Source organism: Schistocerca piceifrons, chromosome 1, assembly GCF_021461385.2.
Source record: "Schistocerca piceifrons isolate TAMUIC-IGC-003096 chromosome 1, iqSchPice1.1, whole genome shotgun sequence".
NCBI lineage: Eukaryota > Metazoa > Arthropoda > Insecta > Orthoptera > Acrididae > Schistocerca > Schistocerca piceifrons.
Genome location: NC_060138.1, coordinates 825,362,563 through 825,434,651, shown reverse-complemented (window position 1 = coordinate 825,434,651; position 72,089 = coordinate 825,362,563).

Here is a 72,089-nt window from a genome sequence, read left to right as displayed (position 1 = left end):
CTATTTAGTCTCTGGATAAAACAGCGAACACAGCTTTGATGCATAGCATCGATATGCGACTATAGGGCTGTGAAGTATACCTGTAGGAAAATAAGTAACGAAGGTACAATTGAGTGTCCTATCGATATCGGAATGCTAACAGACGATGAATAGCTTTAGGTGGACAGTGACGGCAAGGAAATACTCGTATGTTGATAGAACTTTCTAGGAGTTCCCCTGAAGTCATTTGGGATTCCTCGGAAAGCCTGAATCCAAAGAACGGAGGTGGAATTGAAGCTCTCTCCTTCCTAAACCAGTCTAGTGCAGTACTACTAGCGAACCTTTTTCGGATACTGCCACAACCAAGCACTACTTCCTCGACTCAGTTAACATCTCCCGCACCCAACGCTAGCTGTCCTTTCATGGGGTCCACTTGTTCAGTCTGCACATGATGGACGGTGCTGAGCGATATGCCACAAAAACGTGATAATGCACAAAGGCAGCACTCCCAATAGTCTGAACATGATGGACGGTGCTGAGCGATATGCCACAAAAATGTGATAATACACAAAGACAGCACTCCCAATCGATCCATGCACGAGGTGGATGTTTTCCTCAGTAACAGGTATCGAGTGACACCTAGTGCGACTATGTTATCACAGATTCAGAAAATTCATATCGCGATTGTTGATAGAGAAAACGCAACCAAGTGCCGCCAAAAGTCTGCCTGTTCTGGCGAAGTACTTTCAGCTAGACGTGTGTTATTATTGCTCTCACTTCGTTTTCCTTCATGTCATTAAGGAGTAACAGAACGCTCTAAATATGAACTTGTAAAACAACAACGTATACAGTTACGAGATCTGAAATTTGGACTCATTACTGACTGTTGCACTGGAGACACTATGCACACAAAATATGACCTTTTTTAGATAGCTATAAACGCAGTGGGATACTGGAATGAGATTTTCACTCTGCAGCGGGGTGTGCGCTGATATGAAACTTCCTGGCAGATTAAAAATGTGTGTCGGACCGAGACTCGAACTCGGGACCTTTGCCTTTCGCGGGCAAGTGCTCTACCAACAGAGCTACCCAAGCACGACTCACGCCCCGTCCTAACATCTTGCTGTGAAAGACAAAGCTCCCGAGTTCGAGTCTCGGTCCGGCACACAGTTTTAATCTGCCAGGAAGTTTCGAAATAGGATACTAATTTACAGATATCACGTCCACAATTATTTTTTTTATCGTTTGAAGTATTCAGATCCGCTACAGTGATTATATCGGAGAACCGTTGCCAATTGTGCAGCTTCAGTTGATCACTGTACTCTCACATTGTCAGTTTTGTGCACAATCATTGTTGTGGATTGGCAGGAGAGCCAACACCGTGTTATTACAGGAAGCCAAAAGGCACGCGTTTTAGCTCACGCAGGCTGGCGTGAGGTCTGGAACAGGACAAGGAAATTAGAATTTAGAACAACGGACGTAGCTGGTGGAATACTTAACTTTAATCCATTAATGATGAGCGTCGCTCTTGACTGTACATGATTCATAATATCGATAGTAACTGAACATGGCGCCTTGCTAGGTCGTAGCAAATGACGTAGCTGAAGGCTATGCTAACTATCGTCTCGGCAAATGAGAGCGTATTTTGTCAGTGAACCATCGCTAGCAAAGTCGGTTGTACAACTGGGGCGAGTGCTAGGAAGTCTCTCTAGACCTGCCGTGTGGTGGCGCTCGGTCTGCAATCACTGATAGTGGCGACACGCGGGTCCGACGTTTACTAACGGACCGCGGTCGATTTAAAGGCTACCGCCTAGCAAATGTGGTGTCTGGCGGTGACACCACAGTCATCATTCTTGTAATACAGCTATACAAGAAGAGCGCGGTCTTGCATCGAGACAGTTATGGCGAACGTCGCAGATGCGAAAGAAGGAAAAGCTGTGTTTCCGTCGTGTATATGCCGACTTCAATGGGTCGTGCGCATGACAGGTGTTTTCATTTACGTATTCTGACGCATATAGAGCCATCTATTGATCAATTTTCACACTTTTTTCTTGTGTCATGCGTTTTCTCCCTTCTCCGATAATATTCCGTTGCAATTTGACGTCATTCTGATCAATGGTGTTATTTTTACAGCGTTTTACAAAGTTTAATTTGAATTATAATCACCCCGTACATTGTCTTCGTCGGCGAGCGTTCGTCAGAGACAGGACGAGAGAGCTCTTGGGAAGCGTGATGGGACCGCTATTATTTTGTACATACATAAATGATATAGCTGGCAGCAGTCAGCGATTGTTTGCTGATGATGCTGTGGTGTATGGTATGGTGTCGAAGTTGAGTGGCTGTAGGAGGGTACAAGATGACTTAGACAAAGTTTCTAGTTGGTGTGATGAATGGCAGCTAGCTCTAAACGTAGAAAAATGTAAGTTATGCGGACGTGTAGGCGAAGCAAACCCGTAATGTTCGGACACAGCATCATTAGTGTCCAGCTTGACAAGTCACTTCGTTTAAATACCTGGAAGTAATATTGCAAAGCGATGTGAAATGGAAAGGGCGCGTGGAGAGCGTGGTAGAGAAGGTGAATAATCCACGTCCGTTTATTGGGAGGATTTAGGGAAAGTGTGGTTCGTCAGTAAAGGAGGCCGCATGTAGGACGCTAGTGCGAATTATTCTTTGAGTATTGCTCCAGTGTTTGGGACTCGTACCAGGTCGGATTAAAGGAAGACATCGAAACAGTTCAAAGGCGGGCTGTTACATTTGTTACCGGTAGGTTCAGAGAGCACGCACTTGTTACGGAGATGCTTCTGGAACTCAAATGGGAATTTCTGGAGGGAAGGCGACGCTCATAATGAGGGACACTACCGAGGAAATTTAGAGAAATGGCGTTTGAAACTAAGCGTAGTACGATTCTACTGCCACCTACACATTTTCGAGTAGGGACTAAAAAGGTATGATACGTGCAATTATGACTCACATGGAGGCATACAGACAGTCGTTTTCCCGTCGCTCTGTTTTCTGGTGGAGCAGGAAAGGAAATGACTAGTAGTGATAGACGGTACCCTCCGACACGCACCGTACGGTTGCTTGCGGAGATACAGATGTAGAATGCGACCTTTTTCTTTCAACTTGACGGACATCTTCGTTGTAGATGTCTGCGTTTTGGTCGTTCCGAAAATAGACTACCAGCCATTAAAATTGCTACACCAAGAAGAAATGCAGATGACAAACGGGTAGTCATTGGACAAATATATTATACTAGAATAAGCAATTTGGATGGATATTTCCTGAGAAATCAGTACCCAGAACAACCACCTCTGGTCGTAATAACGGCCTTGATACGCCTGGGCATTGAGTCAAACAGAGCATTGATGGCGTGTACATGTACAGCCGCCCATGCAGCTTCAACACGATACCACAGTTCATCAAGAGTAGTGACTGGCGCATTGTGACGAGCCAGTTACTCGGTCACCACTGACCAGACGTTTTCAATTGGTGAGAGATCTGGATAATGTGCTGGCCAGGGCAGCAGTCGAACATTTTCTATATCCAGAAAGGCCCCTACAGGACGTGCGTTCGTGCATTAACCTGCTGAAATGTAGGGTTTCGGAGGGATCGAATGAAGGGTAGAGCCACGGGTCGTAACACATCTGAAATGTAACGTCCACTGCTCAAAGTGCCGTCAATGCGAACAAGAGATGACCGAGACGTGTAACCAATGGCACCCCATACCATCATGCTGTGTGATACGCCAGTATGGCGATGACGAATACACACTTCCAATGTGCGTTCGGCGCGATGTCGCCAAACACGGATGCGACCATCATGATGCTGTAAACAGAACCTCGATTCATCCGAAAAAATGACGTTTTGCCATTCGTGCACCCAGGTTCGTCGTTGAGTACACCATCTCAGGCGCTCCTGTCTGTGATGCAGCGTCAAGGGTAACCGCAGCCATGGTCTCAGAGATGATAGTCCATGGTGCTGCAAACGTCGTCGAACTGTTCGTGCAGATGGCTGTCTTGCAAACGTCCCTATCTGTTGACTAAGGGATCGAGACGTGGCTGCACGATCCGTTAAAGCCACGCGGATAAGATGCCTGTCATCTCGACTGCTAGTGATACGAGGCCGTTGGGATCCAGCACGGCGTTCCATATTACCCTCCAGAAGCCACCGATTCCATATTCTGCTAACAGTCATTGGATCTCGACCAACGCGAGCAGCAATGTCGCGATACGGTAAACCGCAATCGCGATAGGCTACAATCCGACCTTTATCAAAGTCGAAAACGTGATGGTACGCATTTCCCCTCCTTACACGAGACATCACAACAACGTTTCACCAGGCAACGCGGTCAACTGCTGTTTGTGTATGAGAAACCGGTTGGAAACTTTCCTCATGTCAGCACGGCGCCAACCTTATGTGAATGCTCAGAAAATCTAATCATTTGCATATCACAGCATCTCCTTCCTGTCTGTTAAATTCCGCGTCTGTAGCAAGTCATCACCGTGGTGTAGCAATTTTAATGGGCAGTTGTGTGTTTCACCTCGATCACTTCGTCTTTATTCCGGATGTGCTGTCAGGAGAATACGGGAGTGAAGAATATTTGATCAGGCAAAGAAACAGCATGTTTACAGAGTCCTGTACAGAATGAGCTGGATGTTGTCTTGGAGCAAAAACACCTCCTTATACAGATTTCCACGGGGTTTCGTCTTGATAGACTGTAATCTCGTCAGGATATGTCGTGAGTATGCTCTTGTGACGATCTGCCCCTTAGAGTTCAAATGGTTCAAATGGCTCTGAGCGCTATGGTACTTAACTACTGAGGTTATCAGTCCCCTAGAACTTAGAACTACTTAAACCTAACTAATCTAAGGACATCACACACATCCATGCCCGAGGCAGGATTCGAACCTGCGACCGTAGCGGTCGCTCGGCTCCCGACTGCAGCGCCTAGAACCTTACGGCCACTCCGGCCGGCCGCGGGATTAGTCGAGCGGTCCTAGGCGCTGCAGTCATGGACTGTGCTGCTGGTCCCGGCGGAGGTCCGAGTCCTCCCTCGGCCATGGGTGTGTGTGTTTGTCGTTAGGATGATTTAGGTTAAGTAGTGTGTAAGCTTAGGTACTGATGACCCCATAAGATTTCACACACATTTGAACATTTTGCCATTCTGCAATATAACGGATGTCCGGCGACGATAGAGGGAAACTACTGTATAGACCAGATGCAGATGGGAGCAAGCAAGGGTGCCCTTACGGTAGTTTTTAGGGGGGCAGGGTGTTACACCCGGAGGGGGGGGAGGTACTGAGTATTCTTAATATCTTGGAAGCCATATGGTGACTTGCAAGTAGCCGTAAAAAGTTCCAGTTCCGACCCTGTTAACAACGTGCGTTATACTTTCTTTTAAATTATTTTCTTGGGAAAAAAAGTCTGATTATACTATTTTCTCCTTTCCCTAAGGGCTAAGGGGGGGCCGCCCAGCACTTCCCCCTCCCCCCACCCCGCTCCGTTTGCCCCGTGCTAAAAGCACACTGCATGTACCCGCTTACCGTAGTTCAGCGATTGCACACTCCAACAGGGGCGTAATTGTCTCAACAATGCTGTACCAGTTCTTATGCCACGTGTGTGTTGCTCGTTTCTGTCGGCATTGTTATTAAAAGAGCTTGATCGCTTTTCTCATTTCCTGTAACAACGCAATATTTCAAATCAGTGTAAATTTTACGAATAAAGTTACTCCTTTATTTTAAAAAATATTTATTTTAAAAAGAAGCATTTTAGCACTGCTGCTATGGCCATTTCATATTTCGTTTTCTATTTACTCGGTTATTAGTAAAAAATAAAAAGCACCTTTTATAACCGAGACCAAACAAATAACGAAACAGACCGGTTATTCAGAATTAATATACCGGCATCGATTTTAAACGGTCGGTTTTTCCCATCCCTACTCTGGCGCTAGAATGTGTACCACGTTTGTACGACTGTTTTCAAACAGAAATATAATTGCATAACTGTATTGTCGGGGATAATTAAAACTTTATGACTGGCCCTCATTCACACAGATTCTCTTACGTTAGATCGCATCTGCTGTTGTATGCACTGCGATATCGCTGCGAAAATGAGAAGTTGCTATAAAGATATCATTAACATAATATTACTGTCACATTACTTCTATTTTACCGAAACAGCGCTAGCTTCAAAAAAATTAGTAAACAAGTAAATGAAAAAAATCCAGGGAAATTTGGCTACATCGCAGAAATCTGTAGTTCGGTTACCCCTACCACTTCTATTAACGGTTGTTTATTCGATAACACGCAGCTGTCGTCGCCAGTGCGATTTATTTTTCAGTTTTACTGTGTTCCGAGAATCGAAGGAATTACTATCCTTTCTTTTCCTTTGTTCATTATGAATTTATACTTGTTTTCTTGTTAGATTCCTCGGCCGCCTGCCCATGCCTCATTATCTCACATACCCACTTGTTTTTCTCGATTTCACGCTTGTAATCTTCTATACCATCAGCACGTCTTGCGACTTATTGTGGGTCTCTGTTAGTTATTATACGCTTCTTTTGTTGGATCGTTCTTTGGGCAAGGCATCATCAACCAAGGCGTCAGTAACACCAGGCACAGGATTGTACTGATAACTTGTTTTTGCGTTACTCAGTAAGGGCTTACGGGCATCGTACAAACAAACATTGCTTACAACGCAGCACTGAACGTGTGAATCTGCTTACAAAGTATAATCTGATTTGATCTATTATAAATGGTTCTGAAAGCCTGCGACTGTGAAAACAATAGGTTTGTTTATAAATAACTCATCTGCTACCAGTCACGATTTTCATTCTTATTTTTCGCACCACGCGTTTCGGGAAATGATACCCATTTTCAAGTGCTTTTTTTGTGTGTTTGTTATGTCATTCCTATGTGATGTTATCGATGTGTGAGAGTCTGCTTCATTTTGATGACTTTACTGCAATATATAAGAAAACACGCGCTTTCTTAGTTGGTTGTCAATCTTTTGTGAAGTTCACAAAAATTAAAATATTTGTTAACTAATTCTCTTACAGCTCCTGCAACAGAATTTCTGTTACTAGTATATGACTTTCAAAACTTTCAAACTGACAACTTGTTAGCGCATAAAGTAATGTTTTGAGATTAAATATGGGGAAGTAATTCATAGGGTGAAATGTATAGGTGATACGAAGCTCAAAGATTTTTCTTTGGGAATTCGAAGTATTTGTCGACTTTTCAGCAAAGACAAAAACAACACTGTATAGCAATGCTTCGGATATTTTCAGTTCATCTGTTATTACAGAAACCTGTTCTCATGATTACAATATAGGCCGCTTCATCTCTGCGCAGGATTACACTACTGTCGTCAGTTTACACGTATACTTCGTTATATAATTTACATTTGTGGTTTTTCAAGCTCCAACAAGTTCATTTCCTCTTGCCTGCGCTTTCAAATGGTTCAAATGGCTCTGAGCACTATGGGACGTAACTGCTGTGGTCATCAGTCCCCTAGAACTTAGAACTACTTAAACCGAACTAACCTAAGGACATCACACACATCCATGCCCGAGGCAGGATTCGAACCTGCGACCGTAGCGGTCGCGCGGTTCCGGACTGTAGCGCCTGCGCTTTATTGATGACGGTTAATTCCCAGTGCGATTTATTTCGGAATATTACTGTTCTCTCCTCAAACACTACATGCTGTGACAGAACGGACGCGGCAGCGCCGTGGTTACCACAAGGGATTTCCTTTCGGAAAGACGGCGGTTCAAACCCCGTGTGGCCAAGTTCATTTCCGTTTTCCGTGGTTTCCTCGAACCCTATCCTTTGAAAGGACAAGGCCGATTGCCTTCCCCACCGTTCCTCAATCCGACCTAGTGCTCCGTCTCTAATGGCCCCTTCGTCGATAGAACACTAATTCTAATCATCGTTCCTTTCCTTTGTTGCAACATTGCGCGTTCACATCGATGTCAGGTGAAAAGGTAAAACAAAACTAAGTGCCTGAACTCAGAAAACAAGAAATGAAAAATAATCACAACAAACGGAAAACCTCACACAACCACTTCAAAGAGGAATGAAAACGAGACAATTTGTCAAACACTAATAATGCGTACTACTACTAAAGGCACTTTATATAAGGGTACCTTCTATTTACGTTCGTCAATTATATTAGAAAATAAATACAGTGCAAAAGTATCTTTTAACAATTTTCTTGCCTGAAATTCCAAAGTTCGACAATCGTCAGCAGCAACTGTCAGGCGAATAAACTTCAACTGCTCTTTTGGATGTTGTTGTTGTTGTTGTTGTTGTGGTGGTGGTGGTCTTCAGTCCAGAGACTGGTTTGCTGCAGCTCTCCACGCTACTCTATCCTGTGCAAGTTTCTTCATCTCCCAGTACCTACTGCAACCTACATCCTTCTGAATCTGCTTAGTGTAGTCATCTCTTGGTGTCCCTCTGCGATTTTTACCCTGTACGATGCCCTCCAATACTAAACTGGTGATCCATTGATGCCTCAGAACATGTCCCACCAACCGATCCCTTCTTGTAGTCAAGTTGTGCCACAAATTTCTCTTCTCCCCAATTCTTTACACTACCTCCTCATTAGTTATGTGATCTACTCATCTAATTTCTAGCATTCTTCTGTAGCACCACATTTCGAAAGCTTCTATTCCCTTCTTGTCCAAACTATTTATCGTCCATATTTCACTTCCATACATGGCTACACTCCATACAAATACTTTCAGAAACGCCTTCCTGACACTTAAATCTATGCTCGATGTTAACAAATTTCCCTTCTTCAGAAACGCTTTCCTTGCCATTGCCAGTCTACATTTTACATCCTCTCTACTTCGACCATCATCAGTTATTTTGTTCCCCAATTAGCAAAACTCACTTACTACTTTTAAGTGTCTCATTTCCTAATCTAATTTCCTCAGCATCAGCCGATTTAATTCGACTACATTCCATTATCCTCGTTTTGCTATTGTTGATGTTCATCTTATATCCTCATTTCAATACACTGTCCATTCCGTTCAACTGCTCTTCCAGGCGCTTTGCTGTCTCTGACAGAATTACAATGTCATCGGTGAACCTCAAAGTTTTTATTTCTTCTCCATGGATTTTAATTCCTACTCCGAATTTTTCTGTTGTTTCCTTTACTGCCTGCTCATCTCTTTTGGATATGGTTTTCAAAATACTGTAGGCGTTCAATAAGTAATGCAACACATTGTTTTTCCTGAAAGCTGAATGACTTTATTCAGGATTCCTATACACTGCATTATTTCCCACTCTTTTAGCTGCACAACCATACTTTTCAACTCGATCTCCGTTCAATGCGACAGCCTTACACAGCGTTTCTGACAGGGCCTTTATGCCCGTATGGTCCCACTCGACTGGCCGATGTCGGAACCAACGTGTTGCTGTATCAATAGTCTCTCCACCATCAAAGCTCTGCTTACCGCGGTATGCCTCCGTCATTGGGTGAAACAAATGGAAGTCGGAAGATGTGAGGTCCGGGCTGTAGGGTTGATGAAGGAGGACAGACCAATGATGTTTTTTGAGCTCCCCTCGGATGCGCAAACTTTTGTAAGTCTTGACTTGTGATGGAGACGAAGAATTTCGTTTTGCAATTTTGTGGCAACGATCACAATGCAGGAGTCACAACTGTGTGCGGTCGGCCGGCATGCGGGAGATCGGACAGTTTCTCACGACCTTGTTGCGCCGCTGACAGATGCCTCGCCCAACGGTCTCACCGTGCTTTTGTTCACTGACAGGCATCCGTAGACCTTCTGCAAGCGCCTACGAATATCTGCGTTGCTTTGGTTTTCCGCCAAAAGAAACTCAATGACAGCTCTCTCCTGGGACATACTCCGTTATAGACGCCATTCTGAAGGCAATGTATAACACCTCCACCAGTCGGAATTTTGTGAAATTATAGTGGCTGAAGTTGGAATGTTCCTTAATGTCCAACAACAAATTTTCAACTGAAACTGGCTGAGAAAGTAAATATGTTGCATTACTTAACGAACCCCCCTCATATCTTGCACGTTCCCGTATCTCTTGCCTGCTTTCGCTCTTCTTCATACAGCTAGCAGGCTCAAATCGATTTCATGACTCCCTCTGTTATCAAACTGTTTATTTATCCTCTCGTAAATGGTTAGTATGGAGCATGTCCTATTAGATTATGAACTACAGCTCTTGACAGATTTAAATGTCTTACTCTCATCTGTTCTTTAACACTCTTTTAATTTTCCACGAGTTATGAAACTGTCTTTATCTTTTCTTCCTCCCTCCGGCATGCTGTTTCTCGTTTCCCGGTCATCGCGGAAATACGCGCCCAGATGTCGTGCAAGAAGAATCTGCGAATCTTCAACATACGCTTTCCTGCACTCTTCTCACAATTTGTGCTGGATTCTATTTATACATATATACTTTGCATAACATTACACAGCGTATGCCAAAAGGAACTGTAATTTTTCCTCCTATCTATGTAATTATGTAGTTCTCAATTCGTTCGAGCAATCAATCATTCATAATAGGAAACACAGTCATAACTCAGTCACACAACATGATTCAGAAATTTTATTTCTTAGAATGAAGTCAGGCGATGATTCTTCTTCTCTGCAGACTCGTGCTTTGCGGCAGTCTGCTAATCTGTACAAATAAAATTCTCCGTAATTTTGGGAGCGTTGTATAATCAGTCGGGAAACCTCAGATCAAGCGGATATTGGTCTTTGATGAAGTTTAACCTTCCGAAGAAGTAATGGAGCTCTTGGATTATTAAATGCAGGTTCGTATCCAGTCTTTCGGAAGTTCCATTATGATCAACAACTACGTAATATATCGATGAATATCATTAATTCTCAAATGTCAAATAATGTAAATTGTTACACACCTTTTGTATGAAGGAGCAATACATACATATATATTTCCCTTTTAATCGTACAATTTCGTATCAGTTATCTTTTGCCATAAATCTCAATATTCAGATTACAATTCTTCAAACAATGCTCAGACTAATCGGCACGAAGACAATCTCGGAAGCTTTTTTCTAACAACCACCAGAGAGAGTACTACAAAGAATAATTATGCGCTCATGGCATAGCTATTGTATGAAACTACTTTGCGCATGGATTCTGCGAGTATGAAGATAGAAAATTAGTAAACGTCATTCAAGGGTAGAATTGTATCAGAATCATTCATCGAATATAAAGAAATATTACAGCACGTCCCACTGTGCCAGTTACTCGTCACTAGGGCTTTCTCCCGTTCCATCCATATATGGAAATAATGATTGCTTTAACCCCTGCGCGCACTTTAATTAATGTTGCCTCCGAGATTCTTATGGGTGCAGTACGTAGGTATATTCCTAGATTCATCACTTCAATTTGGTTCTAGAAACTTTCTGAGTAGGCTTTCACGTCATAGTTTGCGCCTATCTTCAAACGCCTGTCAATCCTGTTCTTTCAGGATCTTCGTGACCCTCTCCTAGGGTCAAACAAACCTGTGACCATTTGTACTGCCCTGTTTTGTATCCACTCAATATCCCCTGTTAGCCCCTTTCAGAATAAACGATCTGCAGTGCCATAAAACTGCATTGCATTTGGCAGTTGATGCCAATATCATTACGTTGTCGTAGGCTCCTATTGTTCACAACGCTAATCTGGAACACCTCCTTCCTGTGTCAATGATTTTCAGCTTGAACTTGGTGGCGGCATCCAAGTATGTCTAAATTTGAAGCAAAATTCATTCCTTCATTTATCACGACCATACCTGACCGATGAATACTGCTGTACAAAAAGAAAAATACTCTCCCATGTCGAGCGGGCCGTTGTAGCCGAGCGGTTCTAGGCGCTTCAGTCTGGAACCACGCGACCGCTACGGTCGCAGGTTCGAATCCTGCCTCGGGCATGGATGTGTGTGATGTCCTTAGGTTAGTTAGGTTTAAGTGGTTCTAAGTTCTAGGGGACTGATGACTTCTGATGTTAAGTCCCATAGTGCTCAGAGCCATTTGAACCATTTCTTTCTCCCATGTCTGTTGTCAAGATGAACTCGGACCAAATTCTTGAAGGGATACACGATGCGCTCACTTTCCAAAGGCGCACATTTCTGAATGATACCTGCAACCTCTCGAACTTCAATTGCATCAGATACGATTGACAGTCACCTGTTACCGCAATGTGGACCTTAAAAGCAGCTTCTGCCTACCGAGATGTCTTGAACAGAAGCGTCATTTGGAACACTCATGGTCATAGCGCGTAATATAGCGCAATCCCAAATTATACAAAGACATGCAATTCCTTATAGCTACGGCAGTAACTCCTGTTAATATACTGCAGACTCTTTACGTAATAACAAGTTTGTTTTCGTGGCCATCACGCTCAGAAAGCACAGAAATATTCAGTTTGTAAACAAAAAACGCCTTTCTCTTGCTGCGCTGTATTTTATTTATCCCAGACGCGTCTCGCTTTTTCTTTAAGGCATCTCCAATGGAATCTAGAATGAAATTTTTGTTTTGATATGCGATATTTGCAGATTATACAACAGTTCACGTTTTATTTTTTACGTAAAGAAGTGATCACTTATAGTTATTCGAGTTTTTGGCTGACATCTGCTTTTCCTTTTATCTAGTCACATGCTGGAGATCGCGCTGTAACCTCACTTTCGAAACATAAGCACATTTTCACGTTACGAACTTTTTTTTCACAGTTTTCATGTTATTTGCTCTGATTACTGTGTAGCACTATCATTCTTCTGTCACAAGCTGTAGATGCTTTACAGAAAACAATGATTTAGAATCATAGCTACCGGGTCAAAATGGTGGAGAAAAAAGCTCGTAACGTGAAAATGTACTTATGTTTAGAAAGTGAAGTTATAGTGCGACATCCAGCATCTGACCAGATAAGAGGAAACGTAGATGGCAAACAAAAACTCCAAGAACCGTAAACAAGCACTTATTTACGTAAGAAATAACACTTGAACTGTGTCATAATCTGCAATTATCGCATTTCGAAACAAAAATTATGATTCTAGATTGCGCCGAAGATGTCTTAAAGAAAAATCGAAACGTGCCTGGAACAAATAAAACGCATTGTAGCAAGAACAAGGCGTTTTTTATTTACAAGACGAATATTCCTTATGTACTGTTTCACCTTAACGGTCACCGTGCAGGTTTCTTGCGGTACGTGTCTCTGTTATGACGCTCGATTAAAAGGTAACGGTTGAAATTCTACTAGGGAAAACTACCAGGGTTTTGCAATCAATGGGAAACAAGATGCTTCGGTACCGCTTATCCCAAGTGGCTCCGAAATGTTCTGTAAAACTGAAAGTAGGAACACTCATCCTCGATAATATAAACGGACAGCTACACGATCACTACAACTATTGGCGGCACATTCTCAAGTATAAAATTATCAGGATATTTATGTGGACATCATCAAAGTAAGGCGACATTGTTATCAAAAGACTCTGGTGTACACATGTAGAGAATTGGTGACAAGGAGATAAACATTTGTCCTCACTTCATACGCGAACGGAACACGAGGCCAGAGAATAATATTGGTACGGAGTACCCTCAGCCATTCACTGTGTACTGCCATACAAAGTACATGGCTTGTCACAAAATAAATATACGTTCGAAAGGAATATCTTGAGAGCAAGAAAGACTAAAATTAAACAAACCCTTCCATTAAGAGGTAACAGACCTCTGAACTTGTCTTGGGGATGGAAGGGGCGTAGAAAATCTTGGTAAGTGGCTTGCATCAAAGGACGAGCCGAGAAGTGGACTTTATTTTGGAATAATATGCTGTATACCCGTTGTTGTCAATCCGACGGTCATGTTAACCCCACATAAATGAACTCGCACGTTGCGGGGGAAGGGTTGGTCTCTCAACATATATGGCATGACACACAGCATGAGCTACAATAAGCTTGTGTCGGCAGTGGAAGATTGTACATCAACTATGGAAGTATGTTGATGCACACAGTTCCCCCATTACTGCTGTGGCAGCCTGGGGGAGAATTAACCAAGTAGTACGTTAACAGTAACCCCCTAGTATTGTCAAAACCTGAATAAGTATGGCCTGGGTAATCTTGCTTCTGATTCATGAGAAGCTAGCTTTTCGCGCATATCATTATTTACGGTGTCACATGTCCTGCTCAACGTGTCGTACAACGACATAATTTGTAGGTAAATTTAGTCGTATATGTGGATCCTGTCCCCAAAATGTGTCGTACAACTACATAATTTGCAGGTAAATTTAGTCGTATATGTGAATCCTGTCCCCAAAATGTGTTCCGAATACAGTTTGTAGCAAAGAAGCAATACATTGAAACGTCGTGCCTGATACTGATGTTTTATTGCAAAAATACTGAAAATTTAATAAGTGGTAAACTGTATTTCTTTCATTATTTTATGAGTGTGTCAGCGAGAAAAAGTTTCGAAAATGCTTGAAATTATTTGTAAATTTTGTTTGAAGCTGAAAAGTGCTCTCATTCTCAAACAGTGGAAGAATATGGTCTGGGTAATTAGCACACTTTTGAGTTCTGCTGCCCCTAGATATAAGCGCTTTTTCTAACTTTAATACTTGACTTACTGCGTTAAACTGTCAACGTTCGTGAAGAACACCAGCGGCAAGACGCAATCAATATCTTCACTCTGCGATAAAAATGGAGATGTTACTGTCGCCAGTGTCACTAAACTCGGTTTTCCGATATTCCTTCACAAAAGAAGACGAAGTTAATATTCCAGAATTTGAATCAAGAACAACTGCCAACATACGTAACTTAGATATCTTCTTTGTAGTGAAGCACCTTAAATCACTTAATGAAGCGTTTGGTCGAGACTGTATATCAAATGGTTCAAATGGCTCTGAGCACTATAGGACTTAACAAAAATGGTTCAAATGGCACTGAGCACTATGGGACTTAACTTCTGAGGTCATCAGTCACCTAGAACTTAGAACTACTTAAACCTAACTAACCTAAGGACATCACACACATCCATGCCCGAGGTAGGATTCGAACCTGCGACCGTAGCGGTCACGCGGTTCCAGACTGTAGTGGCTAGAACCGCTCGGCCACCCCGGCCGGCTGTAACTTAACATCTGAGGTCATCAGTCCCCTAGAACTTAGAACTACTTAAACCTAACTAACTTAAGGACATCACACACATCCATGCCCGAGGTAGGATTCGAACCTGCGACCGTAGCGGTCGCGCGGTTCCAGACTGAAGCGCCTAGAACCGTTCGGCCACCTCGGCCGGCCTATATATCAGTCAAGTTCTTTTCACAGTATGCTGATACAATACCTCCAAACTTGGCGATCACATACAGCCGCACGCTCGTAGAAACATCCGTACCTAAAGATTGGAAAGTTGCAAAAGTCACAGCAGTACCCAAGAAACCAAACAGTAATTTGCTCAATTGCAGGCTCATATCACTAATGTCGGTTTGTGATAGGATTTTGGAACATGTGCTGAATTACCTACAAGATAACGAGTTATTGACAAATAGCGAACACGGATTCAGTAAATATCGTTCTTGGAAAACACAACTGAGAAGATAAGGAGTTACTGTTAAATAGCAAACACCGGTTGAGAAAATATCGTCCTTGGCAAATACAACTAGCTATACAACTAGCTCTTCATCCTCGGCAAGTAATGAGCGCTATCGACAGGGGATTTCGAATAGCGACCATATTTTTAAATTTCTGGAAGACTCTGACACCGTTTCACGCAAGAGACTTCTAATCATATTGCGTGCCTTTTGAGTATCGCTTCAAGAGTGCCGCTGGATTCGTGATTTCCTATCAGTAAGATCACATTACATAATAACCCACGGAATATCGTCGAGTAAAACAGAATTACTATCTGGCGTTCCCCAAGGAAGTGTTATAGGCCCTCTGCTGTTCCTGATTTACATAAACGATTTAGGAAAGAATCTGAGCAGCCCTCTTAGACTGTTTTCAGATGATGCTGTCATTTACCGTTTAGTAAAGTCATCAGAAGATCAGAACCAATTGAAAAATGATTTAGACAAAATATCTGTTTGGTGCGAAAAGTGGTAATTGACTCTGAATAATGAAAAGTGTGGAGCCATCCACAAGGATACTATAAAAGGAACCCGTTAAATTTCGGGTACACTATAAATCACACAAAACTTAATTCTGTAAATTCACCTAAATTCTTAGGGTTTACAATTACGAATAACTTAAAATGGATCGATCACGTAGATACTATTGTGGGGAAAGCAAACCAAACACTGCGATTTATTGGTAGAACAGTTAGAAAACGCAACAGGTATACTAACACTACGGTTGTCGGCATTCTTCTCGAGTATTGCTGTGCGGTGTGGGATCCGCATCAGTTGGGACTGACGGAAGAAGGAGCAGTTCGTTTTGTATTATCGCGAAACAGGTGAGATATGATACGTGAACTGCAGTCATTAAAACAAAGGCGTTTTTCGTTGTGGCAAGGTCTTCCCATGGAGTTTCAATCACCACAAAGTGTGAAAATATTTTGTTGATGCCTATGTACACTTGGAAGAAAGATCATCGTAATAAAATAAGAGTAATCAGAGCTCGCATGGAAAGATTTAAGTTTCGTTTTTACCGAGTGCCATTCGAGAGTAGAACCATAGAGATACAGCTTGCAGGTGGTTCGATAAACCCTCTCCCAGGTACTTAACTGCAAATTGCAGAATAATGACGGAGATGGAGATGTAATTTAAGATTACACCTCTTAATGAGTAGATCATGACAGCATTTAAAAAGTTTTAGATTCGGTTAATAATTAGATGAAATAATGAAATGAAATTGTTGTTGCTCCTGGATACCGTTAGATAGCTAGTTTGCAACTAAGACTGGGCGAATTTTGTAGCGTTTTTCCGTAAGTAAGAGATACACATAACAGAGACTTTAGTCTGCCAACACTGGGGTAACTTTTCCATTCCGCGACTGTAGAAGTCAATAGTTTTGAGGCGAAAAACTCGTCGATCCATGTTAACCGTGAAAATCTGAGGGGGCAAAATCAGGTGAATAAGGTAGGTGCGGAATGACTTTCCAGCTCAACTCCAGTATAGTATTTTTTGTCTGTCTGACAAAAAGCGGGCGGGCGTTATCGAGGAGTGCCATCACTTCACGCATTCTTTCTGGTCGTTGTCCATCTTCCACTTCTGAAAGACGCCTCAGTTGTTGACAATAAAATATGTCAGCAGCGATGGTTACACTTCGGGTAAGCAATTCGTAGTACACCACAACATCGCTGTTCCACTAGATGCGTAACGTTATCTGATGTGGATGCGCGCAGGTCTTTGTACGAGGAGTTGCTGCTTTGTTTTGGCTCAACCATTCCTTTTTTTTCCTATGTTAGCATAAAGACACGGTCTCTCGTCACCAGTAACGATACAGGATAGGAGTGGTCGGTGTTGTTCACGAGCCAATTGACGACAAGCAAGCAGAGATGCAAATATGGCAACCGGCTAATTCTTGTGATTTTGGCTTAGAGAATGCAGTACCTATATACCCGATTTTTGAACCTTCCCTATCGCATCCAAATGTCGCACTGTGATGGTTATCACAGTTCATCACATCTGCCCGTTCTCGAGTACACTGAAGTGAATCATTGAGAATTACTGCGTTTAAACGATCTTCATCAAATCCCGAAGGTCTTCCTGAACATGAAGAGTCACTAGTGTCAAAACGATCCTCCTTAAAAAAGAACGCCATTTTCTTGCCGTACTCTGCCCAGTGGTATAAGGGGCGTTCAAAAAGAAAAGAGCCGGAGGCATAATTACAGAAACCAGTACCTGTATATTAGAAGTATAGCCCCTGGCTGTTGAGACACTTGTCCCACTGTGGCACAAGGTGGTGAACGGCTGTCTCATAAAATTCCCGGGGCTACGATGTTAAGCAGTTCGACAGATACAGCTGGACGTCGTAATGCTAGGTTAATCGTTTACATCTCAGAGCCTTTTTAAGGGGACAAAACATGGCTTAATGACAGGGAGAGAGGCCCGGACTGGATGGAGGGTGGCCGAGAACCTCCCATTTGAATTTCTACAGGAGAGTCCGTGTGAGGCTTTGCATTGTCGTGGAGCAGAATGACCCCACGGGTGAGATTTCCTGGTCGTTTCCATTTGATCGATTGGCGAAGGGTGGACAACGTTTGCGAGCAACGCTGGGCATTCACTGTTGACCTGTGCTGCAGGAAGTGAATCAGAAGGTAGCCATCTTGGTCAAAGAACAACGTCAGCATAACCTTTCCTGCATTCGTGTGGATAACGGCGTCCAGCTGTACGTGTGGAACTGGTTAACATCACAGACCCAGGAATTTTATGAGACAGCCATTCACCGCCTTGAGTCACAGTGGGACAAGTGTCTCAACAGCCAGGGTCAAAACTTCTAACATACAGGTACTGGTTTCTGTAATTATGCCTTCAGCTCGCTTCTTTTTGAACGCCCCTTATATTATCCAAAAACACTGCGAAGGTATTTCTGGCTACCTCCACTGCAGTCACACCCCTATACAACTCAAACAGGAGAATATGTTGGAAATGTTGCGATTTCTCCACTTGGCACTCTATTTCCTAGCATCCACAGCTGTACTCACCATCTCCAAATGACAAATTGACAACACGTAAACTCATATAGCAATAGTGAACTATAAATAAAAAAAACGAATCGATAAATGAACCCATAGCAACCGGAATAACAACATGCAAAACAAGAACGCTACGAACATCTGCACCAGCCCAATAAATAAGTGGGGACATGACCAGCAGGACAGACAGATGTCGGGAGTATGCTGCCACTAATCCGTATGCTTTAACACGCGTTTAATTAATTTTGTGTATTCGGTTTTTATGGATCGAGAATGTCCTTCCTATTTCGAAAACAGCAAGTTCCGAATTTACTGAAATTATCTGGATAATAAGGAGATGTGTGATTGTTCTCTTATCCGGATGGATACCTACGTAGAAAATCTAAGCTCTGACATAATTTAAAAGAGACTATTTCGTTTTCACATAACGCACTTCAAAAGCTTTTATTACATGTCTGAGGAATATAACGAAAACTACAGCTAAACGACTCTTGATAATATTGAAAAAGTGATTTCTTCAAGGTGGCTCTTAAAATCAGGAGACACACAATATTGCTAAATCTCAAGGTTACGATTAAGTTATTTCGCGTAGCTACAGAAAAAAATTCGCTGAATGTGACAGACAGCGAACCGGATGTTGTTGCTGTCTGTTAGGACGTCATCCTAACATCAACAAAATTTTCTGTCATATCTAGGCACATCTTCTTGCCTATCGCTAATTATTTGACAATATTAAGAGCATAATTGATTTTTTAGTGTATCTGAAGGAAACGTAGCGAATCGGAAAGGCTTTTTACTTTAGAAGGATTATGACACCAGAGGAAATACCCATTTCTAGATTCTGATCTGGCTACAGCGTCACCAGAGTGACTCAGCCTTGTTTTAACAAGGTTGACACGTTTAATTACTAGATATTTATGGGACAGATTGCTCAGAATATAGTATATCTTCTTCTGAATGACCACGTTTTGTAATGTTGTTATGAATAGCGATAGTTTTTATATTTCTGGTTCACAACATGTTCACGATGACTTCCCTTACTTGTGAAAGAGAGGAAACCAACAACGAAGTACTCGGCTTATAAAGGCTGTAAGACAGGGATGTAATCTTTCGCCCCTACTGTTCAATCTGTACATCGAAGAAGCAATGACGGAAATAAAAGAAAGATTCAAGAGTGGAATTAAAATTCAAGGTGAAATGATATCAATCGAAAGATTCGCTGATGACAGTGCTACCCTCAATGAAAGTGAAGAAGAATTATATGACCTGCTGAATGAAATGAACAGTCTAATGAGTATAGAATATGGACTGGGAGTAAATCGAAGAAAGACGAAAGTAATGAGAAGCGGCAGAAATGAGAACAGCGAGTTGCTTAGCATCAGGATTGATTGTCACGAATTAGATGGAGTTAAGGAATATTGATACCTCGGCGGTAAAATAACCCGTGGCGGACGCAGCAAACAGAATATAAAAAAACCGACTAGCACTGGCAAAAAGGGCTATCCTGGTCGAGAGAACTCTACTAGTATCAAACATAGGCTTTAATTCCAGGAAGAAAGGTCTGAGAAAGTACGTTTGGAGGGCAGCATTTCATGGTTATGAGACATGGACTGTGGGAAAAGCGGACTACAAGAGAATCGAGGTAACTGAAATATGGTATTACAGACGAAATGTCGAAAATTAGGTGGACAGTTATGATAAGGAATGTCGGGGTTTTCGGTCGAAACGGCGAGGAACGGAACGTATGGAAAACACTGACAGAAAGAAGGAAATAACTTCCATGGTACTAGAGAGAACTGTAGAGATTAAAATCCGAAGTGGAAGACAGACATCAGAATACACCCAGCAAATAATTGAGGATGTAGGTTGCAAGTGCTGCTCTGAGATGAAAAGGTTGGCACAAGAGAGGAATTCGTGGCGGTCCACACCAAACTAGTCAGAAGACTGATGAACCTTCACAGCACTGGAACTGATAGTAATCATTAGTGATAAATTACCAGTGTGTGACATGACCAAACGTCTGGATACTAAACTTGAATCTTGGCGGTTTTTATTCACAAATACGGAAGCTTTCGGGTATTCAACATACAAGAGCTTTGTAAGCCCTTGGGTACAGCCCATTTCAAATGGTTCTCTCCATTACAATGAGTCTTTCATTTTTGATTCCGGTGTGATGGCTGGCAATAAATGCTGCGTCTCTGCTTCGTGGCTGTGCTGAGAGCTCGAGCACCCATACTCGGCTGTTCTATAATCAAATCATTTGTGAAGACTTGAAGACTCTTATTACCACAATAAAAATACATCAGCTCATAAGTTACGAAATAAAAAGACGTGAAAAACTGATCCATTATGATCCAACCGCAGACTGTATTGGTCTCGAGCAAGACTTTTCTGATCTGCAGGAGAGAGCTGATCACTGGAATTAACTAAGTGTTTGTTGGAGTAAAGAATGGTTCAAATGGCTCCAAGCACTATGGGATTTTGCATCTGAGGTCATCAGTAGCCCAGACTTAGAACTACTTATACGTAACTAACCTAAGGACATCACACACATCCATGCCCGAGGCAGGATTCGAACTTGCAACCGCAACAGCAGCGCGGTTCCGGACTGAAGCGCCTAGAGTCGCTCGGCCACAGCGGCCGGCTGAATTAAAGAATTTACACATTTAAACACAACCATTTTTCACACGGTCGGATCAAAACATAACAAATAATTCTTTTGTAGTGGAAATATATCAGTATCAAATAGCGATTCAAAAATTCTATCATAATCTATCCTCATAATAGCGTAAGAAAAATAAATATTACCTCGGCTACCAATTCTTTTTTTACTCTTCAGACGATGCCAGGGACAGTGGATCAGTGAAATTCGACATGAAATAGCATGTAACTTACGAAATATGGCAATCGTGCACTGAAGAAGTGGTGTGTTCCGTAAACTAGCAGCCAACATAATACTGTACGTCCAGTTACTGATTATGTATCGATGAGATTTGTGCGATTTTTGAATAGTGTGAAAAACCTACGAAGCAACCACAGGAAAAATTGAAAATGTGTATATTTCCATGTTACTGGACGGTAACTTCTATGACTACTCTTTGTGACTTCAAGGATTTTTTACCACTATGAAAGTAATGGACAAAAACGGAGGTGAGAAATTGTATTATGTATAGTAAACAAGTGCCGTGGGTAAACTGTAAATGCGAGCTCGGTAAGAAGCGCGGCGATAACTGGCAGGCTGCGGTGTTCGGGAGGGGAGGCGGGATAAAAAATGTAGGCCATCAGGAGAAAACCCGTTCTGCTTCCGCCCAGTCGACGTAAAGCGTATCGCCATCTCCACGGTGGGAAATTACCGCTGTCGCCCGTGACATGCGGAAAGGATTCACTTTGGATAAGCCAGACGAAACAGAGTTAATCACGCTAAATGAATCTCGGTTTCGGACATGCTCCCGTTACAGGTTGCCAGTTCGCCAAAGTGGCTGAAACAGCATTGTAGCCTTCTTCTGTTGCGGGATCAGAACCATTATTCTTGCTTGAGATAGGGAACGAGATTTCAGAGTTGGTCGATTATCTGTGAGATAACGTTTTAGTGTGATTTCAGTTACTACTGTTGGCTCAGTTAGTCGAAAGTCACTAAAGGATAAACGTAAAGATGCATGGATTTCTGAGGCCCTAGCAAATGCGCTCTCTTTCTCTTACTGATGAGTATAGGACTTGTATCAGTCTCCAGAAATACACTAGTTTCCATAAATTACGAAACAACGACAAAAACAACTACTGCGCAGTCAAACAACGAACGGTTGATACGAATACGTTATTAACACTGCACTGCTGCAAACATCCAAACGGAAGCCAAGGGCACTGCGGTTAGCTTGCAACAGATGGACATTGTTGAGCAAAAATGTTATGACCGCAGGCCCTCTCGAGGCTGAATGCATCCTGATGACCTGGTGAGGAAGCTATACAAGCGGAGCACAGGCTAATGGGGAATTATTCTAGCGGCGATACAGACCGCAAATGCGGAAATCTACTGACATAAGCCACTCCGACAAAGGAAAGATTCTGGAAATGAGCATCTCGGAAACTGCTGTTCGCGTGCAACTGTCATGAGCATCTATGAAAAGTGACTGCACTATGGTGAAGCACAATTTGGTGACAAGGTATTGGACGTTTACGCCTATCGTGGAGATGTCTATATGCAGAATGAAGCGACGAATGAAAATTTGTACCAATCCCAGGAATCGAACCCAGGTCTCCTGCTCACAATGCAGATGCGATAACCACTATGTCACCCTGGCACAGTGGCTTTGAATAACAGCTTAGACTCCTCCCTCCTCAATCCAGATTCCCATTCACATCTGAGCCCACTCGGTATTCCCTCTAATCTCTAATAGCTTTGCAGAGGCTCTCCAGCTGTATTGGAATAGTACCTCAGCATCGAACAAAGTGGGCGATCCTGCCTGAAAAGGCCTCTGGAACCATGAAGTTTCATTTGATTAAAGCAACTGTTCCTGTGTTTCAGACCGGATCACCCGTTTCTTTTGATTCTGAGATGCTGTTCAAATACAGTTGGAGAGCCTCGTCAATGCTGTTTGAGTTGGGGGGGGAACACCGAGAGGGTTCAGGCGTGAACGGGAATTTCGATTGAGGAGAGAGGCGTGCTAGGACAGTCCACGGAGTTACTCACAGCCATTCTGACAGGGTGGCGTAGCGGTTAGTGCATCTGCCTTATGAACAGGAGACTCAGGTTCGAATCCTAGCCGCGCTACGGATTTTCATTTTTCGCTTCACTTTGCATATATACACCATTGATGACAACTTAAACTGGAAGAAGCATATTACTGAGTTTCTCAAACAAATAAGTTCAGCTTCTTTCGCTCTTCGTATAATCGCTAGTCTTGGTAATAAACAAATCAGCCTCCTAACGTACTTAGCATATTTCCACTCAATAGTGTCTTATGGAATAGTTTTCTGGGGTAACTCACCACTTTGACGTAAAGTATTGATTGCACAAAAGAGAGCTGTGAGAATAATAAGTGGTGTTCAGCCAAGGATGTCATGTAGACACCTATTCAAGGAGTTAGGTATTTTAACTGCACTATCAGAGTACATATATTCGCTAATGAAATTCGTTATAAATAATCCATCTCAATTCGTGAAGAACAGTGATGTTCATACATACAGCACTAGAGGGAAAAATGACCTTTCCTATCCGTTACTGAAGCTGTCAGTTGCTTAAAAAGGAGTGCCAAAGATTTTTGAACATTTGCCCAACAACATAAAGTGTCTGGTAGATAGCAGATCAAGTTTTAAACCTAGCTTAAAACCATTTCTTTTGGACAACTCCTTCTATTCCATGCACGAGTTTCAGTTTCAGAACTGGTAGAAAAAAATTGGTCCTCTAGATGTACTTGCATGTGTAGAACTAAAAATTTCAGTAATATTAATATTAGCACTAATGATGTGTGTGTGTGTGTATATATATCTTGTAATCTGACTTGTTCCACATCATGTCGATAAAATACGGATCATGACATAGCAAAACTAAACTAAACATCGATGTTTGAGACTTGAAAAGGTCTCTGGAGCCATATAGTTTCATTTGATTACTTTCCCACCCTCTGTAGCGGGATGAGTGGTGTTCTGTGGCAGATCTGACGACAGAATTCTATACATTGGAGTACACCTTCCAGTGCACATTGTTGAAACATGGGCTCCGCAGCAAACAACACATACCTGTTCCCACACTGACACATAGGCAGTGCAGTGATGACTACAGTCTGGACGTGATCATTGATATTGGAACATGACTCAGCAGAAACGTGTTGCCTGACAGAATGAATCACATTTTATTGTACATTAGGTCGATGATCATGTCCAGATACATCATCAACCAGGCAGACTGCTGCCCAGCACATGCACTGCATCATGAATGCAGGTAAGTATTATGGACTTTCACCTGGGCTTCATGGGGCCTGTGGCATCAATTGGAGGTAATGTGGCAGCTGTGGACTACGCTAATATTATTACGGACCGCCTGTGCCCATTCATGCTTGATGCCTTTTCCTATGGCGATGGCATCTTTCAGCAGGATAATTGTCCGTGACACAGCGCCACAATCAAGCTCCAATGGTTGGAGGAGGATGATAGTGACCTGAAGCTGATACTTTGGCCGTCGAACTCGCCTGATCTGAACCCGACAGAACGCATCTGGGATCCTGTCTGCCGCTAGCTCAAGCATACGAACTACCGGCCCGTAATTTATAGGAATTGCTTGACCTATGCGTAGAAATCTGGCACCTCCGGAAATAGGACCTGTTGAGTACATGCCACCCAAAACCGCTGCTTTATTGCGTTCCAAAAGCGGACCAGTACCCTACAAAGCAGGCCTCAGTAAGCTAGTTTTTAATGGTGCTGTGAAAGTGAGCGATGGCAGCAGGGATAACTATGTCATAACCGCGTCAACCCATACCCGATTGGGTAAATCTGGTGGAACGCTGTTGGAAGATGGGAGGCAGAGTTGAATACGTGGTCGTATTTCTGTCCAGTCGTTCGTAAATTATTGTAACAGTCTCTGACCACTGGTTCAGAATCAGATGTCTCTCGCAAGAATGTCTCTGGCAAGGATGTCGTAAACTACTAGGCATAAGGATGACCAATATTTCCTGCATTTCACGCTAAGATATAGGAGAATAATCCATTCCGATTGTGGTCCCTCACTGCTGTGCCAAGCGTTGGCACCACTGTGCAATAGTATCTCTGAAGCAGAGAGGTCGAACGGTCGAGTGACAGCAAAAACCGCGTCTCTGTTGAGGAGAGAAGAGTTAGTCACTTCTGGGCAGCCGGATGGAATCGTTTTCTTTCTCTAGCGCTGTAGCTAGGTAGTTGCGGATGAGTGCTGGTGTTCAGAAGGGTTGGTGAGTGCTGCGAAATGGAGTGCAAGTTTTTCCAGATGGAAGCGGAATGACAGCCACACGTAACGGTGGGCATGCTAAACGTGTTTGCCATACAGCGGAGCCCTTGGGAGCCTCCGTCGAACATAACCGAGGCGTTCAGCATCGGGTGACGCGTATGGCTCGCTCCATATAGACGTACATTATAAGTGGACTCGACGTGACCCCGTACTTCTATGTGGGAGCTGTCTCGTGGATACTTATAAACCGATTATTTGGAGTGTTTTGAAGATTCTTGCGTTGCAGGAAAACTCTATAACTACATCTACATGACTTTGAACCACCTCCAGACTACAGGTTGGGGCAAATAGAAATGGCCCGGACGAGTGGATACGGTTAGACGTGAATGTATGCATGTAACCACATCCCGTGACGCGCACACCGCTTGTATATCCGCCACGTGAGCCACACCGGTTCATAGGGTTACGGGCTGTGGCACCGTGAGTGGAGCAGTGCAAAGGGGAGGACAGAACTTACAGTACAGCAGCGGGTGTTCGTTGTCGAAAGTTTCGTAACAACAAAGTATTGGAAACCGTATGGTCAGTTGTTTGCTGAGAAGTTTAATGGTGTCAAAGTGTCAGCAAAGAGTGCCATGTAACGCTCAGATCGAAAATGGCATCAGACAGGATCTGTTTTGAAGAAGTCAAAAAACATTCCGTAACGTGCCCGCACACCAAAAAATGTGACTGCAGTTAATCGGAAAATGCTTCAGAGTCCTACCAAATCAAACCCGACGCCTGTCGCAAGAGACTGGCCTTACATGTCAGTCACGCGAACGAACACTCCACCTGTACCTGCACATGAATCCCTACCGAGTGCCTGTGTACGCGCATTAAAATCAGCAGATGCTCCTCAGCGCCTCCAGTTTTTGAGTGGCTGTCTACTGGGATAACAATGAATGTCTTGGACATGGATCCGTTCTTTGTGTCTGATGTAGCCTGGTTTCACCTGAGTGATTTTGTCAACTCCCAGAATCACAGGTTCTGGACAGCGGAGAGTCTGCTTAACTTCCACGAAACACCCCTTTAGATCAGAAGGTTAGGGTTTGGTGTGCAGCGTCTGCACGCCGCATTACTGGTCCCATCTTCTTTCATCAGGAGCTGAATTCGGCGCGTTACATTGCCTACATTCTGAATTCATCTGTGGCAACATTAACGGAGGAGGAAAAGACCTACAGTTACTTCCAACATGATGGTGGAACTGCTCATACAGCCGGCCGAACGTTGGAGCACAATTACACAATCTTCACGCCTGCGGCATCTCCGCTATAATTTCTAGATGAAATAAACAAACCTATCCCATCGTTCAGCAAGGAATTTGTTTTAAGCTTTGACCAATCAGAATTTGAAGAGAAAATGCGTATGAAAAGAGACCTGGAAATAACAGGTACCAAGAGAGTTGTATCAACATAATGTAACATCAATGTCCGAACGCATTCGTATACAATTATGCCAACTGTTAATCTGGATGGTATGTTGGCTGGGAAGTTGTTTATTGTCCTGCGAGAAGTTGGAGGTCCTCTGCCCTTTACGATTCTTTCTTGTGTGCGTGATATTGTGAGGACAGTAGGGAATATTTACGTCACAGCAAGCAAGAGTGGAAAAATGGGCGAAAGAGAACTACAACGATGGTATGAGCACTGCTTTTGGCCAATACTTGGTCAAGATAACTTGATTCCTGGTCTGCATATAAAATTCATACTCCTTTAGGGCAAACTATTCATCCCGAAAAGCGTGCAACATTGCAATTCATACCTGATGTAACCACTGGACAAATTCAGCCTCTGGGTGTTTGCTTTTTCCGTGCCTACGCCTTAAGGTCCAGCCAGTTTCACGATAAGCCCCACGACAGACTCCTTCGCATTCCGTTGCATGCCTTCATATTCCATCAGTTCACATCACTCCGTTACACCAATATGGTTCTATATGCACTCTTTAACAGCGGATAACTAGCTGAACGTCCCACACGGTTTGTAACTGCCGAGGTGTCCATGGTGTAAGTTAATGGTTTGGTTTGGAACATTTCTTGGACGTCGAAGCTGTACATTTTTTGGAGTGTAACACTTATTGATGTGTCGACAGAAGTGCCGACACAGTGTGGTTTGAGGAGACCGAAATACACGCTATAAGCTCACGCAGGATGGCGTGAGGTCTGAAACAGGATACGTAATGAATGCTATAAAGAAAAGTACGTATCTTCTGGAATACTTAACTTTAATCCATCCTTGGTACATCGCTTTTGACGATACAAGTGAGACTCTATAGTTTCAGACAATATACTGCTAATGGCGCCTTGCTAGGTCGTAGCCATTGACTTAGCTGAAGGCTATTCTAACTATCTGCTCTGCAAATGAGCGAGGCTTCGCCAGTGTGCATCGCTAGCTACGTCGGCTGTACAACTGGGGCGAGTGCTAGTACGTCTCTCGAGACCTGCCGTGTGGTGGCGCTCGGTCTGCGATCACTGACAGTGGCGACACGCGGGTCCGACATGTACTAATGGACCGCGGCCGATTTAAAGGTACCACCTAGCAAGTGTGGTGTCTGGCGGTGACACCACACTTATATACTATAGAAGGTTGATCTCTGTACCTCCCGGACTATCATTTCCTGTTGCCTTCCTGATGCATATGGAGAGTCATTAGCAGCTAATATTTTTCCTGTCATAATTGTTAACAAAACACTTTCAAATGACTGAACTTGCGACCACGCAGTTAAGGGGTTCCTCACTAGACATTCATACGGAAAAATACCCTTCTGGTTAACTAAATGAAATTTATGATCCTTGGGAAAATATGTCATCATAATCTTGAATTCATCGGATTTCAGGTAAGTTGCACACTTCTGTAGATGGCATGTCAAAAAATGTAGCGAATCGACAAATCTGAAATTCATGATAAATCTCTTCTCTTGCTGCGTTACTGAAACGCTCTTTGCAAACGATTTATATTTTTCATTGTCAGATGGAATGAGAGAAATGCGATCTGGATGTAGCTTAACTTCTCCTTCACTGTTGTCTATCATCATCTGTTCACATATGTTTATGATCAAAAATACCAGTCATAATTGCTAGGATAGGCGAATGTGACAGAGACTGTATAGCAAGGCTCGTAGTTCGCATTGCTTTTGGCATGAGCGGCACCCCTATATGTGCTGGTGAAATGACAATGATCTCCATGTTTTACACCACCTCCCTTAAACGCCTCTGAATAAATACGGCAGATCTCGTCTGAGCAAAACGCTAATTCTTCGTCAGGGCTTATTTCCATCTTTTTAGTTTGTAATAAGAATTCATTTACAGTCTCACCAGTTGCTTACAGTTATTCAGTGAACCATTGCATGCAGTCACTGCCTCTGTAAAATTTAATCTAGTAATATCCATGATCATAGCCGTAGTGTATGCAGTGGGCTATGCTGCAGTGCACATGCAATTGTACTTGATCGGAATACGAACCAGAGACATTGTTACGACTGCAATTAGCAACTGTTTTTAATATGCATTTCGTATTGACATAAATTACAAAAGGTACCTCCAGTTTGTTGCAGAACTGGGTAAATTTTATAAACTCATCCCTGCCACAAGGCATGGCACTGTTGAAGGGCTTTGAACCGTATGTATATCTAATTTTTCCTGGGAATTAAAATAACACATGCAATACATATTGCAACTGCACGATGACTAGCAGTGATGCGAGCAGTGTTGCGAGCCTCGACAGGTTTTTTTTTGCAATAGAAATGATGTATTACCAACCTAGAAATGATGTATTACCAATACTAACAGATTCACATGTTTTTCGCGATGGTGTTTTGTCACATGTAGCAGTACAACCTGAAATTCTTTCGACGGTCATCCTTTCATAGTCTAAATATTAAATTCCGTAGACTTTTACAGAGACATGGTCAATTCGTGCTTCGAAAATGTGGACATATTTCAGCTCTGCAGGGAATGGTATGTTTGAAAAGCTTAACTTGTGTTCAAATAGCCCATAATTGGTCAAACGTTCTGCATACTTATTCATAGGATTTAAACCTGCTAAGATTGGCCACTTGAAGCAGGCATTTTACTACAAGCACAGAGTTCGAGAACTTTTTCAAACTGATGAATAATAGTGTGTTTGGAAAAGACCATGCAAAACGTGCGAAAGGTGCTGGCCTTAAATCTCGCAACATCCTGGGAAGGAGAGTGTGAGGCAGCTGCACTAACTGCCAAACCATACTTTCAAAGTATAATTTTTGACGAAAATTTAGTCGCATTGAAGTGAGTGGGCTTAATGTAGCGTTTGACAAACCCAATACAATAGGAATGACGGTTTTGGATATTTCGAAAAAGCCTCAAATCGACTTCCGTCATAGATGCACATTGAACAAGTTTCCGGCAGAGATGTTAGCACAGGTCAGTCTGGTCGCGGCCGTAGCTGGCCACCCAGGTCACCTGCTCTGTCAGTGTGCGATTACTTTGTGTGGGGAGCCCTTAAGTCTAAGGAGTATCTCAACGACCCTCGTAGTCTTCAAGTACTGCAGCAGAACATTTCGCATGAGACTGCAGCAATTCGAGCAGTCCAGCTTCGATCTGCCTTCAACGACTTGTTGACCAGGGCCCAAAAATGCAAAGAGATGAATGTTTGTCATTCTAAACATCCGCTCTTAGTAAAGTTTGTACTGTATTTCCTTTCCTGTACTGTGTTTCTTTTTACCCTGGAACTATGTTCTCCGGGGGTCTTTTATTTGCGCCACGCTGTATTTCTCTGTGTTTCAGTCTCTAACAGAGCGTGGGAAAAATAAACACTTAAATCTTTTTTAAGAGCCCTGATTTCGCTTATTTTAATACGATGATCATATCTCCCAATGTAAGTTGGCGCCAATAAAGTATTTTCATATTCAGAGGAGAAAATTGGTGATTGAAACTTCGTGAAAATATCACACTGCAACGAAATACGCCTTTGTTTTAATGATTGCTATCTCAACTCGCTTATCATATTCGTGACGCTCACTCCCCTATCTCGTGATAATACAAAACGAGCTGCCCTTCTTTGAACTTTTTCGATATTCTCCGTCAGTCCTATCTCGTGAGGACCCCATAAGACCCAGCGATGTTCTAGCACAGAACGAGCAAGAATAGTGTAGGCAGTGTCTTCAGTAAGACGTCTTGCGTCTTCTAACGGTTCTGCCAATAAAACGCAGTTTTTGTTTTGGCTTGCCCACGACATTATCTGTGTATTGTCACAATGTAACTCGTTCGTAATTGTAATTCCTAGGTATTTAGTCAAGTTGACAGCCTTTAAATTTGTGTGATTAATCGTGTAACCGAACTTTAACGGATTTATTTTCGTACTCAGGTGGGTGACCTGAGATTTTCCTTATTCAGATACAGTTGCCACTTTTCACACCATACAGATGCCGTGTCTAAGTCAGATTGCAATTGGTTTTGATCTTCTGATGACTTTACTAGACGGTAAATCACAGAACATCTGCGAACAATCGAAGAGGGCTGCTCAGATTGTCTCTTAAATCAGTTATGTAGATTAGAAACAGCACAGTGCCTGTCATACTTCCGTGGGGAACGCCAGATATCGCTGCCGTTTTACTCGATGATTTTCTGTCGATTACTACTATTGTAACCTTTCTGACATGAAATCGCGAATCCAGTCGCACAATTGAAGCGGTACTCGGTAGGCACCCAATTCCATTAGCACTCTCTTGTGAGGAATTGTGTCAAAAGCTTCTGGAAATGGAATCAATTTGAGATCCCCTATCGATAGCACTCATTACTTCGTGCGAATAAAGAGCGTGTCGCGCTTCACAAGAACGATATTTTCCGTGCTGACTGTGTGTCGACAGACCGTTACCTTCGAGATATTTTGTAAGTAATAAAATATTCCGAGCTGTTATGCCATGGTCGAATGGACTTCACATCAAAACCCAGCGTTTCGTATCCATCTCCCGAGGACATTATCAATGGGGATCGTATCTTCTTGAGTGTCCGATTTAATAATGTTCGAACCCAACATATGTTCCAAAACACAACTGCAAATCGGCGTTAGTGCTATTTCCTTTTTTGAGTAATGGTATGTCCTGCGCAACTTTCCTATGTTTCGGTCCTTATCTTTCGTCGAGAGAGTAGTTGTATGTGACTACTAAGCACGTGGCTGTTGTACCAGCATACTCTGAAAGGAATCTAATTGTTACACTGTCTGAACAGGGAGACTTGCCTTTATTAAGTGCGTTAAGCTGCCTCTCTCCACCAAGGATATCTGCTTCTAAGTTACTCGTGTCGGCAGCTGTTCCGAATTCCCGAATATTTACTACGTCTTCTTTGCTGACGGAATTTCGGAAAACTGCGTTTCGTAACTCCGCTTTGGTGGCGCTGTCGTCGGTGACATTACCATTGGTATTGCGCAGTGGAGGTATTGATTGTGTCTAACCGGTGGTGTACTTTACATACGACAAAATCTCTTTGGATTTTCTGTCAGGTTTCGAATCAGAGTTTCATTGTGGAAACTGTTAAAAGCATCCCGCACTGAAGCCCGCTCTAAGTTTCGAGCTTGAGTAAAACATCGCCAGTCTTGGAGATTTTGTGTTCTTTTAAATTTGTCATGCTTTCCTCGTTGCTTCTGCAACATTGTTCTGACCTGTTTTATGTACCACGGAGGATGATATCATCTTTTCTTAATTTATTCGGTATGAATTTTTCAATTGCCTCAGACAATATTTCTTTGAATTTAAGCCACATCTGGTATACACTTACATAGTTAGTTGGGAAGGAGTGGAGACATTCTCTTAGGAAGTCGTCGAACGAATTTTTATATGCTTTTTCGAATAGGTATATTTTGCATTTTCATGCGGTGGGTTTGTATGTTGCCCTGGTCAGTCTCGCTACAACGACCTTGTCACTACTCCCTGTATCCTGTACGATTCTCCATGTTTGCTCACGATTGTTCGTTGCTAAGAGGTCCAGTATTTTCCGCAACCATTTACAGTCTGAGTGTGCTCCTGAACTAATTGCTCAAAATAATTTTCGGAGAAAGCATGTAGTACGATTTCTGACGATGTTTTATCCGGCTTTCAATATGTATTTTCGCCAAGATATCGAGGGTGGAGTGAAGTCACCACTAACTATTATTGTATACATATTTGTGATACAACTCAAGTTTTCTTTGAACTGCTCAGTAACTGAGTAATCTAAGTCGGGAGGCCCATAAAAGGAGCCAGTTAATAATTTATTCCGGTTGTCAAGTATAAACTCTATGCATTCTAACTCACAGGAAGTATCTACTTCAGATTCCCTTCAAGATAAACTGCTTCCAACAGCAACAAAGACGCCGCCGCTAGCTGAGCTTAAGTAAAAAAAATAATCATTGTGTGTATAATGTATGTGCCAATGGACCCGCTTTCTTGTTGATGGATAACTGAGACTTATACATATCAACCTGTTATAGCTGCTAAAGCGAAGTCCGGAATGATTTTCAATAGGACGGAGTGGACACTGATGTAGTTTAAGTCTCCATGTATGGCTGGTTGATTGATTTGAGAGGAGGGCCGGCCGCTGTGCCCGAGTGGTTCTAGGCGCTTCAGTCTGGAACCGCGCTGCTTCTACGGTCGCAGGTTCGAATCCTGCGTCGAGCATGTGTTTGATGTCCTTAGGTTAGTTAGGTTTAAATAGTTCTAAGTCTAGGGGACTGATGACCTCAGGTGTTAAATCCCATAGTGGTCAGAGGTATTTGAACCATTTGGGAGGAGGGGACAAAACAGCGAAGTCATCGGTCCCATTGTATTAGTGAAAGATGGGGAGGGAAGTCGGCCGTGCCCTTTCAAAGGAACCATTCCGGCATTTGCCTGAAGCGATTTAGGGAAATCGCGGAAAACCTAAATCAGGATGGTAGGAACTTGTTTGTTAAAAGGGAAATCCTGGAAAGTATCCTTACATGACGGATTAGTTTGGAGTTCAGTTGAGCTTCTTGTTCTTTTAAATCTCTATTTTAGTGAACTGATTTTAGTAATAGTATTGCTATTGTTTTATTGTAATTGAGAAATAGTAATTTCTCCAGGCGCTGTTGTATTCCAAGGAAAGAGCAGAAATGCCCGCATCTCGTGGTCGTGCGGTAGCGTTCTTGCTTCCCACGCCCGGGTTCCCGGGTTCGATTCCCGGCGGGGTCAGAGATTTTCTCTGCCTCGTGATGGCTGGGTGTTGTGTGCTGTCCTTAGGTTAGTTAGGTTTAAGTAGTTCTAAGTTCTAGGGGACTTATGACCACAGCAGTTGAGTCCCATAGTGCTCAGAGCCATTTGAACCATTTTGAAAGAGCAGAAATGTTTACGGTTTTCTTAAAAAATAACGTTCCGGAATCTTGGTCGTGTTTATCCTTTACCCGAAGGTACTGCCTATAGAGTTTGGACCCAGTATCGTCATAGCGCAGTCAAATCATCTAGTATAGTACTATCTGACGAACGTTTTATGTACGTGTTTACCTCTACTTCTTCGTCACAATTAACACGCCAACGTGTATAATGAACTTGTGATCAATAGATAACCCTCTTGTAATGGGTGTGCCACTTTAGTTCATAAACAGATATCAAATGTGACGACAGTTGGCTTAACAGGACGCAAGGACTCGTTGTACGTCAAATGTTACGGTAACCATTTTTGTGTGTAGAAAACATCGCTGAATGGAAGTCTGAAGCCAATGGAATTATTTTACGAGGTGGCGTGTTTTTAGCCATCTTCCGAAGACTATGGCAGCTTTGACACTTGTATGTGCCCTTAAGGTGGTGTAACAAATTACAATTTCAAAATATAAAAAGAGCACACGAAGCTCCCGTCGTCTTTAGCAAGGAATCGTTGAGTCTATACATCGTCCAGTTGGAACGCAACGTATGAACCCCATGTAACGTGCGTAGCTGCTCGAAGTAATTCTACCCAGGACTTGCACGTAGAAAGCAGTTTTGTGTGAAGACTGACATCATTTGGGTTCGATCTACAAACACTATCATTAACAACATGACATGTGATGTGCAGTCGCACCGGGAGTTGTACTGATGTACTGTCGTCACTCGTGAACGCCTGACCGTAAATATACACTTTGTGCTCTTCAATGTGTAAGTTCGAACATTAATTCTTCGTCTAAATCTGTATTTTCGTGTTTAATTACGCTTTACGATCGCTCCTACGTATCACTGCTTCTTATGGAAACGAATTGTAACCAAGCTGTGGAGTGGTTCTCTCCGTTAGCGTATTTCTCTTTTAAATGAGAACGATACACGTACACGGACAACTATTTGAAAGCATTTTTCCTCGGGAATAAGGTAGAAATGGAAATTACAGGAGAAAGCTTAAGCTTTAGACTACCAATATTAATGCATCACTGAGCAGGTAATACATGACAAAACCTACATTTCATGAACATACTGTGCATCATTTTGCCGACCATCATTACGCTATCGATTGTATGTATTGCCCTGCATTTGGTGCAAGACATATGATTTAATCTTAACTGCAGTATAAGATCTGTGTGGTGTACTAGCTGTACCAATCCGATACAAAAACATCATGGAACTTTTTCCCATTGATACTGCTCGCCTCAGGAACCAAATGCGCCGCAGTTCAGGTAAACTCCAGCACACTGTGTTTTTTAAAATACATTAAATAAAAGAGCATTATTCTCGTATCGTTACGATAAGACTTTCCTCACAGTTCAGTAGCAAACGAAACGCTTATCTTTGTTTTTTTTTCTCATTAGCCTTATCTGTTTCCTTCCCATTACTTATCTTTTTATCTTCTTCTTTCGTGTATATCGACATCTCTGCAAATAAACCGTGAAACACTATAAAGTAAATCTCTTTTCTTATCCATTTGCGAACGAAGACTGTATGTCTTTATATACATCTATAATTTCTTCTTCTCGCTTCTGCGTTTTTCGTATCCATTATTACTCCCAGTGTCTACAATCTATATCCACCCATATTACCCTATCATTATGTCATTATTGTCATATGTCGTCTTCAATGCACAAAAGCTTATTGTTCTAATATTCATTATCTGTTTTATTGTTGTTATTAAATTTCTCTACTTCTTGGGAATATATTTCAGTGTCAGCGCACTTCTATGACCGGTGTTAACGATTATATTGTCACGTACTTGACGTTAGCAGAAATTTTTCGGTATCTTGCTAGGTGTGAAGAGAGCATATGGCGGTAATTTACAAGGAAAAGGGAAATGGATATTGGAAAAAACGACATTTTGTCTATGGAGTGCGTGATTGATTATTTTGTAAAATTTTTTTGTTTATTTATAGACGCAATCACATGTTTATGACACAGTCATAACCGGTTTCGGCCATGCAATGACCATCTTCAGATGCTAAAGGCGGCATACACTGAACACAGGTTCATGCACAGTCATAACCGGTTTCGGCCATGCAATGACCATCTTCAGATGCTAAAGGCGGCATACACTGAACACAGGTTCATGCACGCATGAACCTGTGTTCAGTGTATGCCGCCTTTAGCATCTGAAGATGGTCATTGCATGGCCGAAACCGGTTATGACTGTGTCATAAACATGTGATTGCGTCCATAAATAAACAAAAAATTTTTACAAAAGAAATGGATGTATTTCTAACAAAGTGGGGTCACCCACAATAAAGTTCATGAGTACAGGAAGAGTAAATTAGCAATAAAAAGTTTAATTCGTTCGAATATTTCTGCGCCACCTTACGTGCAAGTCATTACTACTCTACAGCTACTGAATCAAGCAATTTTATAATAGTCCGGAAACTGGGAACAGGTGTATTTTAAGAAGATCAGTGTACGGAAGAGCATGATATTGGGAGCTGAGGGGGTTTTAACAGCTGAATGCTGACATGAAAGCACTGCGAAGACACGAAAATCTTCCAGCAGCCAGCAGCAGCAAACAGCCGCGCTCATGTGCGTTGTGCGTCCCTGACCGCTTTTACCTCACTCCACCCCGTCAATCGTCGCTTGCCATTTGAATTAGTCTGATGGAGAGGGACGCGCTGCTCTGTACAGATGGCCTTTGATCTTCGGCCTTCCTTTGTCAGAATATTAACGGTGCAGCTAAACACAGGTATAACGGCGCATTGCTTTCTCAGATTCAGTACAGGTACGTGATGGCGGTTAGCAATCTGAGGCCGCGAGTACCACGCAGCCATAATGTAAGTTCTGACCACTATGAATCACTACTTTTATTTCTTGAACTAGGTACAAGTATCAATGAGGCTTGTTGAACTTCAGCATCTATCGAAAGTGGACGAAGGTAGCAAGTTGCTAACCCACATACAATAATGAGAACGCAGAGTGTTTGCCCGTGCTGTAAAGAAGAATAGATAGCAGCCTTTGGCGAAACTAACAAAACATTGGCCAAGTGCGAGAAGGACTCGCGCCCTGACGGTTCGTACAAACTTAATTATGTACATAAACAGTTCATCCACTCCGTTAATCGAGGATCTCGACGATTTTTGCCTGTTACCGACATTGATACCCACAAGATATCGGCCCCAGAGATTCCAAGAGTTCCGAGAATGTTTCAATTCCAAGTTTCAAGTCGGATAACAGGTGACAAAAGAAATATTTTTTCGTGTGGTTCAAATGACTCTGAGCACTATGCGACTTAACTTCTGAGGTCATCAGTCGCCTAGAACTTAGAACTAATTAAATCTAACCAACCTAAGGACATCACGCACATCCAGGATTCGAACTTGCGATCGTAGCGGTCGCTCGGTTACAGACTTAGCGCCTAGAACCGCACGGCCACTCCGGCCGGCTTTTTCGTGTGATATAATTACAAATTCACGAGTTCCGATTTTTTTCCTCTAGCTGTATAGTAGAAGTAGTTCATGCCAAGTTTCATGGTTCTACGTTAAGGGCAAGTACAAATGGTTCAAATGGCTCTGAGTACTATGGGACTTAACATCTGAGGTCATCAGTCCCCTAGAACTTAGAACTACTTAAACCTAACTAACCTAAGGACATCTCACACATCCATGCCCGAGGCAGGATTGGAACCTGCGACCGTAGCAGCAGCACGGTTCTGGACTGAAGCGCCTAGAACCGCTCGGCCACCGCGGCCGGCTAAGGGCAAGTACACTATAGGTTTTAATGAGTGAGTTTGCCAGTATACAAATGTATCTTTTGGTGACATTGACTTAGAAGCTTAACATTTTTGCACCATCAGAGGACTATCGACTTTAGTATGTGACATAAATTTCAAAATGCACCCGTTCCTGAGTTAAAGGGTTTTGAATAGTCGTCAGACAGACAGACGGGTAACAAAGTAATCGCATCAGATTGAGTTACGTTGATTGCACAGCCGCACAGAAGACAACCGGTATTCGTCTGACCCAATGACGTCGTTAATTGCGAATCTTTTGGCCACGTTATTACTACAAATTGATCGTGGGAGTGTGCGAACGAGTTTCCTGACAACATTAATTAAGACCGAGTGAGACGGCACAGTATCTGCCACCGTAGACAAGTAGCCAGCGCGTTTGACTGCCATGTGGAGGAAAAGTGACAAGGAATTTTTCTCGGTGAGAGAACTGGGACGGAGTTTACTCAGCCTCAAAGTTCAAACTGAGGAGCTACTTGAATGAAAAGTGGAGGCTACAAGCTCTGGAAAGTCGACAATGGTCGGGAGATCGGTGTGCTGACCCAATGCCCGTCCACAGCGCATCCGAATGAAGTCATACGACATAGAAGGACACGTCCGCTGGTCGGCATCGCGCGGCTGTCTTGACCTGACCGCCTAGTTGAGTTGAGGTGGCACAGTGATCTGGACACTGCTCTCTTATTACCCCCCTGTGGAGAGACTTACGAAACAGTAAAGACAAAAAATTCGAAATGCTGTATATGTGTTACTTAAGAATCACAATAAAGACATACTGACAAAAATACGTAAGTCATGTTTATATAATATATTTTGTAGCGTTACACGTTTGCTATGCTAGGCGTTTACGGATATAGATTAATTAAATTTTGGCTTGTGAATAATGACATATACACTTCCCTGATATATGAAATCATTTAAGAATTTGAAACTGTTGACCCTCATACTTTTTATTCTTTATGAAAGTCCAGAAAACGGTGCCTTTTCTTCTCGATCCCGAAGTTAACATTACACATCCGGCAGATAATTTGTGGACTTCCTTTGTAGTGTGGCACCTTGCATCTGTCTCTCTTCGCAGCCACAATTGGCGAATGTTCGGCATTGTCGTGACAAACAGCTTTTTGGGTAGTTGGCTTTAATGCATGCCCTCTTTTCTACATCTTTGCATATTCAGTATCCACACTTGAAGAAGGTCTTCCCCTCTTTCAGCCACTTAATCCCTTGTTCATTTTCCACATAGTTCCGGCTACTTCAGCTTCGAATTGACAAAGTGGCCTCTGCTCACATTTGAGTACACCAAGTGAGTCATAGCCCCTCCTGTGCAATAGCCTTGGACTTACTACCATCACATCAAGGAAATGAAAAAATAGCGAATGGTAGTTCTTCTTCGATCTGATATAGATTATGTATAACGGAATTAATGAGTCTAAAAGAGCCACTCCTCCCCTTAAACTCGTTGTAGAGAAGAATAATTGATGGACAGTCAACTTGGAGCCTTTTTTTTGGAATTCTTGTGCTATCGGTTCATCCTACGTAGTATCAATAGAGGAGGCACTTTGTGCAAGTCATCAATCTTTCCAAGAGCCTCACGAGTGACCACACTCCTTTTCTTTCCATAAAATACTGCAGGGTTCATTATCTAAAAAAAGAACAGCTTGATTGCGAGCGGCTAACTTGACAAATTTGCAACTTTAAAAAAGTAAGCCTAGAAATTGTAGAAAAGATTTTTCCATCCAGATATAACTCGAAATTACCACTACCACCTAATATTAATCTACAGCTGATAACTTATGTTTTTCAAGATCGTTAACAATAAATATCAACAGCTGAAATACACACGTTCACGCTACATAGAACAAAGATGCAACTGTTCAAATAGTTGAAGAAATTCACACAGTGCAGTCTAAGATGACATACGCACGGCGGCTGCAGGAAAATGCTCCTCGCTGTGCAAACACAAAGTACAGCGATTTATTGTAAGCGTTACAAATTTGTGGAGCTCGCCCATGGAGAGATGGGTTTCCCATGGTTTTCCTAAATCCATAAAAGAAAATTCCTGGATGAATATTTCGAAAACGGTGCGGCATATTTCATTCCTCTCGGAGTTTGTGTACCTCTTCTGCTAGTCTTGCCTTGGAAGCCGTAAATTTCATTCCTTCTCAAGTTCGATCTTGTATTTCGCCTCTAATGGTATGGACATTTGTAAAGAAGTATCTAGCTTCCAGTTACACCCCGCCAGTAGCCTCTAAGAGTAACTTGCCTCGAAGTAAACCTGTGCTCGCCGGCCGGAGTGGCCGAGCGGTTCAAGGCGCTACAGTCTGGAACCTCGTGACCGCTACGGGCGCAGGTTCGAATCCTGCTCGGGCATGGATGTGTATGATGTTCTTAGGTTAGTTAGGTTTAAGTATTTCTAAATTATAGGGGACTGATGACCTCAACAGTTAAATGCCATAGTGCTCAGAGCCATTTGAACCACTTTTGAAACCTGTGCTCCATCCTTTCACGGAAGAACATATATGCTAGTGTCGACAGTATTTTGCAAATCTTCGATCTGAGACAGTTACCAATCGATTATGAAAGCTATGGACTATACGGTTATTGTTGCTGACCGCTTGCTTCCCGTCTCAGTCGATGTCTTCCCAGTTGGGAAAGCATTTGTCAGAAGAACAGAAAAACTCTACAGCGGTTTGAGGAAAAATGAGAAGTATATTCAGAAGGTAAAAATGCTATTGACATGGTGAACAATGTTTCATTTACTTGCGATCTAGATACACGAGCGAGTTGCCGCAGTGGTTAAGATAATGGACACGCATTCGGAGGACGACGGTTCGTGCCCCGACCAGTCACCAACGTTTTCGTTTCCAGTGATTTCTCTAAATCGCAGAAGGTAGATGCCAAGATGGTTCTTTTGAAAACGACTCGGCAGCTTTTCTTCTCTATCTTTTCCCAACGTGAGCTAGTGGTCTATTTCCAAAGATGTCGTTGTCGACGGGACTTTAATTCACGATCTTCCTTTCCGCCTTTTAGTAACCTCCAAAGGTAACCAAGCATTTCCAATTGACGTACACTTACATACCACTGTTAACTGAATAGTGGAGAGTACTTGTATGAATATCAACCATCGTTTCCTAACACGTAACGAGCAAATGAAAAAAGACTGCCGTTACGTCTCCCTAGATGTCCTAATATGTCTCAGTCTCATCGCCTCTGTATGAGATAAAAGTGGAAAAAGTAGATTCACTGTGAATAAAGGCTTCTTAATTTATTCAGAAGTCCGCGAAAATTGTGTCTCCTTTGTTATGACATCGCAGTTTAAGTTCCCTGAGAATCTCTGTAAGGATTGCACAATTGGCACAAGGGAAACGTTTGTTAAACTGGGGACTATACAGAGGGACTGCGACAAACTTTTACCGTGTGAGGGTGGAACAGGAAGGATTGGAAAATGATTATTGTAGACCTTGTACTAGGCTATGCACTATACGATGGCTTGTAGAGTACAGATGTAGATATGGGTTATGCCAATATATTTCGACTCTATCACCGCGTCTCTTGATTTTCTCAATGTCTGGAGTCAGAACTATTAGATAACGACCTCAAACACGGGAGCAACGATCTAGACCATTTCACGGTACCTCTTGTATGCAGTGTCCTTTACCAGTTCACACCACATTCCCAAAATCGTACCAACAAATCTTCCACAGCGCTTCGCTACTACTAATTTTTTGTGTCCAACCCATTTCAGACCGCTGTACGTTGGTACCCTGTTACTATTAAACGATGTCTCAAGACTCCAAATGCTTAGCACTAATGTTGTAACTACATACTACTCTGTTCTTCTTCTTCTTTGTGCTAATTACGCCCCACTCATTCGCAGTTTAAAGGAAAGTGTGAAATTTAGAGTCCTACCTATCCTGAACCTTGGGCGTTATAACAATTTTTAGGGATATCGAGTGATATTCGGTAGAGTCGAAGACAGGAAGATGGGAAACCAGTACAGTTCGAGGGAGTGGTAATGTGAAGAATATGTCCTTAGCTGTACTTACGATGGCCTCAGCGTTCTTTACTCCGTATGAAGAAGGAAGATAGAGGACTATGGATTAACATACCGCCGACGACGAGGCCATGATAGAACGAGCACAATTCTTGTCTGGGGACGGAAACCGCCTGTTTCCTTTCATTTCTGCATTTGCTTTAAACAATTTGGGGAAATCATTGTAAATCTAGATGGCTGGGTGGGAATTTGGACCGATTTATTCTCTGGTAGAAATACAAAATATTTTCATCAATCTGGGCTACTAGTTCTTCGTATCATTTTGGTAGCAGTCTTCTGATTCGTACCGCAGACTCACCGTGCAGTTTCTCAATGAAGATTTTGTACGCCTGAGCGCGTTGTGAAACCGTGACCCACCAGCGCTAATAGCAGAATCCGTGTTGCAGGAAGGTACGGTAGGTAATAATGTCCGCGGATCAAACTGTCTTTGGAGGAGTGAAAGCGTGCAGTCGGCGGTGGCGGCTGCGCTGACTCACCTCGCCTGGGGAAAGTAGACCAGTGTGGCGGAGATTTAGGAGCTCGGGACAATCTCTCACGGCTTAGAGGCGACGGGCACCGCCGCGGATCCCGCGGCAGCTCAGCTACTTCGAAATCTGCACTAGAAACTCGCAGGAGCTATCGTTTATTCTTGATCTGCATTGCAAATTACTACGCCGCCACCGGTACGAGATGTATACGAGAGTTCGGTAGTGCTGTACGGTGTTTCAGAGACAGTGATAGCTATAGGGAATGGAAATCTGAATTGTAACTGCATGTCGTTGTGGTTCAGGCCTTAGCGTAAATCTCTGGATCGTAAAATGTATGCATCAATAGGATTAAAGCAAAAATTATCTTTTGTGATGAGAGTGGAGAAGCAATGTGAAGGAATCGTCGAAACGGAACGAAATTTACGGGTAACCATACTGGAGTCGAATGACTTTAACGAGGGGGCATGGACCGTCCAGTTTTCAACATGCCAACAGCATTGGAAAGGACCCAAAGAATTACTGGGACGTCAGTTTTTTGCTGTTCATACCTAGTATGAATCGAAGTTCACCTTGGACGTAAAGAAGAAATTAGAACCTATCAAAAACTCTCTGTACGAACTTGCTTCCATAAGTTCTAATAGGAGTATCTTCAGTAACGAGGATGTGGTTTTATGAGTACTCTTCGTGAGCATACGTGCTGTGATGTGTAATGATAGTTTTCCGATTCCCTGTCCTTGCGGCTTACGTTTCGTGGCAGTTACCAGGTGTACAAAGTACAACGATATTGACACTCTGCTGTTTGTGTCATTGTCTCATAGGACGAAAGATACCGTGTGTAACGCTGACTGATTACTGCTGTTCTTATTTGCCCGAAAATTTCGCTGGATCATCGTATTACATTTACAGTACAGGTATTGACCTTAATTCCACTGGACTACCAATCACTTGCAGTCCATGATGTGGTATCGATAGTAAAGATGCCACATAGTTTCAAAGGTTGGCACTACCACGAGACACCGACGGCAGCGCCCTCTAGTTGGTGCTGTGCAGCTCTACGAGCTCCGCGACAGATTCGCCCCATTTCATCAGGTTCAGGCAGCCAGGAAACTCCGCGTCAACTTCGCACCACCTTGCAAGTTATGTATTCTTATTGCTTGAGTACAGGGGATTTAAATTCATACAGCAGTACCGACATGTTTTACCTTTTCCTGATCCAACCCACGCGTCGCCTTCCAGGTGGGATACAAAACATTCTGCACTTTATTGTGTGCGCTTTAAGAATATTATCTTTGCAGTTCAAGTAAGCTGCTGTCATTACGCTAGGAGTACACCCAACCACTGCATTCAGGGCCTAAGGGCTTGATGCCATCGGGAAATTGTTCGGGACTTGAGAAGCAAGTAGACTACTGACCACTAAAACCTTAACACCAGGAAGAATAGCAGGTGATGTGCTCAAATGGTTCAAATGGCTCTGAGCACTATGGGACTCAACTGCTGAGGTCATTAGTCCCCTAGAACTTAGAAGTAGTTAAACCTAACTAACCTAAGGACATCACAAACATCCATACCCGAGGCAGGAATCGAACCTGCGACCGTAGCAGTCTTGCGGTTCCAGACTGCAGCGCCTTTAACCGCACGCCCACTTCGGCCGGCGCAGGTGATGTGCGTATACAGTATAGTAGGAAGAGTGGATGGTTAAATTTGCAGGATCATATGGTGTTAAGTTGTCTTACTGGAGAACGTCGCGTAGACCTAGAAGATAGCGCACAGGCACCGGCCTTAGCGCTTTCGAAATGTAACGCCTGGTGTCCAAAGTACTGACTACGCTAAACATAGGCTATAGCGTTGTGCACCCGAAGGCAACCCATACCACCACGCCTGGTGCTTGGCCCCTAAGACTATGACGAATGCCGTGTTACAACATTCGATCACCTTCGAGCCTCCTTGTCCGGATATGTCCATAGTGAGGCTCTGCGCTGAATTGTAACTCGTCTTAAATACGACTTGGTGCCCCATGGTCCTGTATCCAGTGGCCTCACTTGGCTCATCGCTGTTGGTGTGCCTCTCTTTTCTGCCGCCTCAAGGAAAGCCACAGTAGCCGCAGTCGTCGCACTCCCTGTGTGGCTACTTGTCTTGCTGCAAATTATCGTATTTCCAGACTTAAGCTAACAGACGTGGCTGCATGACACTGCATCGGCTAGCGAATAACGCACCTGCACTCCGAATCTAGCCGCGCGGGGCCGTCAGAATCCTGCACGACGTTGTTATGGCGATCCTGAACCTATCGAGTCCACGTTCACGTGACAATGGTGAGGTTGAGACCAGCGTTTGCAGCAGTATCACAGAACTACACTCCGCAACACAATTACAGTCACTTTTTCTATACCCCGTAATTGTCTCCTGTTACGACGCAAAAGTTTTAAATTTGGCTCAAAAGTGCCTACAACCTTTCTCTGTAATAGTGCGACGTTGTGTCGACACATGCGGAGAAAAAGCCAGGGCTCAGAAGTCCGTGTGGGGTGTAAGATGGGTTAATGATGTCACATTGCCACGAAATTTCACCAAATTTTTTCCAATATGGGCTAGTGTTTGATCGTCACGTCAGGAACAAAATTCATCAAGGATATGTCAACCCTTGTAAAGATGCCGAAGCCAACCGTTGGTGATGTGATTGTGAAGTGGAAACGTGAAGGAATAACCTCAACTAAACCAAGACCAGGCAGACAGGGAACATCAAGCTGCGAAGGGTGGCTGTAAAAAGTCGCACGAAACTAGTGGATCGAATCACTCCTGCGTTCCGAAGGGCTACCCGCAGTCCAACTAGCACAATGACTGTGCGTAGGTAGTTAAAAAGAACGGGCTACAATGGTCGAGCAGCTCCTAACACACGACACATTTCTGTAGTCAGTGTTAAGTGATGCGTAGTGTGATGTACAGGGTACGACATTCTACATTGGGTGCCTGGAAACAAGTGATTTTGAGTGATAAACCACGCTATACCGTGCGACAATGCGGTGGAAAGGTTTGGATTTGGCGTTACCTGCCATTTTGTGTAATGTCAATAGTGAAGCATGGAGTAGATGGTTTTACGTACTGGTGTGTTATTTGTGGTTAGGGAGTGGTTCCTTATTGCACTAAATGCAGAAGGTTCTGAAACACTTTACAGCACAGTGTACAGTAGAGGAACAGTTCAGAGACGACGATTATTTGTATTAGTATAACAGTGCACCCGGTCATAAAGCGACTCTGTGAGGCAATAGTTCCCAGAGTTCCGACCTCAACACAATGGAATGCGTTTGGCATGAGTCAGAACGTCGATTTCGCTCCAGACTCTAACGTCCAATGCCATTACATTCTCTGGTTCCGGCTCTTGAGGAAGAATGGACTGCCATAGACATTCAGTGTCCCCAGTGGAGTTTAAGCCGTCATGGCAAATGGTGGACACACCCCATATCGATATTCTGTACACTTGTGATTAGGTTGATCAGATAGTGATCGAAAAGAAGAGATTTATCACTGTGCACATAGAGACAGCAAGGCAGTCATTCTTCCCCAGCTTACAACTCTATGAATAAGTAGGGGAGGTATTTAGCCACATGGATTTGACATGAGGTAATCACTACTCAGCGGGACCATGGCGCAGGTGCGGCGTGGCTGGCCCAGTTGAAGCGACTAGTATAGGTCATTCTGTGCACAAAGGCAAGCAGCATATGGTCAGAAATGGATAAATCCCAAAGCAGGGAGGATTTGGACAACGGTTTCTCCCATAAACAGAGTGCAGGAGATGCACCAGAAATGGTGGATCTTAGGGCAGCCTGGAATAAAGCTACTGACAACTCTTACATATTCAATAAAAAATCGCATTTCTATAGTAAAGCAAATTTTAATCTCTCTGTGACCCGGAAAAATGATGTGCATCCAATGAAGCAACAATATTTTCAATATCTTGAGAACTACAGAAGTTAATGGTTTTTAGTGACTAAATATTTCCACAATGAAATTTAGAATTAATAGCTTAAATGCTTCGTGCGATTTCAAAAGACCATGGCTCTGATGAGAGCATTGCAATACATCTATCATCCTCGGAAGCCAGATATCTGATCTATTTTATTTATTGATTTACTGCATTTTCCTATCCTTTTCATTGTGTGATCGTTTCTCAGAACTGAATATCCTTCACAATAACACAACAACTAAATGCAGCATCAAGATCTCATATCTTGCCATGCTTATGTAGTTATGTATGGAATATTTAATATTTTTGCCAGTAACTTTATTTAAATTTGATTATAGTTGATATGGGCTAGGTGTGACGAAACGTTTATAACGTTCCTCTACTAAATATAGTTCAAATTCAAATGGCTCTGAGCACTATGTGGCTTAACTTCTGAGGTCATCAGTCCCCTAGAACTTAGAACTACTTAAACGTATCTAACCTAAGGACATCACTCACATCCATGCCCGAGGCAGGATTCGAACCTGCGACCGTAGCGGTCGTGCGGTTCTAGACTGTAGCGCCTAGAACCGCTCGGCCTACTAAATATACTGATAAGGTATTAGTTTAGCATGGAAGGTGGTGGAGACGAGTCAAATCATGTGTGTAGAACATAAGGACAATGTATTTTTCGGTGGGGATGGCCTCCAGCCATTGAGTGTTAGGCATCGGGCATTGGTGGGAAACAACTGGAGTCAACTGGAGACAGACACTTTACAGCGGAGAGCTCAAGGGTGCGTTTCTGGAAACTTTATGACGAGTTCTGGAAGAAGGAAGACATGCTTGTGGTAACGTGTGGTATTTGGTCGTGCAGATGACAGATTCAGAGCGGTTAACAGCAGCTGAAGTACTTCTTTCGATGGGACTTTAACTTTCGTGAAGTCGGATTGTACACCAGTGCAGAATTTTAACTTTTCCATTTGCATTACGGAATCGAGATAGAGTATGAGTTGCTATTCGTAATCTATCGTGCGTTAATATGTAAATCGTCATGCTAGACTCTGAATTATTTAGTTCTGCGAATATTTCGTTTACTGTGGTCATGAAATGGAATTAGAGTCTTGGAAGACTATACAGCTTGGGGATTTTGCTACCATTCTTGTTCATTCCATTTTAATAAGGTTATCTTTCTGTATGTAGTAACAGTAGGACCACTTTCCATTTCTTTGTGGTTGCTTGCATGAATAAACATTATTAACATAATTCTCATGCGTCACCTACATCGGTTTCAAACATTGTATTGGAACACTTTTGTAAACTGTTCACTTACTTTTTATTTAATATTTCGGATTATTATTAATTCGCAATTTCAGCCAATGCCTAGACTATTTGACTACAAGATCATAGCTGCAGGTTATAATTCGCAGCGAATTAGCTGTTGGACATGAAAGCAGAGGTGTATGGCTCGACCATGCTTTTTGAACAGAAACGTGCATAGCCAAGTTGCCTACGGTTCAAGTAACCACATACGTGAATGAGACAGGAAGTAACCGTAACATATTGTGTATTGGGAAGTGCCCTTTGCCATGCGCTTCACGGTGGTCTGCAGAGTGTGGAAGTACACGGAGATGATAAAAGTCATGAGACGACGATATGACACATACAAATAGTATCGCTTACACAAAGTTATAAAAGGGCAGCGCAATGGCAGAGCTGTCATTTGAAGTCAGGTGATTCGTGTGAAAAGGTTTCCGACGTGGTTGTGTCCGCACGACAGGAATTAACAGACTTTCAACGTGGAATCGTATTTGGAGCCAGACATGCAGGACATTCCATTTCGGAAATCGTTAGCAAATTCAATATTCCGAAATCCACAGAGTCAAGAGCGTGCTGAGGACACCACATTTTAGGCATCACCTCTCACTGCGAACAATGCAGTGGCCCACAGCCTCCACTTAACGGCCGAGAGCAGCAGCGTTTTCGTAGAATTGTCAGTGCTAACGGACAACCAGCACTGAGTGAAATAACTGCGGAAATCAATGTGTGACGTACGACGAAGGCATCCGTTACAATAGGCACCAGACGACCTCGCAGGTGTCTTTGCTAGCAGCACGACATCGCTCGCAATGCCTCTCCTGGGCTCGTGACCATATTGATTGGACCCTAGACGACTGTAAATGCGTGGCCTCGTCAGATGAGTGCCGATTTTAATTGGTAAGAGATGATGGTAGGGTAAGAGTGTGGCGTAGACGCCATGAAGCCATGGACCAAAGTTGTCAAAAAGGCACTGATCAAGCTGGTGGTGGCTCCATAACTGTGTGGGGTGTGTTTACATGGAATGGATTGGGTCCTTTAGACCAACTGAACCGATCATTGATTGGAAATGGATATGTTCAGCTACCTGGAGACCATTAGAAGCCATGTTTCATGTTTCCAAACAACATTTCTGCACCACAATAGTTCGCGACTGGTTTTGAATATACATTCTGGACAATTCGAGCCCGATGTTACTCCCACATAATCGAGAGGTCAGTACGTATACATAATCCTGCACAGTCAACCATGACTTGTTGAGTCCATGCCAAGTCGAGTTGCTACATTACACCGGGCAAAAGGAGGTCCAACATGATGTTAGGAGGTATCCCATGACTTTTGTCACCTCAGGGTAATACAGATGTAATAATGATATTGAGTATTATACTCTCAAATGTTCGTTTTTCTGCCTGAAATAGCCGCAGAATCAGGGAGGTAGTTTGAGGTAACACTGGTAGTTAGTTACATCAACATCAGCATAGAACATCCTTCCTTATCGGACTCTGTAACACTTCCTTTCTCTGCCTCGTGAAGACTGGGTGTTGTGTGATGTCCTTGGGTTAGTTAGGTTTAAGTAGTTCTAAGTTCTAGGGGACTGATGACCATAGATGTTAAGTCCCATAGTGCTCAGAGCCATTTGAACCATTTTTTTTGTAACACTTCCAAGAAAAATTTAATAGCTCTAGTGATTTTGTGGTTTTTACTTTGTCTTCGAGAAAAAGCTATTTTTCGTAGTTCAAAAGTATATGTCATCCAAGCGCGCCTCATAGTCACATTCACAACTTGAACTTGTCACAGGTTTCTATGGTACAGATCGCAACATATATTTTGCATCAAATCAAAAAAATTGTTCTGAAGTATTGAAAACGTTCTTACTACGCTTTGGGAAGTAATGAAAAACTTTGAGCTGTAGTGGCACCGCTGCGATGGCCTTTAGGACAGCTAACGACAACATACAACCGTCGCGAAAACCATTCCCAATGCCAGGTTCCGCACCAGCCGTAACATGATGACGGCATGAGCTTGTCGTCCGTTGAAAACGCCAGTGCCCCGTGGTAACGACAAATTCACTGCCACTGCCGCCTGCACACGCGCTAGGTGAACGTGAAGCGACAGCGTGTATGCAGCAGTGCGTGGCAGAGTGAGCAGACGTCGTACGGAACGCTAGCAGCGAGAGAAACGATTCCTAAAGCCGAGACTTCATCAGTTTGCGGAAAGGCAAACAACCTGGGACAGGCGATACCCTGTGAAAGTGTGAGAAGACTGGATTACCTTTTGAAGCGTGAATCGGTGTCTGTGCCGCTGGGTAGTGTTGTGGGAAAGTGAACTGTTAACGCTCGCTCGAGTTTCAGACACAGTAAACCGAGAAAACGCCCCACACAAAATCTGTTGTTAGTCCAAAGTTACACTCTGCGTCGAGTTTATTAAAAAAGATGCATCCACTCAAAGCGCTTTGTCACAAAGCGATTTCTACTCTTACAAATTAGTTTACGTGAGTGTAGTCCACTAAATGACATTGCCGGCCCCACAATTTGCACGCAACTAAATTGCACAGCTAAAGTTGACAATAACTTCTATCGTTACATACCAGTCCGCAAAGATTCATGTCTGAAGGCTTCATCGAATTTATATTGGTGTAAATTTTATTACATTACATGTTCCTAAAATGAATTTCCGCTAGATGTGAAATTAGACCACACATGACAAGTAATCAGGTAGCTGAAGCTCCACTCTTACCAAGGGCATGAAATCGCTTAATAATTTTCTCTCTCGATTCATTAACAGTCAAGTAAAGTTGTATTGCTTGCTCGTGGCATTTCTTCTGTTTCCATACAATCCTACAACCATTAAAATCTTCGTCGCCACAGTTATCTCAAGTTTGTCTCGTCTCGTTGTTACTCCTAAAAAATTTTTGAAGTTCCGGAACTTATTCTCTTGAACTATTATTGCCAACTCTATACAACGTACTGTTTCACTTTCGTTAATTTTATTTTCTAGGCGGAATATTTTCAGTTCACGTTTTGGGTAGCATCTCATGGTAGAAAGAGGACTTTGCAAAAGCGCGTAAAATGAAGGCCAGATGGGAGGGATCGTCTACGGAGCTTTTGGTGGTAGGACAAGGTACCTGCGAAAGCCTCTAAAACAACGATGCCTTGAACACTGAAATTATTGCAGACTGTCCACTATCACTACAGCCGACATGTTCCTTCCTAGAGAAGCGGCATCTGTATTGATATTTAAAACATTTCCCATTTATTCTTCACTACTACTCACGCTTCCTGTTTCCTTTCCCCTCTCAATCACCATCCCTCCATTTTTGCCTTAAGATGACCTAGAGTGATACAAACATGTCATTTAAGTAAAAAATGTGCAACTGAAACTGAAGAAAAAATGAGAATTGTTTTAAACTGTCAACTAGATTATTTTATAGCCCTTTATATCTTTTTTTCATTGACTCGTTACTTACAATAAAGTCTAACTCTTCTTAAGTTATGAAGGTGTAGGTACATTACAGGAGACATCTTTCTGCACGTCCTATCACTGAGTCATTTCGTACGCAACAATTGCACGTCGGCAGCCAAAACAGTCACGGGAAACTTTTACTGGTGAGATCTAAAAGCGTCAGTGTGGCTTTCGACCAGACAAAGGAACAACTGATCAAATATTTGTGATAAGCAAATGATAAGACAAATGATGGAAAAGTTCTAGGAATATGGTAAGATCTGCATTTCCTATTCTTCGACTTAAAACAAGTCTTTGTCAGCATAAACCGGCACGAACTATACACAGCACTGGAAGAAGTTTGTTTGTATACTGTACATGCTAAACTAACAAGAGTAATCAGGACGACAATGCGAGAGACAAGAACAAAAGTAAAGGTCCTTAGCAGAACAAGTGAAAGCTTTGACTCTAATAAAGGCGTGGAGCAAGGTGATAGCTCTACACTGTCCTATTCAGCATAGCCCTGCATAGTGTAATAAATAAAATCAACGAAAGAGGCACCATATACAGGGTGAGTCACCTAACATTACCGCTGGATATATTTCGTAAACCACATCAAATACTGACGAATCGATTCCGCAGACCGAACGTGAGGAGAGGGGCTAGTGTAATTGGTTAATACAAACCATAAAAAAATGCACGGAAGTATGTTTTTTAACACAAACCTACGTTTTTTTAAGAGGAACTCCGTTGGTTTTGTTAGCACATCTGAACATATAAACAAATACGTAATCAGTGCCGTTTGTTGCATTGTAAAACGTTAATTACATCCGGAGATGTAACCTAAAGTTGACGCTTGAGTATCAGTCCTCCGCTGTTCGATCGTGTGTATCGGAGAGCACCGAATTACGTAGGGATCCAAAGGGAACGGTGATGGACCTTAGGTACAGAAGAGACTGGAACAGCACATAACGTCCACATGCTAACACCTTTTTATTGGTCTTTTTCACTGACGCACATGTATATTACCATGAGGGGTGAGGTGCACGTACACACGTGATTTCCGTTTTCAATTACGGAGTGGAATAAGGTGTGTCCCGACATGTCAGGCCAATAGATGTTCAATGTGGTGGCCATCATTTGCTGCACACAATTGCAATCTCCGGCGTAATGAATGTCGTACACGCCGCAGTACATCTGGTGTAATGTCGCCGCAGGCTGCCACAATACGTTGTTTCATATCCTTTGGGGTTGTAGGCACATCACGGTACACATTCTCCTTTAAAGTACCCCACAGAAAGACGTCCAAAGGTGTAAGATTAGGAGAACGGGCTGGCCAATTTATGCGTCCTGCACGTCCTATGAAACGCCCGTCGAACATCCTGTCAAGGGTCAGCCTAGTGTTAATTGCGGAATGTGCAGGTGCACCATCATGCTGATACCACATACGTCGACGCGTTTCCAGTGGGACATTCCCGAGCAACGTTGGCAGATTATACTGTAGAAACGCGATGTATGTTGCAGCTGTTTGTTACAACACGTAACTGAACGTCGGAGGTTTCAAGCGTCAACTTTAGGTTACAATATCTCCGCTAACCATTAATATTTTTGTCTCGTTTGACTCCATATGGAATCGCAATGGTGTTATACTTAATAAGTACCCTCATAATTACGGCGACGACGTGTATAACAACAAAGTGAACAAAAGGCAGAAAGAAAATATTTTCACTGTAGGTGACTATAACAATAATGAGAATATTTGTTTTCCATACTATAGTAAAATTAGTGATTGAGTGGCTTCAGATTTTGGAAAACAAAAAGGAAATGTAGCTTTTTCTGCTACGGGTAACTTGAGTAGAATTTAAATAAAAAGCAGTGTTGAAAAAAGAAGTCTTTTCCATAGGTCAGGTGTCTATAGAACTGAATGTCCCGACTGCAATACTTGCTATATGGGACAAACTGGTAGACGGCTGGAAACAGAGTTCAGCGAACAAGCCGCATTAGATAATAAAATTTTGCTGCGCACTTCATGCAAGTGGGCAGAGTGCAATAGTTTTATCTTCAAACGTGATGGTGTCCATTCACGCAAGAAGGGAAGGCTTATGAAACTGACAGAGGAAGTTGAAATTGTGTGCCATCCAATGCCGTCTCGTGTGATAATGCTTAAAGAGCAGGTAACCACGAGAAGCTCTCAGTTTTAGGAACTCTTTAAAAATCATTGCGATTCGGCTACTATACGCCGATCGCAACAGACGTACTGAGCTGACAGTAATGAACTAGTTATGATTGCACCCCTCCTATGTTTCTGGAGACAAATGAAATCTATCTCCCACGTTATTACATGGCGTAGTCAACGGTTTTTTTACTTTGAACACCAAACAATGTAACTTATAATGGATTTGTATATGAAACTCATAAGAGAGAACATTTTTGGCAGAAAGATTCCTGGGCTTTCGGCATACTGCTCATGGTACGACGACACTTTTAGCACCACTCCTGTCTTTTCCAATTCCTTTCACTGTACTTAGTACGTAGCACCGTTTCAGTAAAATTTTATTAACTTAGGTATTTGGACAACAAGTTTTGTATCTTTTAAATTATGATCAGTTTTAAAATTTGCAATATAATTTGACGCCAACGACTAGATCACACAGTTACCATCATGTACAACTATAAAACATTAGTCATGCTTTTAGTCACAGCCACCTTATTTGTTTTATGTACGTAAGTTTTTAAAAATTTATACCTCAGTAAGGCCAACCACTTTGCCTCCCACTTATCCGATGTCTTTTCCATTCCAGATGATCCCCAGTTCTTCCCTGACGTCATCCAACGTACGGATACCTCCACTCCTCCCCTTGCTCCTAGCTTCCAGTACTTGGGCCACACACCACCATCTGAACTTAACGCTCCCATTACTACACAGGACATCAGCCTCACACTCCGCACTAAACGCAACACCGCTCCTGGGCACAACGACGTTACCTATCGCCATCTCAAACACTGCTCTCCCTCCTTCCTTCCAGTCCTTGCCGCCCTCTACAACGTAATTCTTGCCACTGGCTTCTACCCCGACCTGTGGAAAACCTCCCGTATACTGATGTTCTCCAAACCGAAAAATCCTCCATCTGATGCCTTTTCCTATCGCCCTATATGTCTCACCTCGGTGTTCTGCAATTTCTTGGAGTCCATCCTTACCCAGTGCGTCCATCTCCACCTCCACCAACATCACCTCCTCCCCGACACCCAACATGGCTTTCGACCTTCCTTCTCTGCTGATGACCAACTCCTTTGCCTCACTCATCTTCTCTCCCTCCAGCTTAACTCCCGTCGCACCGCCATATTTGTCTCCCTAGACCCCCAAAAGGCCTATGACTGTGTATGGCATCCAGGTCTCCTGTTCATACTCCACACCTATGCCCTTCCTATGTCCATCTGAGTGCCTCCTTCCTCTCCCGCCGCCCTCCTAGGTTACCATCCATAACGCCAATTCCCGCACCTTCTACCCTCCACATGTGTGCCCCAGGGCTCTGTCCTATCCCCTCTCCTCTATGTCCTGTACACGGCAGATATGCCCAAACCTCCACTCCAGTCCACATCCTGCAGTATGCCGATGACACCGCCTTCTTTGCCCTCGCTTCTACCCTTCAACAGTCCCAACGCCTTCTCCAGAATAACCTTGACCTTTTTGCCACATGGTGTTATCAGAGGCTCCTCAATATCAATCCTTCCAAGACCCAGGCAATCATCATAGGTTGTACCACTCGCTTCTTCCGGCTCCTTGATTTTTCCCTTACCGTCTGCGCTCGTCCTGTCCACCTCTCCCCCACCCTCACCTACCTTGGACTCACCATTGACTGTCACCTCACCTGGATCCTTCATCTCTGCTCTATCCAATCCAAGGCTGCCTCCATCTCCTTAAACTCCTCTCTGGCCAGACTTGGGGGTCGCATTCCTCTACCATCCTCCACACCTACAAATCCTTAATCCGTCCCATCCTCTGTTATGCCAGTCCCACCTGGATATCTGCCCCCCCCTCCCCCCAAATTCTATAAGTTCCTCCAGATCCTCAAGCACCATGCACTCCACCTCACCTTCTGTATACACCTCCCATCCCCGTGCAGATCCTCTATGAACTCATTCCCTTCCCCCATCTGCTCCTTTCCCTCAAACATGTCCATGTCCTCCTGCTGACTTGGTTTCCCTCGTCCCCTGGTTGCTCCTCTCTTCTCCAACCCCCACCCACTACTGCGCCTTCAATATTGTGTCCCCCTTACCCTCCACCACTACACCCTTCATCTCCTTTCCTGAGGTGGCTACCATCAACTCCCTCTCCTGGATAATGCTCTATCTCCCTCCACTTATTCCTCCTATCGCCTATTATCCTCACCTCCCCCTCCCACCCTCTGTCCTTTTCCCGGGCTCCCTCTCCTGCCCCCTTCCATATTGTTTCCTTTTTACCAACCCACTCTTTGACTCCATTCTCTCGCCCGAGTCCTTTGTCTTTCCCAGTCCTTTCTCGCGCCTGCCCTGCTCCCCCCTTTTCTGTGCCCTCTCCCTCGATTGGCTCCCCCTTTTTCTCCCCCTCATCTTTCTGGTTCCTCCCCCCCCCCCACACACACCCATATATCGTCGTACTCTAAAGTGCAGCGTTTTTGTGAGTGTTCAGTGTTGTGGGACCCCTTATTAAAGTGCTGCAAACAGAAACCAGACTGTCGCTGTGTTTTTTAGTTGGGCCTGTCTATTTCCTAAGTGTTTTTAATCAGCATCACTGACCTCTTTGTTTTTTATCTTTCCTTCACAACTTTTTCGGCATATACCAGTTTTAAATAGTCACCGTTTTATCACCTCACTTTATTGTTGTCTCCTCATTATGTTTTTTAACTTTATCTGTAGGCTGCAGAGCGACATATTACGCTGCTGCCAGCCCCCGCCCCCCCCTCTCTGATGAGGGGGGAATCGAAATACAATAAAGGAAAAAAATTAAAAAGTATAAAATAACAAATAAAATGAAAAACATATGAATTATGAAGGGAAAATAAAGTTAATACATGTTGTCAACGCATCATACATGTAAGGATGGTGCTGTCCATTGGTACGACATACACGGAAGCCAGATGTGTTGTAGTTGTAAACACTGGCCTCAGTGTAAACTCACCGCCGGTCATGAATAGTCCAGTTGGGACTGTGTACATATAGATGTGGTTATAATGCATTAATTTATATTTACTGGTATTTATTTTATGAATGACTTACATTTCAACCTTATACAACTGTACATTTAACGAGGCATACTTGTTACCTTATAGTAACTATTTTCTCTTTTAGCGCTGAAGATGGTCACACAGTGACCGAATTCTGGATATGTAATAAAAGTCATTGCCACAGTTTATTGTGCCCTTCACTACTTACATTGATATTTTATTAGATATATTTTATTAGATACTACATATATGCTGAGCCATGGTAAAAATTGCTGTTTTGAAGAGCGCGCCGCAGCGCGTAGTGTGAAGCAGTCGCCCTCCGTTTCTGGCGGTGGCACCGTTGTGGTAATCGCAGCTTTGGTGTCTCCCTCTGGTGGGAAAGGAGAGAGGTCGCCTGTTCACGTGCATTTAAGTGGCGCTATGAGCTCGTTAGTCGGTCAGTCTGGGTCAGTCTCTCGTCCCCAGCTTGCTAATCTGTCTCTCGTCCGCATTTGTTAGGCAGTTAGTGTCTGTCGTTTGGAGTGCTAGTATGTCTGTCGTTCGGATCAACCTTTAAAGCAAAATGAGAGTCTTTCCACTCCGCCAGTAAGAGAACTCAGCGAGTCTTCACCCGGTCAAGGCTTAGTTCTTGCATCTGAGTCTGCGCCTTAGGCCGCCAGTCTGATCGAGTTTGCTCAGGCAACGGTCATTGGCGGTTTGATCGATCGGTTGGTCGGTCGCGCACTGAGACACAAGATGACTTGTCCGTCTTGAGCGTCGGCGCATGTGAGATCGCCACGTGAGTCCAGTGGGCCGCGCCGTATAGCGAGGGGTAGTGGCTTCGCGGTCGACACGAGAGCAACAGGAGTCAACCCACGACATCAGTCTGACCGGTGCGAGCTGCGACGCCGTGAGACGGGAGATCGGCGCGCCTTCCTGCGTCCGTTTAAGCTGCTGGCAGCGCACGGTTTGGGAGAGCGATTTGGGGACGCTGCGCCAGGTCTTCTCGAGAAATCGCACTTTATTAGAAGTTAAGTGATTGGTGATATGTTGTCTGGTTTACTCTTGTTAAATTCTACTTGTTTTCTTGGCGAGGTCACCAGCCGTTTTGCTTTGGGGTCGTCCCATCATTCTTCTCCGTTTTTCCATCCGCGGGAAGGAGGTTGTTTATAAAGTGGGTGGTCCGTTTTTCCCTTGTGGAGTAGGGGCGGGTTAGAGCAACCTGCGGTTCGCATTGTTCGGTAATCTCCCTATCAATCTACCGTACGTTAGTAGCTGCCTCTGTCACGTTTTTCGGATTTGATGTGTTAACGAATTTATTGCTTGGAGTGTAACGGCCTAATTCCTGAAATATGTTTTGATCTGGGGAAACTTTGATATTATTGCCTATGATCTTGAGAGGCGGTGTCTGTGTACTGCGGAGCGTCTTAACTATTGTTTGACCAATCTTGTAGAATTTATATAAGATTGCATTTAAGCGGTTTTATTTAATTGATCATTTTAGTATATAAAGTTGCCATCCATTCACTGGAAGACTTTTCTTAGAAGTTAAAACCAAGTTGTACCTTTCGTGGCAAGGTTAAGATTTTAATTGTTAGTGTTTTGTACCATTTCCATCCCTCCTACGGGGGGGGGGGGGGGGGTGCATAGTTTGTGTCCTTGTGTAAATTGTTAAAATTGTTAGTTTAAAGTTATTTGGTGTGTTGCAGATTTGCGCCAGTGTAGTCTTTCTGAGGCTGTTGTGAGCGGTCATAACTACGGCCGTGTCAAAAGGGAGCAGCAACGTTCTCTGCCCGAAAGCTCATACGGTCAAAACTTGTTTCTTTCTGCCTCTGAAGAAATTGTAACTTTGATATTTAAAGGGTGCTTTCTGATTATAATTTTAAATCTGCTTTTAGGCACTATTAAAGTGAATAAAATTCCCATTTGTTAAAAGGAGTTTGGTTATGATTTCACCAGTTACTCCCTGGCAACTACTTCCATGCTTACATAGAGTGATTAAATGTGTTAATGTTCTTGATGAATCGCTAGTAAATAAAATAAATTTTTAAGAATATTCTTTGAAAATAAATCACGGTCGATATACAGTATCTAATATTTTGTTAAATACTGCGTATGTACAATATGGCACTTACTTCCTGGCCATCCTGTCGAAACTTTTAGTTCCTTCTAAGAGTATTTCTGCATCAGAAAGCGTGAATGTCCTGTCGCAAGTATAGCTACGACGACGAGTGCAGCCTTCCACTCGTGCTCCCTCTAGTATCGCCACAGCTTAATAACCGCCGCTTACCTTCACAGTGGAAGAAGCGACACGAATTCGTGGAAGCATCAATTACCAGAGACTGCAGTTCGTCTGCTGAACAGGCCTATTCCCCTCTTCGGTAAACGACTCCGCAGGCCGAAAGTATGCGCCTATTCACAGGCTCATTGAGCCGCCGCGGTCCCGGCAAGGAGCTGCTTAGCGTAATTTTAATTGCAATTACCGAGCGGGCCGAAGGCGCGGTGGGCCCACGGGCCTCTAAAGTGCGGCGCGGCGCCGGGGCAGACAGACCAGCCGCGGGCCGCAGTCCCTCTCGGCCGCCGCCGTCGCCGCCGCCAGCGCCCGAGGGCGACACCCGGAGGCGCAGCGGGCCAAACGCGCCGCGCGGCCGTCGGCAATTAAAACGCGCCGGAGGAGGGCCGCAATTAGCAGCGGCGAGCTGTCGCCGCCGTGCGGAGTCGCGCGCGGCCGCCGGGCGGTTAGCGGCGCGCCGGCTCCACAATCGGCGCACGCCTCACTTGCCGCGCCCGCCGCGGTAATTAATAAACGACGCGGCCGCGGCGGAGGCCGCAGCGGGACACCGCCCACTCGGGCTGCGGGTGCGGGGGTGGGTGCGGGGGCGGCGGCGGTGGCGGGTCCCGCTACGGCGGCGCGATGCGATACGTGGCCGCGGCTCTCGAGCTCACCTCTCCGCTGCTCTGGATCCACCGCATTTGTTAATTAAACCATTCCAAGAGCTAACCCTGCTGCAACAGAAATTAGAGGTGGCGAGATTTCTTGGAGGGCCAGCAGTTAAGCACTGTGTTTACGGAGGAATAACACAAGGAAATGTTGTTCACAGGGGCCGTGGGCTGTAAGAAAGAAGAGACACACGGCAGTCATTCGCAATCCCATTAGTTTTTACACTACTGGCCATTAAAATTGCTACACCAAGAAGAAATGCAGATGACAAACGGGTATTCATTGGACAAATACATTATACTAGAACTGACATCTGATTACATTTTCAAGCAATCTGGGTGCATAGATCCTGAGAAATCAGTACCCAGAACAACCACCTCTGGCCGTAATAACGGCCTTGATACACCTGGGCATTGAGTCAAACAGAGCTTGGATGGCGTGCACAGGTACATCTGCCCATGCAGTTTTTGGAGTTAAAAGAATAGGGCACGAAGTTCGAGCAGCTCTTCATTAGTCACACATTTACTGCAGAAACATGTGCTAAGCGACACTTGAAGGTGGACGACTGTAAACGAGTGATGTGGAGTCGTGAACCGGGCTGTACCCTGCGGTAGTCAGATGAAATGGTTTGGGTTCGGCGAGTTCCTTGAGGACGATACCTACTATTGTGCATAGTGCCAATACTAAATTACAGAGTGGGTTGTTTTACGTTATGGGCGTCTTTTTCGTGGTCAGGATGTGGTTCCCTTATTGGACTTAAGAAAAAGCTATATGCCGAAGGATATGGACGCATTTTACAGTAGAGGAACAGTTAAGACTCAGTACTGTACCAGGATGGCAATGCACTGTCATGAACCACACCTCTGAGGCAATGTTTTACGAATAGTAACATTCCTCGAATGAATGCGTCCCGGCGTGAACCCAGTGGAGCACCAGTGGGATGAGTTAGAACGTCCGCTCCAGACCCCAGCGTCCCGAGTCAGTACCTTTCCTGGCTTCGCCTTCTGGGGAAGAATGGGCTGCCATTCCTCGATAGACATTAAGGCGCATGACTGAAAGTGTTCCCAGCAGAGCTAAACCGTCTTAGAGGAGGAGGGCGGACACAATGCACATTAATTGTCAAAAATGGCTCTGAGCACTATGGGACTTGAGGTCATCAGTCCCCTAGAACTTAGAACTACTTAAACCTAACTAACCTAAGCACATCACACACATCCATGCCCGAGGCAGGATTCGAACCTGCGACCGTAGCAGTCGCGCGGTTCCGGACTGAAACGCCTAGAACCGCTCGCCCAAAGCGGCCGGTCATTAATTGTCAGTGTCAATGAAATTCACCAACAGCATTGTCAATGTCAATGAAATGCACGAACAGCCATGTCAAATGTTATTGAATTCAATCGTTCACGACATCCAGAGATTTATGACTGTATATGGCATTTTCATTTATTTGGAGAGAATGCTGAAGCTGGTAGCCTTTAAAATACAATGAAATAACGCCTTAAGTTACACGGCTGTTGGTGAATTTCATTGACATTGACAATTACTTAACCAGCCGATGTCTTCTGTCTATGGTGGATCGACAGAGAATCAGCCCATATTAATGTCCACTAATACGTGTCCGGATACTTTTGATCATATAATATATGTTGGTACACTTGGGCCGTTGTCTCCAATGGCTCTTTACAGAGTAATAATGCAATTATGATTTATCTGGTTTGTTAACCTTATTACGTTTGTTTGTGTGAAAAGTACCCTCATATCAGGAAAAAAGCCAGTTATATGTAATCACCAAACAGTGCAACACAAAATACGGCGTTATGCCCAGACGAAAAACTACATTTTACGGTCGCCGTCGATGAGGGAACAACTGAGCATAGCGTCGTTGTGGCACTTTCCCGCTACGTCTTGTGAACCCATACAGCATATCTGGCAATTGCTTATCGGTAAACGTACCTTGCGCAAGTCTTTACCTTCTTTATACCCTCCTGGCTGCATGAGATCGTACACTCTCACAGATCATAATAGCAATTATAATTGCAATATAGTGTGGTCACACTGTACTTACTTACAGGTAATTGAAATGACCCGTCGATGGCTCTTCGTTGAGAATTTCAATACGGCTCCGCTAAACGATCGCCGCGCGTTTCTCGTTGTATGAAAAGAACCTCACTTGTGAATGAAATTTGTTTCCCGTCGATATTTATACCAGAGTACATACATGCTTGTTTCCTCTTCATTAGTTGATATTTATTTTGTTTGTGTGTTTCTCTGCCTTGATAATGGCTCCTTTAGCAACATATAAGCTGCTTAGTGTGCTAATAGCGGTAACTATTTTCCATGCATTAAGCAGTATTTTGAGAACTTCTCTACGGTTTTCTCCTAATTTTGTCCTGGCTTGGCAACTGTTACGGTTAACAGACTTTCTGCGTGAGCGATGCAGCCCCTTGTGCAACTCACATCGTGAATTTCGTTAGAGGATCTACGCCTGGCAATATCTCACAACTCTGGACCACACACAGGGCTCAGTGTGCAGCTTGTGGTAATATTTTACACTTTTTAAAATACGACAAAAAATCGTGTATGAGGTTAATACATATAAAAATTGTAACAAATGCTGGTAGGTCTCTCATAACAGTCACAACATATTCGTTGAACTTCTGTATTGCATTACACCTTTCGGACTAAGCTCACAATCAGGAGAACAAAATACAAAGCTTAGGCGCAAACAACGTTACACATAAAAATTCACAATGATAAGGTGGTAGTAACAAGAGATCAACGTCATTACAAAATCCCCGTCTGTGATCGTTTGGGCCGCTGCACAAGAGCTTTTCCCGTTTTTTCGTTTGAATTGTTATCAAACAAAGTGGCGTGTAGCACTTCGCTTCTTGTTCTTTGTCTTCTCCGTTTCTTAGAACAATTGCATTAGAGATCTTGGACACCCATTCGTAAGGAGGCAATCGTTTAAAACATTGTCCCATTTGAGGTCTCACAGCCATTCATGCCACATTACTTTACTTTTATCTGAGATGACCAAATTTGGTCTTCTACGTGATACAACACTTATGTCTAGATCATGTATTTTCATTCTCCTTAACTTTATTACTGTCTAGTTCGAACTATATTAAGTAAAATTTTTCAGAATATATTAACAACGTATCCTTTCTAATATGGAGACCATTAAAACGAATTACTGTTCGCTACTCAGCAAATTTCTCACTAACGCAAGGACGGAACTTTACGTTATGAAAAATACAGGGGTTGAACTAAAATATAGGAACACCAAAAACAGAACACATGAACATGTCTAATATAGTATAGGAAACGCGTTGGCTTGGCAGTAGCGTGACCTAGCCATGGGACCTATGGAATATACGATATGACTGCCAAAATCATCGACAAACTCCCGCCATGTTTCGCTCTTGGGATGTAAACACGGCTGAAAGTTGGAAACTGTGTGAAACAGAGACTCATCTGACCAGATGAATTAATTCCACTTCTCAATAGTCCAGGTTACATGGCTCCGGCACCACGTTTTCCTGTTACAGGATGAAACATCCCCTTAGAAAAATTTATGAATTACTGTGCTGATAAAACTCTTACATTATTTGACTTTCAAACAGCTGAACAAAACTGAACGTACTCAGACATTTCGCTCTTTACCTATTCTGATCAACACTAAACTGACACACAATATTTTTAGCGCAATGCAATCTGACTTTCAATAATCCCTACAAAAGAATGCCCCTGACTAACATTAACCTATACCTTTCCCAAATCACTTACCTCACAAAAATCTTCGTTACTCGAACTACTGCAATACAGCGAGCGCCACTACTGCCAGCTATATAAAAGATTCTAACTACTGAAGGCACTAACAACTGATAGGCATAGTTAGCAAATGAAAGATTTTGATAGAGAACAAACAATGTATTTACCTTAATAGTGTTCAAAAGTCATAATATATATAGCAGTTCATGACATCCAGTCTTACAAATGTACTGTCTCTGATGGACACACGTCCAGATCATCCGCTCTCAAAATTCCGCCATCTCTCTCCCCACATCCACCACTGCTGGCGGCTCACCTCCAACTGTGCAACGCTACGAGCGGTTCACATCCAGCTGCCCAACACTACAATAGCGAATATTACAACAATGCCACCCAGCCACAGACTGCACACAGCACAGCCAGTGATTTTCATACAGTGCACTACGTGGCGTTACCAATATAAAAACCTAAACAGCCTACTTTCAGTAGTTCGAGTAACGAAGATTTTTGTGAGGTAAGTGATTTGTGAAAAGTATAGGTTAATGTTAGTCAGGGCCATTCTTTTGTAGGGATTTTTGAAAGTCAGATTGCGTTGCGCTAAAAATATTGTGTGTCTGTTTAAGCACAGTCATGTATCATTTTTCTAAGGGGACGTTACACGGGCATGTGTGTCACTGATGAGGCGTTTTGGAATTCCAGCTCTCCCTGCAATTTGCTGTTTATGGAGCTCCCTTCGTATTGTTTTGGTACTGTCACTGTTAGCGAGTGCGACATTCAGTTCAACAGTGAATTTTGCAGCGGGTGTCCTCTTATTTTTCGTCACAATCCTCGTCAATGATCACACGTCGCGTTCGCTCGACATACACTTTGTGACTTTGCGGATGATGTTTTTTTTTTTTTTTTTCTCTTTCCCCTGCGTGCGGAATAAGACTTCGATACGTTGCGTCTTGAAGCATCATTCAGTTCCCCCTCCCTTAGTTACGGAAGCAGCCATCATACGAGCACCCAATTTTCCCACGTTAGAATTCACTTAGCTCCGACATAACGCACTCACAACTACACAGAACACTTTTGTGACCACGACCACAACGTATAGAGGACATTACACTCGTGCCGTTCGTGGTCAAATACAGCGGTGCAACCAGCAGGTTTGGCTAGAATCTGAATTTATATTGAAGTATGCATCAACAAAAGCAAAACGAGGATAATGGAATGTAGTCGAATTAAGTCGGGTGACGCTGAGGGAATTAGGTTAGGAAATGAGACACTTAAAGTAGTAAAGGAGTTTTGCTATTTGGGGAGCAAAATAACTGATGATGGTCGAAGTAGAGAGGATACAAAATGTAGACTGGAAATGGCAAGGAAAGCGTTTCTGAAGAAGAGAAATTTGTTAACATCGAGTATAGATTTAAGTGTCAGTAAGTCGTTCCTGAAAGTATTTGTATGGAGTGTAGCCATGTATGGAAGTGAAATATGGACGATAAATAGTTTGGATAAGAAGAGAATAGAAGCTTTTGAAATGTGGTGCTACAGAAGAATGCTGAAGATTAGATGGGTAGATCACATAACTAATGAGGAGGTATTGAATAGGATTGAGGAGAAGAGAAGTTTGTAGCACAACTTGACAAGAAGAAGGGATCGGTTGGTAGGACACGTTCTGAGGCATTAAGGGATAACTAATTTAGTATTGGAGGGCAGCGTGGAAGGTAAAAATCGCGGAGGGAGACCAAGAGATGAATACACTAAGCAGGCAGATTCAGAAGGATGTTGGTTGCAGTAGACACTGGGACATGAAGAAGCTTGCACAGGATAGAGTAGCATGGAGAGCTGAATCAAACCAGTCTCAGGACTGAAGACCACAACGACAACATGCATGTCTCGAGTGTTTCCACGTTTTTGGCTAATCCCCGTACGTTTCCGTCGTAACGTTGCTTCTTCTCGCTTTCGGAGATGCGCTGACGTTGCGCGAAGACTAATTCACTTCAGGGGCGGACTCTGTGTGCTGTTTCCGATTTGCAGCATGCGAGATAAATTACGAGGCGTATTGCACCATTGGTTAATAAGAAAGCGTTTATCGACGGGCACAGACCATCTGTCACACTGCTACATTTATAAGTCAGTCCTAATAGGAATTGCTTTGCTCTTCTCACCCCACAGTGTTTAAAACATCACCGCTCAAAAACCAATGAAAAAGTGTCCTGCATCAATGTGCATTCTGAACAATTGCAATGGGAAACGTACACCACTGACAACGAAAAACATCGCCCCCGACTCGTACGTTGCAACTTCTTCAGATCATCTCAACAAAATGGTAACAGGATTACAGTTCAAAGCCAATACGATAAAAATAAAAAATAAAACAAACCACGTAAACGCACAACACGCGGACAATTTATTGGCTCTATTAAATGTTATCTTTCATCGAACACTATCTCTAGCCAGCTAATAGCTCCACTATTATATATGAAACCTGTTCTGACTAATCACGGCGCGTGTAATAATTCGCAACGCTCGCGTATAATGTCGAGAATGACATTGTGAATTTTATTCCTGCGCAGGAGAACGCACTTGTGCACCCTTTTAAGTTTTCTGCAATGGTGCAATAGCGCTATCGATCGCTGAATATTGCTAGCTCCGGCCTTGAAATAAGTGACACTCTGAAACATCCCCTCTGCCCCACAGCGTCTGACCTAAAGCGATCTGCAGGTCGACTCCTGAAATCTGCGAGGGACTTAAAATGCCAACACTTCTAGCATATGCATTCCTAATGTACGAACAGCCCAGTTTCTGAAGACTGTGTCAGTCACTTCATAAAAACTCCAATGTGTGCAATCACTATTCCGTGTCAGCTTCGAAAATGATCTCCATACCACCGTCCCCACGATTCACGAATTGTGCCAACTTAATTAAGGAAGGTAAAATGCAGGATTAAACGTAAAATCCAGGAAGTAGAAATTAAAGTTCAGGGAGAAGAAAACAACCACTTTGAGTTTTGCCAGTTACATTGTAACTCTGTCAGAAACAGCAAAGGACTTGAAAGAGCAGTTCAACGGAATGGACGATGTCTTGAAAGGAAGCATCAACAAAAGCAAAACAAGGATATTGGAATGTAGTCCAATTAAATCATGCGATGCTAAGGGAATTAGATTAGGAAACGACACACTTCATGAATTTTGATATTTGGGCAGGAAAGTAACTGCTGATGGCCAAAGTAGAGATGATATAAAATGTAACTGACAATGGCTAGAAAAGTGTTTCTGAAGAAGAGAAATTTGTTAATATTCGATATAGATTCAAACGTTAAGAAATCCTTTCTGAAGGTATTTGGAGTGTAGCTACACAATGTGATAAATAATATCCAGACACCACCAAAAACATACGTTTTAGGTACTCCATATCAGCGACCTCAGTAGTCATTAGACATCGTGACAGAGCAGAATGGGGCGCTCCGCTGAACTCATGGACTTCGAACGTGGTCAGGTGATGGGTGTCACTTTTATTATACGTCTGTGCGCGAGATTTCCACCCTCCTAAACATACCTAGGTCCACTGTTTCCGATGTGATACTGAGGTGGAAACGTGAAGGAACACGTACAGCACAAAAGCGTACAGGCCAACATCGTCTGTTGACTGAGACCGCCGACGGTTTAAGAGGGTCGTAATGTGTAATAGGCAAACATCTATCCAGACTATCACACAGGATTTCAAACTGCATCAGGATCCACTGCAAGTACTATGACTGTTAGGCGGGAGGTGAGAAAATTTGTATTTCGTGGTCGAGCAGCTGCTTATGAGCCTCACATCACGCCGGTAATGCCGAACGACGCCTCACTTGATGAAAGGAGTTAAACATTGAACGATTGAACAGTGTAAAAACGTTGTGTGGAGTGACGGATCACTGTACACAATGTGACGATCCGACGGCAGGGTGTGGGTATGGCGAATGACCGGTGAACGTCATCTGCCAGCGCGTGTAGTGCCAACAGTAAAATTCGGAGGCGGTGGTGTTATGGTGTGGTCGTGTTGAAACCTCCCCTTAGAAAAATTTATGAATTGGTGTGCTGGAAAACCCCTTACATTATCTGATTTTCAAACAGCTGAACAAAACTGAAATTACTCAGACATTTCGCTCTTTACCTATTCTGATCAACACTAAACTAACACACAATATTTTTAGCGCAATGCAATCTGACTTTCAAAAATCCCTACGAAAGAATGGCCCTGACTAACAATAACCTATACCTTCCATGAATCACTTATCTCACAAAAATCTTCGAACTACTGCAATACAGCGAGCGCCAATACTGCCAGCTAAATAAAAATTTCTAACTACTGAGGGCAGTAACTACTGATAGGCATAGTCAGCAAATGAAAGATTTTGATAGAGAACAAACAATGTATTTACCTTAATAGTGTCCAAAAGTCATAACATATATATATATCAGTTAATGATATCCAGTATTACAAATTTACTCTTTCTGGCGGACACACGTCCAGATCGTCCGCTCTTAAAATTCTGCCATCTCTCTCCTCACTTCCACCACTGCTGGCGGCTCACCTCCAACTGCGGAACGCTACGAGCTGTTCGCAGCCAACTGCCCAACACTACAATAACAATGTTCCAACAATGCAAATCAGCCACAACTGCACACAGCACAGTCAGTGATTTTCATACAGAGCGCTACGTGGCGTTACCAACATAAATACCTAAACAGCCTACTTACAGGTTTATTGTTTTGCTTGGCACTATCACTGCACAGTCCTGCATTGATGTTTTAAGCCTCCCCTCGCTTCCCACTGTTGAGGAGCAATTCGGAGATGGCGACTGCATCTTTTAACATGATCGGGCACCTGTTCATAATGCACGGCCTGTGGCGGAGTGGTTACACTGTAAATAGGCTGTTTAGGTTTCTATCTTGGTAACGCCACGTAGTGCTCTGTATGAAAATCACTGACTGCGCTTTGTGCAGTGTGTGGCTGGTTGGACTCATTGTTGGAATATTCGCTTGGGCAGTTGAATGTGAACAGCGCGTAGCGTTGGGCTGTTGGAGGTGAGCCGCCAGCAGTGGTGGATGCCAGAGTTTTGAGAGGTTACTATGAGCGGACGATCTGGACGTGCGTCCGTCAGGAAAAGGAAATTTGTTTAACTGGATGTCAGAAAATCATATATATTATGACTTTTGAACGCTGTTAAGGAAAATACATTGTTTGTTCTCTATCAAAATCTTTCATTTGCTAACTATGCCTATCAGTAGTTAGTGCCTTCAGTAGTTAGAAACTTTTATTTAGCTGGCAGTATTGGCGCTCGCTGTATTGCAGTAGTTCGAGTCACGAAGATTTTTATGAGGTAAGTAATTCATGAAAGGTATAAGCTATTGTTAGTCAGGGTCATTCTTTTGTAGGGATTATTGAATGTCAGACTGCGTTTCGCTAAAATATTGTGTGTCAGTTTAGTGATGATCAGAATAAGTAAAAGAAAACTGTCTGAGTACGTTGAGTTTTGCTCAGCTGTTTAAAAATCAAATAACGTTAGAGTTTTTCCAGCACTGTCATTTTTTACATACAAAGGAGAAGTTTCATAGACAATAACATCCCTGTAATGGACTGGCCTGCACAGAATCCTGACCTGAAACCTATAGAACACCGTTGGGATGTTTTGTAACGCCGACTTCGTACCAGGCCTCACCGACCTAAATCGATACTTCTCCTCAGTGCAGCACTCCGTGAAGAATGGGCTGCCATTCCCCAAGAAACCTTGCAGCACCTGATTGAAGGTATGCCTGCGAGAGTGGAAGCTGTCATCAAGGCTAAGGGTGGGCAAACGCCAGATTGAACTCCAGCATTAACGATGAAGAGCGCCACGAACTTGTAAGTCATTGTCAGCCAGCTGTCCGGATACTTTTGATCACATAGTGTATGTATGGAAGTGAAACATAGTTGATGAACAGTTTAGGTAGTTAGAGATTAGAAGTTTTCGGAATATGGTGCTACAGAAGAATGTTGAAGATTAGGTGCATCGACCACATAACTAATGAGGAGGTAATGAATAGGCTTGGGGTGACAAGGAATTCGTGGCACAACTTGACCAAAAGAAGGGCTCGATTGATAAGACACGTGGCGGGGGGGGGGGGGGGGGGGGGGGCAACAACAACAACAAAATCCAGGAATTTACTGTACTGTGTGCGCTCAATAACTGAAATTTAGCTGTTTGGTATCCTTCTTTTTGCTATAATTTTAGTGGCTGGCAGTGTAAATATCCAAGCAATGACATCGTATTCTTGTCTCAATATTCGTGTTATGGAAGAGTAACTAATCGTGAACTACGCTTTCGCTAATTGTACTGACAAGTATGAAGGTTCAAAGTTCATTGCGCTTAGCTCAGGACTTCATAGAATTCTAGTAGTTCAAATGAAGCCCCGTTATAACTTTTGAATATATCACGCGCAGTCGAGCCCCGCTTGACAGGCTATCACCTAATATAGAGCCAGCGCACTTTTTGAAACAGCAATCGTACTCACAATAAAATGTCATTTATGGGGAAAGCAGTCTAATAACTCAATTAACGTACTCCAAGACATGCGAGGTTGCTTGAGTAATACAACATTTCCTAAATCTTTTAACAAACTATTAAGTATACCGAGAGGCCTTGTGTGAGTGTGAGTGTGAAACTAATCAATTTCCAGAGTGAGTCTGTCTGGACTACTTTTTCTTTTCCTCACAAAATCCAACATGTCCTACAAACATTCTCATTGAATCTATCTTTCTAGAATTGTTTGCTATACATTCAGACACTTGGATTTAGAGAACTGAGGGTCCAACTCATCATTTTATACGCCCGTCCTCACGCAAAATCATACAAAATAGCTTACAACTAAACAAAAAAGGATGACTTCAGTGTCACCTGAGTAGTAGGACACCCCAGGAGAAAGAAGGTAGAAGACGAGTGTCACGCCGGCCGGAGTGGCCGAGCGGTTCTAGGCGCTACAGTCTGGAACCGCGCGACCTCTGCGGTCGCAGGTTCGAATCCTGCCTCGGGCATTGATGTGTGTGATGTCCTTAGGTTAGTTAGGTTTAAGTAGTTCTAAGTTCTAGGGGACTGATGACCTCAGAAGTTAAGTCCCATAGTGTTCAAAGCTATTTGAACCATTTTTGAACGAGTGTCACGTTTCCTTCTCGATCACCGCATTTACAAATATTTACCTTGTCAGCTACAGGTGTAATTTTCAGGTAGGGCATTAATAATGGCGGGATGTCCCTTTGAAAGGACAGGGCCGATTTTCTTCCTCCATCCTTGAAACATGTGCAGCGCGTTTGATGACGTGCGTGTCGCGGGATGTTAAACCCAGATCTTTCTGCCTTCCTTCCAGCGCTAATAGGTCTCGCATAGTAGAATGTTCGATCTGGAAGCCAAAGAGACAAAAAATTTTAATGTTGTCTTGTAAACCTGTGGCGTACGACATGTTATTCATTAATTTAAGAAATTTAGAGAATTATCCCCGCAGAAAGCACGAAACTGTGTCTGTCAACTTACACACGAACATAAAATTAATACTGGACCTGTAAAAATCTGTCGAAACCGCAGAAAAATAGACATGAAAAGTCATCAGCAGCAACCTAATATTAACTAGGGTATTACAAAGTTCCCATGAGACGTAGGCAGGTATTAGTTGTTTTGCTTGGCTTGATCGTTTTAATGGTACTCATTTCAGCTTACTTGCTTCTACACTGTCTCAAGCTTAAGGAAAGGCAGGTGGTGTGTGAGTATTAGCGAATTATCAGTTTAATAAGTCACGGCTGTAAAATATTGACCGCATTATTTACAAACGAATGGAAAAATTTTAGAAGCTGACTCCGGGGAAGATCAGTTTCGGTTCCGGAGAAATGTAGGAACACGAGAGACGGTTCTGACCCTTCGTCTTATATTAGGAGGTAGGTTGAAGAAAGGCACACCTACGTTTGCAATATCTGTAGATGTAGAGAAAGCTTTTGATATTGTTAACTGTGCTACACTCCTTGCGATTTTGAAGGTAGGAGGATGATATACAGGGAGCTGAAGGTTGTTTAGCACTTGTACAGAAACCAGATTGGAATTACAAAAGCTGAAGGACATGAAAGGGAAGCAATGGTTGAGAAGGCGGTGAAACAGAATTGTAGCCTATGGCCGATGTTATTCAATCTGCAAACTGAGCACACAGTAAAGAAAACCAAAGACAAATTTGGAATTAAATTTTGGTGAGAAGAAATGAAAAGTTCGCAGTTTGCTCAATACCTGTATTTCTTTCACAGGCGGTAAGGACTTAGAAGAACAGCTGTAAAGAATAGATAGTGCCTTGAAAAGGGATTGTAAGATGACCAACAAAAGCAAAGCAAGGGTAATGATATATCAGGTGACGCGGCAGGAATTAGATTAGGAAATGAGACACTAAATGTATTACGTGGGTTTAGCTATTAGGGTAGCAAAATAAATGACGACGGCAAAATAGAGAAGATATAAAATTCAGACTAGCAACTGCGAGAAAAGAGTTTCGGGAGAAGAAGAATATGTTATCATCTAATATATATTTAAATACTAGGAAGAATTTTCTGAATGTATATGTCTGGTGCGTGCTCTTGTACGGAAGTGCAGTTCAGACAAGAGCAGAAGGTTTTGGAATGTGGTGCTATAGAAGAATGCTGAAGATCAGATAAGCAGGTCGAATAACTAATGAGGAGGTACTGAATCAAAATGAGGAGAAAAGAAATTTATGGCATATCATGACTAAAAGAAAGGCTCGGTTGATAGGACAAATCCCGAGGCATCAAGGAATTGTTAATTTGATAGTGGATGGATGCGTGTGGGGTTAAAACTGTGGAGGGAGGCCTTGGCGTGAATACATAATCAGTTTCAAATGGATGTAGGTCGCATAGTTATTCAGAGGCGAAGATGCTTACACAGGATAGAGTAGGGGAAAGCTGTAGCAAACAAGTCTTCGCACTGAAGACCATAACAACAGTTAAATTTTGGGAACGCCGGAGTCTGTAGTTGAAACAAGCGAAGGACTGATTTACAGAGCTCTTAACTAATCTGTTAACAATATAGCTTAAAATTATCAGTGGCGTTCTGTTTGATGGCATTATTTATACGACTGTTACCTTATACAGACAGCAGCACTTCTGACCTGCTATAAATCACTGTGACGAGAGAGAACGCCGTTTAATCATTATTTGCCAGTTATTTTGAAGTTATTGCATTGCTGTTACGTGCTATGGCTGCTGTTTCATATTACACATTTGTTACATATTCATCTACACTGAACAGCCAAAGAAAGTGGTAGACCTGCCTAAAATCGTGTAGGGCACCAGCG